The sequence below is a fragment of the Buteo buteo genome, chromosome 28, assembly GCF_964188355.1.
Source record: "Buteo buteo chromosome 28, bButBut1.hap1.1, whole genome shotgun sequence".
In the NCBI taxonomy this organism is placed as follows: Eukaryota; Metazoa; Chordata; class Aves; order Accipitriformes; family Accipitridae; genus Buteo; species Buteo buteo.
Genome location: NC_134198.1, coordinates 2,972,372 through 3,038,697, shown reverse-complemented (window position 1 = coordinate 3,038,697; position 66,326 = coordinate 2,972,372). Strand labels below are relative to the sequence as shown.

General features: G+C 39.6%; 1 protein-coding gene across 4 annotated transcripts; it reads right to left on the bottom strand.

Moving 5' to 3' along the window:
* Positions 1 to 8,766: 8,766 nt before the first annotated feature.
* On the bottom strand, positions 8,767 to 57,457 carry SCAF11 (SR-related CTD associated factor 11). 4 transcript variants are annotated; one of them, XM_075059172.1, is made up of 15 exons: positions 57,191 to 57,457; positions 40,795 to 40,873; positions 39,799 to 39,953; positions 30,485 to 30,562; positions 28,618 to 28,763; positions 27,534 to 27,601; positions 26,835 to 26,890; positions 24,300 to 24,406; positions 23,431 to 23,520; positions 22,008 to 22,114; positions 15,143 to 17,662; positions 13,213 to 13,556; positions 10,442 to 10,660; positions 9,884 to 10,003; positions 8,767 to 9,524 (listed from the first exon to the last, which is right to left on the bottom strand). In XM_075059172.1, exons 2-15 carry the CDS (start codon positions 40,853 to 40,855, stop codon positions 9,396 to 9,398), a joined length of 4,200 nt encoding a protein of 1,399 aa, XP_074915273.1. In that variant the 5' UTR covers positions 40,856 to 40,873; positions 57,191 to 57,457; the 3' UTR covers positions 8,767 to 9,395. The 4 variants fall into 4 exon arrangements, with proteins under 4 accessions (XP_074915273.1, XP_074915272.1, XP_074915274.1 ...); XM_075059171.1 differs by having other exon boundaries at positions 57,236 to 57,457; XM_075059173.1 differs by having other exon boundaries at positions 28,666 to 28,763; positions 57,236 to 57,456.
* Between the last annotated feature and the right edge of the window lie 8,869 nt (positions 57,458 to 66,326).

Below are 66,326 nucleotides of genomic sequence, written 5' to 3'. Positions count from 1 at the left end.
TTGCTATTATCTAAGGGATTTGAGGACTGAGTAAGAATTTTACGTGATGATTGAGAAGAAATATTTACTAGATCACAGAACATGAACCTACGCATACAGAAGGGAATTGATTCTAATACTATGAAATACAGCATGGGATAATGGAATTAAAATAGGAAAGGGAGAAGTGAAGTAGAGAGTACTCTTTGGAAGGAAGCTGCAGAAATCCCATTGCTTGGGATTGCCCTCTTAGAAGCCAAGTTACCTGTGTGGGTGGTCTGACGTTGCAAGGATTCCAGATGCAGGGCAGTAGGTGTACCTTTCCCTCTCACACGATTGCCATTACAGGCCTTTTACAGCGTTCAGGAGAACTTCCACACTGCGACCGACCGCTTCAGATGTGCCCCAGTTTCAAGGCAGCCCGGTTGTAATCTTTAGCCGTGCACCTTCTGAGTAACAAATGGAGGGCAAAGTATCGATGACGCAGTTACAGTCTGTGATGTGCAGTGGTGATGTGTGTTACTGATTTGTGTGCGTATTCATTGTTTTACTGTGAAATACTGGCTCCGGGAGAACATCCCACTTCAGAATAGAGTTGCCAAAAAGCAAAAAGATGCAGGATTCACACAGATACCTTGGCAATGTAACCGTACGTGTTGCAGTGTGATTGCCAGCTCTGTCTCCTCTGTATTTTCGCTCTTCTTAGTATAATAGTGCTATGTGGGAGTTTGATGCAGACTTGGCTGTCACTTAACTCTTCACAGCTCCAAGTTGTTTGTGACAAATCCAATTTTTGAAAGTTCATTGAGTGGGAGAGCAAGTGGCAATGTGTGTTTCATATTACATCTGATACACAGCATGCTACCATTACAGGTATTTTTGGAGCAGGTAAATGCGTGATTTCTAATAGGTGTGTTTTTCTTCATTGTAAGTTACTTCAGTGACACCACTGCTCATTACAACCGATGGAAGATGTCCTGTGGTCTCCAGTGAGCATCATCTCAGGAGCACAGTCAAAGAATCTCTGTTTTGGCTTGGCTCCACAGCATCTTCTTGAAGAAGAGTACAAACTTCTTGGGCAAAAAATAACAAAACAAAACTATGTTATACTAATTCCAGCTTAGGTTCATTTTTAAAATGAGGATATCTCTTGTATCTACAGTTAAAGTTTTTCTTTGAAGTGTTTCTCAGTATAGTAAGGATGCTAAAAGCATCTCTTGCCAAAGTAAATGTTACTCCTCAATCATCGGTCTGTTCTAGAGGTGGTTAAGTTATCAGCACAGTAGCAGAGCACTTTGTTGGCGTGTGGTCTTAACCTCCACTGAGAACTATTGCAACAGACTTGCTGGGAAGAAGAAAAAGCGTTACGATTGTTCACCTTTATATCAGCTCTTTTCCCCATTAATTTATGCTAGGCTTTGCTTGATGATGCAGTTCCCCGTGTTTCTTCTGTGGCGTGTGACGGCAGGGCTGAAGTGCACAGCCATCAGTGTTAATTACTGCCTGCCTACCTACAGCTTGGGGCCCAGCACATCCCAGATTCAAATAATTTTATTACTACTAAAAATATTTTGGTTTCAGTTTTTTCTTTTTAGTTTCACTCTCCAGCTTCGAAGGGCGTAGCCTGGAGGGAGAAGCACCGGAGCATGTAGCGAGGTTTGAATTCAATCCACATCACTGCCAAAGGTCTCCTTCGTGGCTTGCAGCAAGTCACAGCACGTGGAACCGTCTCATCTGCTGTAACACGGAGATCGCAGTACTGCCCTGCCTTGTGGGAAGATAAATCAGCAGTTCCTTGTGATATGATGACGTGCAACAGCTAGGGATGCCCGTAATCATCTAGTCGTGCTCTTCCTCCCTCCTCTGCCTTTTCTACCAGGTAGTTATTAGGCTGTCAGTCGTTCCTCGCATGGGCGGCTGCAGAGAGCTTTGTGGCTGATGTCCTTTCGCTTGCTGGGTACGGTGGTGTGTGCGCAGAGTGCGGAGCCTGGCGCGGGCAGCGAGATGAAGGTCGTGGAGCCGAAAGGTTGCTCTGTGTCCTGCATGGCAGAGGGTGGGTGAACTGTGCGTAGCTGGATCCGTTGGGTGAGGGGGATTTCACGTGGAGTGGTTTGAATTCGGGACTCGTTTTCAAGTGGTGGAGAATTCAAGGCTGATTATAACGAGTACAGTTATCACCAGTTTGTTTGTGGCGAGATGGCAATATGTTCTTAAATGACTGCAACTTCAAAACTGTCTTCGGTTGGTTTTAATAGCCTGCTGGTTTTCACGTGGTTGTATCACAACTTGCTGTTTCTCACAGTATCGTTGCCATTTGTGTCTTGGCTCCTCCCTGTCTGTGGTAAGATAACTAGAGTGATCTGGCCCGATACCTTTAAAAAAGCTGATTGCTTTTTACCTTAGGTGAAAAGAAATGCAATATTAGAGTAACAAAAATCTCATAAAGGTGAATTGTGGTGAGGTCTATCTTCTGCTGTTACGTTGGGTGGCTTTTGGACAGCTGTTTTAAGGTAGCCTTTGAATACCTTTTAGGTGGACTTGCTGCAAACTGCATTTTGAGAGGATCTGCTGGTTTTGTTGTTTGGGGATTTTAAATCGGCATGTTCACAGGTAACTTGTCCTGGCTGAGAGGAAGTTTTTCTTTTACCCAAATATCTGCTTGTTCTTTATCTTTGGGCAGGGCTCTCTGTGTTTGTATTGTTTAGGATGGAGATACGTGGTGAATCATGAAGCACGAAACACGTCCTCCAGGACAGGGGGTTGTACCCTCACCCCGGTTCTGCTGGTGGTCTGGGTGGGCTCCTCGCTGGCCCAGGGCCCTGGGGAGGTTGGCTGGAGCGCAGTCGCTTCGCCAGTCTCTGGTGAAGGGGTAGTAAGGGACGAAGAAGGGCTGGTACTGCTTGCTCTTTTCCTTTGGAATAAGAGCCTAGAACCAGGGACCCGCACCATTACAGAAGTTAATCTGATTACGTCATTCCACTAGGCGTCATCGGGGGAATGAAGAAACGGGGTGGGTGCTGTTCTGGGTGCGTCTCCCTGTGCTCCCTTCACAACCCGAGAGCTCTGTCGCTGCCCTGGGCACCGCAGCGTGCCGGCAGGGCTGTCCTACCTGCGGTCCGCAGCGTTCGGAAGGGTCGCAACTTCAAATCTCTCTTCTGCCATAAACCTCGGTGAAGTCTTGGCCAACTGACCTGCGGCTGACTCCGTAGTAAAACCCACAATGCATCAAAAATTTAATCCACTTGCCACAACCCGTGTAACAGGAGGTGCCTGTGCTGTGTGGCTGTGTTTTGTATTGACCCCAGTACCAAGTATCGCTGTGTGTTTATTAGAACTCTGTAAATTTAAATAGTCATTGAATTCCCCCCTAGGAACTGCCCTGGGATGCTTGATGCAAGGCCGTGGAAGTCCATCTCCTTGTGCCCTTTGGCTTGATGATGTGGCTGCAGAGCCGCGCTGTGTCACGGAGAGGGAGGTGGGGGTTGAATCCCCCGGTGAGGAGGGTCTCCCACCCCCCAAGTTGCTTATTTAATCCCTTGTGTTTTGGGGATGCTGAGGTTATGGAGCGAAGCCGTGTGCTTTGCACAGGGAGCAGCAGCTCTGTAGTGTATTTTGCATTGAAGACAACCAAATCGGAGGCGCATCTTGTGCCTCCCAGATATGTCATCGTATTTTCAGGGGGAATATCTTAGAGTTTATCAGTCTGATATGGTCGTTTAACTACCAGATACGGTGCAGTGGTAAATAATGACTGAGCAAGCTGAGCGTGCGACGGCCTTTTCTCCTAGGTGCTCCCTAAGGACAGGTTTCCTTTTGGGTGCACGTGTGTCCCTGCAGAGGCAGCACCGGGGGTCCCTGGTCCTCCCACTGCCCACCAGAGGAGACCCTCCGCTGTCCCAGCTTTGGGCAGGGCGACTTAGTGGCCGTGCTTCAGCCATTACCACTCCTGATAAACGTCTGCACCGTAAATACCTGCACGTCGGATGCCCCTCTATAACTTGAGATCAAAAAAAGCAGCAAAGTTCCTGTCCTGTGTTAAGTGGAGACTCTACCCACCATGTGCAAGCTACTTTCCTGGTCCTTCGGAGCCCCGAATTTCTGCAACAGACTCTGGAATTTATAGGTAAACGCTGACTTCCAAGAGTTGTTATTTTCTTTAATCCCACCTGCTATTGCACCGAAGCATCTAGGAATCCCTGGCTCTTTTTGATTGATGCTTGTCATAAAAAATTCAGTGGTTGTAGGTCTAATTTCTGCAACACTTTAGGACTAATTATATGACAACCTGCTGCCAAAATTCCTTGGGTTTGGCTCCTGCAGTAATTTTTCTCTGTGTTGGATTCCACTCTGGGTTTGATTGTTCACTGTGGATAATGAGCAGCTACTGCATTGCTGTAAGCCCCTGTATTTATTGCACAGTCTTTGAAAATGAAGAGCAGACTGAAAGTTTACTGTTGGTGTGTGGGTCTCTGGGAGTTGTGAGTGAGTTATGCTGGAAAATAGAGTCAAGTTCCATAGCCCAGCCTCTGCCTTCTCACAGATTCATCTCCTTCTATGCAAGTAGTTAACTGTGCTTTTATTTTTTTTAATCTCTAGGTTAGTGATTTAAAAAAAACCAACAAACTTCCTCCATTCATTATTTTGAAAGCTGCTGCATCTAATAAGTACTCTTTAATAGCCAATTTCAGTAATCATCTACTTAATTGTCCTTACTCTTGTCTCTACTTTTTTATAAACTATTGACTAATGTGAATATTGCACTATTTAATATTCATCAAAATCTTTGCCAGAGTAGTTTCATCACTGTGATTCAAAAGGTGCAAGTTCACCTTTGGAATCAACATACTTGTTTTACACACTGATGGGTCACGATGCCCGAGATGTGGCTTCTGGGGAAAAAACCCCAAACCCTTCTGTTGGCAGTAGACTCTAGCACAGTGATCTCTATAGCAAAACTGAGTAAAGATTTCAAGGCCTTTCCAGACAGACTTTAGCTGCATAAACCAGACTGCAATGGCACTTGCTCCGCAAAAATTAGAAGTCCTGACTAATGAGCTACTTCTGCCCCTGCTGTTTGTCCCCATGTGCCTCTCCTCTTTGCATGTTCTGGGCCTAAAATGTTTCTGTCCTGGTGGTGCTGACACCGCTCAGCCCCAAAAACGCGGTATCCTGCCTCCCACTGGTTTGCTCGGTGCAGTCATTGCCCTTTGAGGAGACCAGGCAGATGATTCTCCTGACACATAAGTCAGTCATTTAATTTTTTAAATGCATGAAACTCCTCACCTGCTTAAGCTTGACTGCATGCATTTGCAGGACCCAGATCGAGATCTTTGCATGCACCCAAATCAACTTCTGTGATGGCGGTGTGCAGCATGCAGCAATCTGCAGGTAAAGGCTGGGGGGAGTGGTGGACATAGTCAACCAGATGTACTGAAAAGCTCTTTGCAACTGTAGATAAAGTGGTGATTTTTTTTTTTTCTTTTTTTTGCTGTTAAGATGCTTGAAAAGGTCTGTGCCCCCAAGCAGGCATGTGGTAATAAGGCTGGCTTACAACTTAGGCAAGAAATTTTTAATTAACTGCAGTCAGTTGGTTTAAATTACTTTCAAGACTCTCTTTTCTTGGAAATAATGTCTTTCAGCATGTCCTCCCTCAGCCTCCAATGCAGCGATCTTAACCGTATCTCCATCTACTTGAGGTAATGTACTCATCATGACAGAACACTCCCCGGCTTAGTCTCCCTAGCCCAGCTTCGCTAGGTGATTACAGCTGCAGGACACGGCTCCGAGCGCTGCTCTTCTTCCTTCTGAAAACTTGGCCTCAAGGAACCGACACCTCTGAGCCTCCCTCTTCCCCGTCACCATCCTCACCAAGCCCCTTGAGTCTTGCCCGTAATTTCTAGCCTTGCTCCTCACAGTGGTGTGCTCTTCCTGAAGACCCCAGGCCCATCTATTAGGGCACCTTCATTAAGCCCAGAACCAAGATACTACATGAGCAGCGTCTAGCCAAGACTATCCTTTCACACCATGGCTGTTAATGACCAACCCCAATCTAACAATGTGCCTTTGAATTTCACAGAGCAGGCTCTCACACAGCTGTGTCAACGTGTGTCTGCATTACCTATGGAGGTTCCTCATCAAAGTACAGTGGGGTTAATCCTAGGAAGTAAAGTGATGCTTGGAATATAGCTCCCAAGGAAAGGTAGGCTATCATGCTAAATTCAGTGAAGCCCACTGTTTGGATCAGCACTTCTGGCGTGTAGGACACAGCCTGGCTGGTTTGAGTCCTGCCCATGTCTGGTCCATGCAGCAGCCGAGCCCCGCAGCGTTGGGCAAGAGCCAGGACCCAGAGTCCCCACCGCGGCACTCGCTGTAAATGGACATTCTGCCACATGCATTTGGGTTTTTTTTTCGGGTTGGAGCGTCTGCAGAGAGGCAAGGCAGGGTGAAGACAGACTAACTGAAAACAAAATGAAAATGTAAAGGAGGGGAAGCCCAGACCACATAGAACAAGATTAAATATGCATATGTGCAGAAGTAATAGCAATTACATTGCTTTCTGAATTAAACCACTTGAGCCAGAATCATTTAAGACCAAACACAGACTACTGCCAGCTTAGTGAAAAGAATTTATTAGAAATTGTTAAGCACTACACAAAACTAGTTTTTAGAGTATTTTTTCAGTAGACAGCACTCCAGCCTTATGCTACAAACACCATATTGTGGACTTTGGACAGCCACTGTGCTCCTTAAGATACATCTTTAGGATGAGACATTCAAGCAGCATGCACAGTGAGACAGTGGAAGGAGTGCAAGGAAAACCCTTTTGATTTGCATAAGTTCACAGAAGGTATACAGTTTTGTACTTGTTTTCCTCAAGGCAATTTGGATAGAATGAATTACTGGTACCCTAGAGGCAGCGAGGGGGCTCAGCGTCCCCAGCACTTTGCCTTCAGTGCTAGTGCATGTTGAGACTTTCAGTACAAGGAGTTTCAATAAATAGAAACACAGCGTTTATACTATTTTAACAAAAACATGACTACAAGGTTAAAGTACATGCCTTCTTGGGCAGTTGCACCAACAGAGACCTCACTGCTTTTTGGGAAAAATAGGAGGAGAGTTTATGTATTAAGGCAATGCATTTTTTTTTAATTCAACATAGAAATTGTAATGAACTGTGTATTTTCTGTTAAGTTCTGAAGTATTTCATCGTAAAAAATAAAGTTACTGATCACATGCTACTCTATCTGATATTCTTCATTACGTTTTGAAATACAGTGGAGCATCACTATAGTCACTGCCCCAACAACACGGCAGCAAGTGACAGCTTATCTTCCAGCCAGGAGCTGCAAAACAAGAAATTAATGACCCCTCCCCTCACCCAGTTTAAATCCTCCAGTGTTCCTTCCCACCCAATTTCCACCTCTCCTCTAAAAGGGAAAAAAAACCCCCACAGAACATTTATCTGGCTCCTGAAAGGAGCTTTATAGCAAGGCTCGACTGTATAGCGTAAAAAGATACAAAAAGTCGTTAAAATCCAAAAATTCAGAGAAGGAAAATGTAATAAAAATAAGTACGCATGGCGTGATAACCCAGGATAGACATAGCAATTTGCTACAACATTTTTCAAAAAGTGCTAACCAATTTTAGCTTAAAATAGTTCAAGAGATCATACAAATTGCTACCACAGTGTAAAACTGAGTATTTTGAAAAATCTAAAACCTGGCTTGACTGTAGAAAATGTATTATATCTGTTTCTAATTTACATAGTATTTTTATTTAGGCACACAAAAATAAATATAGACAGTCAAATGCTTCATTAAGTCCGTAGAAAGCTATAGTTAAAACCAAGTGAGCAATTGTTGCGACAAACATCACATTTTTTACATGTATATATCTCTCTATAATTACGTGTGTGTACAGGGTTGTATATCCCTTATTTCATCCTCAGGCTTCTGCAAAAGTTAGTTATGGGTAAGACTGCGTTTTCTGCCAAGAACAGTCACTGTGGGAACTACTGGCTACTAAGAGATCATTTCTCAGAAAACTTGATTGATACTTTCTGTCAAAACGGTTTATAGTCATGTTTTTGGGCCAGGAGACCTTGGGCTGGAGCAGAAGCCAGGCTGAGCCAACACCAAAGGTTGTTACTGTGTGGGAGTGCTGGAATTTCAATAGCACTGTCTAAGGGAACAGAGATTTCTGTCTCAAAGTAAGGCTCCTTCTCCACTCAAACCCAGAAGGATCCCAAGCTGTTCTTGCCGTAAGGAGCACACAGCAATGACAGTGTTCCAGCAACCCTCCCTGCTGCTGCTACACCTCAGTAAGACTGGTTTTAAGCATTCCCCTAGCACATTCAATGACCCCACATCTGCTTTTAAAATGCTTGTGGTACCTCTGCTGACCTCCCTAGACAGAAGTGCTCAGGGAAGTAGAAAAGCCGTTGCAGGTGACTTCAGATTGTGCACACTCAACGATACCAGCCTGGTGACGCATGCTACAGTCCCTAGTTAACGAAGAAAAGTACTAGGCGGTTAAGATTGGCACAGCAGGCAGTCTCTGAGCAACTGGGAGCCTAGTAACAAATTCCAGCTTCCTTAATTTTACTTGAAGAAACTGGTTTATGTTTCTGAACATCCAGCTCTTGCCTACTAATTCCCTACTAGCTAAGGGCAGGGTTAGACATGAACTGAGGTTGTCAGTGTGTGGTGAGTGAGGGCTTTCAGCACATAAAAATTATTCAAGTTCATCCCACTATCTTGAAACAAATTGAAAAACGTCACAAACAAAACCAAGCAGCATAATTTTTATTTGGTGTTACAACAGACGTGCAGTGCCCATGGTTTTGGGCACTGCATTTTACTGTTTATGATTTTTCTTTTTAAAATCTAAACAGTTCTTCTGTTCAGACAACTCCATGTGCTTTTTTTTTTTATATATACACATCGTGACCCCTGCATTCAGCCTGTCCAGTTAACGCTAGAAATATTTGTCAAGGCAATACATTATTTTATCTTTGCTATAATTATGGAGAAATCAAAAGAAAAAATTTTACTTTAATCTGACCAATTACATGTACTGTACATACCTGTTCCAAAACCAATGTACCCAGACAGAAGTTTCTAGTTTAATGCACTCTTATTCAATTCAAAATGCTGTACATCTAAGTATCCACACAATCGTACATTCCTAATGATTCTTCTTTACACCTTTATTTTTTTAGACATCTGTTTTTAAAAAGGAATAAAGAAGTTGCCCTGTAGATCTATATTTCTTTAGAACAAAACATTATATACTACATTGAAAAATAATTTTATCAAAACCAGATTCAAATCACTGTCATGTACAATTTTCAGTTAACGGTTCATATTGAAATTGCACTTTGCAGATAGAATAAAATTAAAAACTGAAAACATGTTCTATTTCCTTTCACAGGAGACTGCTTCTTCAAGATTTTTCTTCCGTGAATGTTTATATTTGTCTACATACGCTTTCACTAGATTTGCCACTTTTGCAGAATTAACTTCTCCGCTCTTGCTATGACAAACCTACAACAGTTTTAAAGAAAAAAATGTTTGAAACATTTCTGTTGATGTGCTGCTATTTCACTTTATTTATCCTCCCAACATCCCAGGTTTCTCCATCTCAGGCAGAACAACTTTGGAAACTCCTAATGCTTCCCAATTGCTTCCCAAATACTTCTGAATTCCCATTCAGCTCTTTCACACAATAAATGAGTTACGTTCTGAGGAGCTGAAAAAGCTCTCAAGGAGAAAGACCAAAGTATTTTTGCTTTTCATGTTCCCCCTCCCAGCAGCTACAGGTTCTTCCCACAAGATTTAGGAAATCCATCCCAAACCGTACCTCAATTGAAATGTATGCATTGCAGATGAATAGATCAACTTACTTTATCTACAGCTTTCCGCACAATTTCTTTATATTCTTCCTTAGTGATGTCTTTATTTTGGTAGAAAGGCTTAATAGCTAGTTTGACCTCTTGTGCCGCTTTTTCTTGAATTAACAATTTCTAATGAAAAAACAAACTTGAGTATTATTTTTCAGTGCCTGATAAAAAGACACATATGCAATCACAAATTAAAACTTCACAAAGTTACTACAGAAGACTAGAAAACCATGCTGCCCTCATTCACATTTCAGATCCATGTGAGCAGCCTGTGTTTTACCAAGAACAGAATGTTGTCCCACAGCAATTTAATATTCATAATAGTGCTGCTTTAAAGAAGACTACATTAAAGAGAGTCAACTTGCTAGTTTATGCCCTACAGCCACCATGAAAGTATCATGTACATGATGTTATTAAGTATATTACACAGAAGGGGTATTGTTATAATTTACTATTTTTTAGTATCTCGAAATTTTATTTTATATATTTTATAGATATAGATATATATGGTTTTTTATATATTGTATACACACACACACACACTCTGAACTTTGAACTTGCCTGGTCCTTCTTTGAGCTATCTGCACTGGCTTCCACCGTTACGCTTGCTTTGTTTTCTCCCAATTTTACAGCTGCGTTAGAGCTTTTGATGTGACTTGATGACGTTGCATTACCCGAACTTGGTCCCTGAACTGTTCCCATGTTTCCCAGGACTGCTGTTGGAGCAGGCAAGACTGGAGCACTCATGTTATTACTTACATGAGCAGCATTTGGAATACCCTGTTTTAAAAAGTTATCAGCAGTTAATACATTATCCTTCAGCATGACAGCATGCCCTTCTAGAAGTCTCAGCAGCTATAGAAAGAGCATCAATACTACATGCTTTGGTTCATTAGCTAATTTCCACACTGTTCCATTATTATGGAAGAAATCCACAATATATCAAATCTACTTAAAGGGAAAAAAACCCCACAAAGCTTGAAAAGTAAGGTATCCTCCACGTCACCACTGTGGTTGCTAGATTCCGGCTCTGATCCCAGTGATAAAGCAAAGTACCCTGCAAACAGGCACGGAGCGCATTAGCACAAGGGGAAGGAAGCTTATGGCTGCAGAACCTCTCTACTTGTCACAGGAGAGTACAGGAAGCTCTGTTTTGTACATCAGATTAACATTTTTTTTTTACAAATTAGCACCTAAACATACATATAAAAAGTCATCTTAAACCACACTTGCATTCCTGCATCGTAATGATGCTGCTTTGGAAACATTTCTTTTCATGTTCGTTATCATCTTGAACTTGTGAATGCATTTCAAATGTAAAACACACCTACAGGTCTACTTGAGGCTAGAGGTGAAATGCTGGTTGAAGCACTGTGATCTGTTTCTCAGGAAAAGCCATTTTCTGTACACTTCCAAACATCACCAAAAGACCACGGGCACTGTTGATACTTTGGAACTGAGAAATTAAGTAGCTCTCAGACCTCAGATAGAAGTCATTTTATAGCAAAAGCCCAGAACACATCCTCCCAACATATTTCTGGCAGGCTACCCTAAATGCTACTTTTTTGCAGGTAATCACCATTATCTTTTTCACATTTGCATTTATCCAGATGGAAAATAATGAAACAGGAATCTGAGCTCCTTGGAAAGGACACAGATACTGAGCTGTTATAACCAGCGTGCTAACACTTGCCAGCGTACTCTCTTAATTTTCCTGTCAACAGGAAGGGCAGGTGGAGTCCTGCAGTATTCAGTGACTTCTGTCGTGCTACCACCAAGGACTTGTTCAACGAATGCTCAAAGCAAGAGCAGCAGCTCCCAGGAGCATTCAGGTTCATGGACACCATTCCACAGAAGCAGGTAAGAGCAACAAATTAACAGGGGCTTTACTAACAAATAACTGTATTTTGGAGCAATACACAATATCTTTATAGAAACATATTTACTGCTGCACTAGATACTGTATTTCACAGAGGTTTGTAGCCTATGTTCTGACTTCTTACATTTTTAGAAGTTAAACCTACTCAATTTCCAATTGTGAAAATATTTTAATGACAGACAGCATGCATTAGTCAAATGAACAAGCAATCTACCAGCCTTTTAGTTCCAATAGTACCTAACTGTTTTACCTTACAGAGTATTAAAGTATTTCATATGGCCTGTAACCACACTCGGTATTTCCCACAGTACTTCACTCCTTTTGTTCTAAGTTAATGACTATGAATAGGTAACAGCAGCTGAAAGTGAAAAAAATGTAGGCCATTTTTTGGTTTGCTTCAAATCTTTAAAGGTGATGCATGAAAACAGAGGGTTAGAAATCATTGTTCTAGAACACCACTTTTTCAACCTGGAAGGCAGGGGAAAGCATTTTAGGTTAGAGCAGGCAGCCTGCAACAGAAAAAAAAAGCACAAACCTCAGTCAAACCCCAAAGAGCCTTTTACACATCACAGATGCAGCGTTACATCTCCTTGCAGTGCCATGCATTCTCCTGGAAGTTGTTCATATTGCTTTCCCTGATATAACAGCTCTTAATATAAACAGCTGGCTACAGGAGGAGCTCACACACACAAAGGTTGCTTTAAGATCTCTTGAAAGGCACAAAAAGATGGTCTGACCTGCCCCAAGCACGCCAGAGTCTTTTTGAAACTGGAGAAATGAAGTGAGAGTTAGGTCTCAAATGGGGCATGCAAAACCAGGAGAATCAGGCAAGAAGGGGGAAGTAAAATGTACCAAAGAAAGCTTGGAAATTATTAACAAAAAGGCTCAAAAGATTGAACAGAATAGAGAACACGTGTGTGGGGGGAAGCTGCTGAGATAGTGACAGCTGGAGAATGGAAGTGTGTAACAAATGGGTGCCATGCAGTAGTTGATAATTTCCTCTGTTGATACACCCCATGGGATGAGAACTGCAATAAAGAGGTTTAGGTCACTTCCTACATGCTGCTGAAAGAGGATTCAACCATTTCCTAAAGCTTAAAAATCAGGTTTTTAAGGGGAAAACTTAGTTTTGGAAATGGGACACTTCTGAGAAGAAAAAGGTAATGGGCAACATTGATGAAATTTTTCAGTGTTCCATTACCAGCTGGAACACCTTGTTACCACAAAACCCCAGTAATGGTGTCGTGTATTATTATTTGCAAGCTATAGCCCCAAACCAACCCATATCCTCATGGATACTTCCACTTGAAATTTGGTGTGGGGTGGAAGACGACAGGCAAGAGAGAAAGAAACTGCAAGTATAAATTTATCAAGACTATGGTATTCAATACAAGAAATGCTTAACTGATATTACTTTGATACTGCTCTTGCTATGGCTTCTGATAAAGCATACCTGCAATTGTTTTCCATCTTGCTGTGAAGCAATGTAGTTGACTTGTTGAGATGGTGGGGGTGGAGGTGGAGGCGGAGGTAATCCCTGAGACAAATTTGTGGGAGCAGCTACCTGTATGAGAGGCACTCCGGTAGGGAGATGCATGGGCATTGGAGGGTGGATGTTGAAAGGATTTCGTTGCATATTCATCATGGGAGGAGGGACACCCACTGGATACGGAAAGATATTCATAGGTTGGTGCTGTGCATTCACTTGTGGCATTACATTCATTTGTTGCTGCATCATATTTATTGGTAACTGAGAACTATCACTCTGCTGGTTGCCTTGGTCTTTGAGATTTGGATCTATCAAAAGAAAGAAACAGACAGTATATGAAGTAGAAAACCCGTACTTCATAAAGCAAAAGTGGGGCCAGGTGTCTAAACTCTTCATGAAGTATGGAGTATCAAAAAGCTTTCTATAATCTGCATATTTTAAAGACATTGCATTACATCATTACACAGCACTCATCACCAGACACGTCATGGAGCCAAATGCTAGTTTCTGAGTTTAAAAAGTTCAGGTTACTATGGAAGCCTGCATTTTGAATTTCTATTTTCTCTACTTGTTCCCAAAGCACAGCTAATAAATTATTTCATCACAGTGAAACAGTAATTCTCCACCAAAGAGTGGGAATACAACATAACTTATCCAGCTTCTGCAGTTGCAGAAGGTTAGTCATACATTATCACATATGCAATTCTCCGCTCTCCTTTGCCTGATTCACACACACTCACTGTACATTCCTGGTAACTACAGAAATACTCTGCTGTTATTTTTTTTTTTTCCCCCCACTGAATACTAAATCAACCTCAACCAATTTCAAAGATGTTCATATTCAGAAAGAGTTGTTCAAAAAGCCTGTAATGGTAGAACAGGTATAGCCTAGAAGTAAAAATAACCTCTCAGAATGGCACTTCTTAAAAAAAAATTACTTTAGTATCTCATTCTATCTTCAACAGAAGCCAGAAAGTTAGAATCTAGATACAAGCATCAAGCCTTCCAAAAGTCAAGAAATTAGTTCTGAGAAAGGGTTGATGGGTTATAATTCAGATGTCCTTCCCTTAAAATCCCTTCCTTGAGGAACCCTGTCACCTAATTCACAGGGACTGGGACTTAAACCCTCATGCTCCACCCCAAATCACCTTTTTTAAAGATTACGGGATAACAGAATTGCTGAGGTTGGAAGGGACCTATCGAAATCGCCTAGTCCAACCCACAATTCACATCTGTCTTACTTCAGAGCATTAATAATCTGTGGATGACTTCTTAGCTATTCAGAATCCATCTCATCCACAGTTAACTCACTTTCTACCAAAAAGTTTATTTCTGTCAGGGCAGTTACCTTTTCGATATGAAATACTCAAAAATATTAGACTTCTGTTGAGGCTTTAGAGGAATTTTAATGCCAAGTACAGTAAAAGCACTGGTTTTGCATTTATAAACCTCCCTAGATTTTTTAAGCATATAAAGAGGAAAATGCTTATTAAGAAGCAAGATAAATGTCAACATAATGATTTGTCATCTCTAGAATCCTCTGTGTGGGTCTGCACAGGCAAATGCAAATCTCCTTGAAAAAAATGACCCTTTTTAAAAGGTGCGCAGATGCTAAAAGTAACCATGAAGAGGATTTGCTTTCTCTTCAACCAAATACTTAAGTAACACTCTTCAGATACATAGTCCTTAAATTTCATCTAACTTCAAGCAAAACCAAAAAGCCATCAAAATACAAGCAATCCCCAAACTCCACACCTACAAACCTCCATATTCCAAAAGACTATGGATCTACCCCAAATTATTTTGAAGAACTAAGCAACTTGAGATAGGTCAATGTGACTAGGATTTTACTCTGCCACTGCAGCTGTAGCTAAGTTTTCAAAACTATGAATACCTTGTTCAGGTGTCTCCTCTTCTTGTCTCATTCCCCATCCAGACTGTGGGCTTGATGAATTGCGTCCTCTTCTTGAATAATAATTCTGCACATCAGCAGGTAAAGTCTTTCTTACAGCCCAGCTAGATGCAGATGTCCACCCAGATCTGTCAGCAGGTGTATCGAAAGAATAATCTTGTTCATTCTTACGCTTGTATGGCTGATGTTCTGGGAACCTTGAAGTTTCATTCCCAGAACCATCTGAGCTCCCTGAGAGAGGTTTTCTGTTTTGCCAGTGATTTTCACTCTGGTCTCCATACATGAAACCACCTCTTCCACGCCCACCTCGGCCACGCTGACCTCTCCCTCGATTTGGAATCCAACCCGAACCAAAGTTTTTATTCCAAGACTGTCCTGAATTGTCATGCCTGCCATCTTCCCAATGTGGTTTATCTCTCTCTCTGTTCTTGACTTCTGGAACTGAGTTTATCCTTTCCATTACCCAGTCTGGACAATCATTCCTCCGCTTGTCTGAAGAACACTGATCATCATTGTTTTTTTCTGTATTGTCCTTCTCTTTTTTAAGACTTTCATTCTGTTTTTCTTGATCACTTCTTCTATACCGATCATTTCCTCTGGGACTCCTCCAGTTGTCATTTGCCCACCTCTCTTTCCATCGAGGTGAGTGACTGTCCCTCTCATTTCTAGAGAACGAAGAACCTTTATTTCTTGTCCTAGATCGTGATCTTGACCTAGATCGTGACCGTGACCTAGACCACCTCCTAGTTCTTCTCTCTCTGTCACGATCTCTTCTTTGACTATCTCTATCACTGCTTCGAGATCGAGATTTTTGCCTTGGAGACGAATCCTTAGTTCTTGACCGAGAAGATGATCTCCTGCTTTCCCTGACAGTTTCCCTTTTGGGAGATCGAGATGGTGTTTTCTTCTCGTCTTTCAGTGTGTCTCTCTTCGGAGACCGAGACAAGGATCTCCTTCCCTCCCTGACAGTTTCCTTCTTGGGTGATCGTGAGCTCCTGTCTCTGGTCATCTCCCTTTTAGGGGACGGTGACTGAGATTTCCTGCCCTCTCTCCTAGAAGGAGACCAAGTGGTTGATGGAGAGTGAAATCTAGACCTTCTAGTTCGAGTCTTTTTATCTTTCTTGAGTTCTGACTGGCACTCTCTTTCTTGAGGAATAGTTTCATCTTTTTCATCAGAAAGTCCTGAAACTGATGTACAGTTTCCCACGTCACACTGTAAAGAGTTCACTTCTCCTTGCTCTGTACATTCAACTGGTGGCAACTGCTCAATCTGAGGTTCATTCTGGTCACTGCAAAATGAGTCACAATCCATTGGTATCATTTCATTGTTGTCTTCACCAAAATGTTTATGTTCAGCATTTACCTGGGGTGACTCTGAAGTTCTACCCTCTTCACTTTCTGGCATGGCGTTCTCTTTTAAGGATTGTTCTGATGTACTGTCCATAGAAATACTGTGTATTAATGTATCTGGTTCTTCATCTTGAACATTTTTAAAGTTTTGAATATTTGTACTTGCACAGTCTACTACTGTTTTTTCTTCAGCCTTGGAATCGTTTATTTCTATGGCTTCCGGATGCTCAGGCAATTCGCTTCTGGGGCTCTCTAATGGCTGATCTTTTCCTAGAGGTTCTGGATAGTCCAACAATTCATTTTCTGGACTAGCCTCAGGTTGATCTATTTTTGTCAAAGTTTCTACATTCTCCATCAATTCATTTTGAGGACTACACAATGTCTGATCTACTTTTTCGGAAGTTGCATGGTCACATACTTCATCTTTGGGACTAGCTACTGTTTCCATTTGTTCAGGAGTATTTTCACAGATCTCCTGATTCTTAAGATCTACATTTTTTTCAGTAACTCCTTTTACTTCAAATTCCTGACTTTCACCCCCTGAAGTTAGTACTAGAGGTTCTTGGACAGAAAAACTTATATCCATGTTGCCTGAAGTATCTTCACATTTGTCACATTCTCCTGTAGGTTCCTCAATTTCTGCATGTTCACTACAGCTTTCCAATCCATTAGCAGATTCTGCTCCTGCATTATTTTTCTGTGGAAGACTTGTGTTATTGCTTTCATTATCTGACTGCTGGTCTTTATCTAATGTTAGAACTGCTTCAGACTCAGCAATGTCATCATCTTCCACTGAATCACCGGACAATTTTTCAGAACGTGCAGAACTTCTCAGTTTCTTTTTAGCCACAGGTGTTCGTTGTTTAACTATTCTTTTAGACTTTCGTTTTGGAGGAGCCTTCTCTGGTTCTGAAGGAGGTTTATTCAGGGATGGGTTATTGCCATCAGGGGCACCGCACGCAGAACTGCTTGAGCGAGGTGAGCTCCGAGATTGACCCAGAGCCTCGTTTTTGCTGTTTCGTGCAGACCTTCTTCTAGGAGTAGTATTAATTGATTTCCTTCTAGTTCCTCTAGTGCCAGATGAACCAGAAGCTTGTTTTTTCTCTTCTCCTTCTTGGGTACACGCAACAGCATATCCTTTGCCTAAAGATTCTAATAAGAGCAGAATACATTAAAGCTTGATAATAACCATTTATCCATCACAGTTAAGAACATAAAATGACCTCCTCCAGTTTAACAGACACCCTCAAATAATACAATTTAAGATTTAGTATGAAATACTGCCACAGTTTTTTTTTTTTTTTCAGTGCAGACCTTAAAGAACAGAATCAAGCTAACAAAGTGACATGTTAGACATCCAAACACACATTTTAGAAGCACTGCTGGCCCACCGACTACATGGACAGTAATGGCATTCACAATGAAACCGCTATTGATATTGCTGTTCAAGGATAGTCAGCATTTAAGCTATTAGAAAAGTAATGAATTAACCACACAACATTGTTAGCATATAGCACTTTCTGTCGTTCTATAATGCAGGCCTGTTGGCAGTAAAGCCTCAATACTGCAGAGGCAAAGCTCAATACTACAGAAAGTGGCATTTTTAAATGGCCATCAGTGGATGATCCCATGGGAAGCAGCTGATCAGAAGCAGCAATGACAGCATACCTCTCTACAAAATTGAATTTCAGACAGTGTAAACTCATTCACCAGTTATAAGACAGACCCTGCATGCTCCATGGCAAACTGTACTTAAACTCTGCTGCAAGGCACCCAGGGTACCTGCAGCAGCTAACGAACTGAATAAGGAATGCAAGTTTTGGGGCAGCCTAGGGTGCATCAAAAAGCTAAAGCTGTAAGAAGAATGACAGTAAATCGCATACAGCAGCACAGGAGTTCTTGTGTTGATACTGCATTAATTTATTTCATGCTATCCACAATTTGACAAAAGTCTTTGTAGGGAAGCCAAGGGTTATATTCACTGCAAAGGGAACAGACTGTACTCTTGATACCTATAAAAGCTTGAGGGACAGCTCAGGAATTAAAGATTAATGATAATTAAGTAAACATACTTGAATATAATACTCACTTCAAAGCTAAATTAATTTCTTGAGATGTCCATTGATTTGTTTCATACTTTGTGTAGGTTTCAGAAAGCATCAACAATTTGGTGTTTAAATGGATTCTTTTTACAGCTTCAATTTGACACACAAATAGTGGAAACTTGCTAGGAAAGATTAATTGCTATGGATTTTACAATGAATTTATCACCCCACACTTAAACACCTGATTCTAACTCTCTGTATAGTATTATTTCCCATGCTTTTACTGCACTAAAATACCTGTTTAATGTATTCTTAAACAGATTATATAAAAATAAGATAGGAATAAGACAAGTAAGTAACAGCACAAAAGCCTCTTTCTACCACTTAGTACTTTGTTAGCAGAATGAAAAACATACCACTGTCTGTTAAATGTGAACATATAATCCGATAACCTTAGAGAATTAACTCCACAAGCACCTTGCTAGCCTTTAGAAGGCTAGAACAGAGCACAGGACTATAATCACCTCCTCTGACCTCCCATGGAAACACACAGTAATTTGCATTAAAAAAATGCAGTTTTGATTTTTGGATGTCCATTGATCAAATTACCACTTGAGATAATGAAAACCAACAGTAACAATTGTATAGAAGGTACCATATATTTAAAAGATAACAACACACGTGGTAAAGAACTTGCAATGGAGTTTTAGGTGATTGGCACTATTGAGGTATCTACTGTAACAGTCTCCCCAATAGTTTTGTTAGAAAGTGACTTCACATTGGTTAACCAGCAGTTACTTGGCCACATGACGCTGTCTCACACTAACTACATCTTCAAACCTATTACAATAGCCAGGAAAACAAGTCAGATGTTACATGTCATTACAAATTTTTAATATCTCTGATTATTTTCTTCGAGGGGGAAGAAATCACCTTGCCATAATAAAAAAATCAGAATGCAAGTGGAATGTGGGAATCCTGACTGAATTAAATAAAAGGCAAGTTATTTTTGTAGCACTTTCAAAGTCTACTTGTGAAACACAAACCCCTTTTTAGCATTTCTTACTATTTGTATAATTTTAACAGATAAGCTTCACATGCTTTGGACTTGGACCAAATAGAAGGCATTTCAGCTCACTGAATCTTTATTTAAAAATATTTTAATCATGCAAGAGAACTGCATAATGCCAGCCTAAATCATAATGGTATTTGTAGATTCACTAATGCATTTTCGGTTCAAATTAGTAAAAAGACTATTTGACAGTAAGAGAATCTAAAAAACTGCAGCAGCTACAGGGAGGATTCAGGCAGTACAGTCACATGATCATCAGTGACATTTGTATGCCTCCTTGCACAACTCTGGAAGCAACTGTCAACTACTACTCTGATGCAAAACTGTATACTTTAGGTGTGACCAAGAGATGAGGGGAGTGTAAAAAAAAATAAAATGCTTATGCTACCATCTTTCAGGCGCAATTTAATAAGAATCACAAGATCCAGTTTGCCTTTTTTTTTTTTATGCATCTTTTTTCAGTATTTTCTTCATTCTTCTCCTGTTCTCCACCTTTGCAGAAAATCCCAGGGTCCCCTGTTTTCTTTGTCCTTACCTTTTCTTCTGCATGTTTGTCTTTTCCTCAGTTGCTATATAAAAACTGAATGGGGAAGGAACACTCACTCAACAGAATGTGACCAAAATCCTCAAGGGACATCTTCATATCCAACATCTCCTAGTTTCACTAGGAAATTTAAAGAGTCTGTGTCTTACTTCCTGCATGCTCCTTATCAGTAGGAAGTCTTTAAGTCAAACTTGAAGGTGACTTAAAACTTTAGCGTCAACATACTACAATGTTTTAAGAGTCAGTATTGATGACTGTCTTCAACTTTGTCCACAGTGTAAGTAATATATTACATTTAACATCTGAACTTTAGTTCAGGTGTAGCAAGAACATACGGAAACATACAAAAGTAACTTAAAAATTTATTTGCTGTGTCTTGTTAGCTTGATAATTTCACATTTCAAAAATCACACCTTTAAAAGAGGAAGTGGAATGCTTACGTAAAACATATCAAAGTTCTAATCAAGACAACAAGTGAGAAAATTCTGTTCTAAATACAAATTTTAAAAGAAAAATATCTGAAAAAAAGAATTTCCTTTTCTTTCATATCAAGACCAAACTCAAAATCTGCTGCTTCTCCCAAAAAAATAGCATAAAGGATTTGGTCCCATGTTCTGCCTTAGGAGTTGACTATGTTATCAGTATTTGCAGATCAGTTGCTGATATTAACAGCAATTATTTGCATATTCTAAATAGTCTAATGTTGAAAAACAATCTGGAGCTTATTTAAATATTCTTCATCTTTCTGATGAGAGAAAAAACTGGATTTGGGGTTGGGTTTTTGTTGTTTGTTTTTGTTTTTTTTTTTTTTTTTTTTTTTTTAAATGCTTCTAGTGCATATTGACAAAGAAGCCTGACTGTGGAAGTAGAAAGGTGAAGGGAAGTCAAGAGATATGAGCTAGCATGTATACTTATTACTACTAGAAGCAGAAAATTGTTAAGGATGAGTTAAAACTGCACTGCCAAATGTCAAGAGGCCTGAGGAAGCAATCCATCCATTTTTCACTGGGAAATGCGGAGGTGAAATAAGTAACTTTAACAAGAATTAATATGAATGAATAAAGCATCTTTTTCATGAACCTGCTACTACTTAACTCTTTCCAGAAATTCACTTCCTCACAATTTTTGTAAGCCAGGAGACCCAAATCTCTCCTACCTCTTTGCCTACTAGTCAAGTGAAAGTAGTATAATTCCCAGTTCAAAGAAGGTATTAACTCTAGCCTTAAAAAACAGCACTCCTTTGTTGTCACTTCTTTGAACTTGTGCAGCCTGTTGGAAGAGAACTACATTCTTGCTGAGTATGGAGAGGGAGGCTGTTAAAAGTAACTGGAGGAAGGTAATTCCTTCCATGTCTTTTCTTCTGCTAAATTCCTGCCAGATCCTGGCGCTCAAGCACTTTTGCAAGCTTTTGCCCCGTGGACCTTGTGGGCATACTGAAAGTGATCCATACACTGCAGTGTTTCCTGACTACTCCTCTGTCAGGAAGCAGTTTGTTCCTCACACTGCACAATATACCACTGAAACATGTCAAGCCATTCATAATGTATCAAAATGAGATTTATCTGTGAACAACAGGAAAAGAAGTCATAACATGAAAGAAAGTGTTGAATTTAGAAAAATGAAGAACAGTCATGCCAGTTTCAGGGTGACTGGTTCATATTCTATATTCTAATTCCAGAAATAAACCAGCTGGTTTTGAAACAGTATCAAACTGCATCCAAACAGATTTTTTTTTTCTGTTAACTGTAACTATATACTCCGCTTTGATTTCCGACAATCATATTTTAACAATACTCCACATGAGCTATAAATAAAACTTACAAAAAAAAAGTTTACCAAAGTTTTCCAAAGGCCTGATATTTGTTGGAAGAATTGTCCCTGCCACTGTAGTAGAAGTAAGAAGAAAGGTCTCAGCTTCAGCTCCATAAGACATTAAAGGAATTCTGGAAAAGTAAAAGCATTAACATCAGTTGTTTTAGCTGTTTGTAGCAAGTTTTGAAAACAATGCACAAAACTAAAACATTAGGCAACCACGACACTTCCAACCTCATCACAGTTGGAGAGAAAGGCAAAGCTGACAGAGAACAAAGCCTTCCTTCTCATATTTAATTTCAGGCTTATATTACTGCCTAATCTAGTAAAACAGTTTGAACAAGGTATGTTATGGTAAAGCAACATACATTTGGCTTTCTTCAAAGCCAAACATAGAACTGTAACAGTCTACTCCAAATTAGTAGACTATACTACTGGAAGTAAAATTATGAACACTGATTTAGTACTTCAGCAGAAGAACAGCCTCTTCTGCAGAAAAATGAGAAATAGTCTACACAGCAATTTACTAAAGGCTTCTTTTTTTTTTTAAAAACAAACAAAAAATATATTTATACTTATTCAGACTCCCTCAGCAAACCTTGGGCAAAAACAGAGTCTAGTTATAGATGTACACTTTTTAAGTTATCACTGAGTTGGAATGAAACTTGTAGGAAAAGTACATGTAAAAAATTTAAATTTATTATTTAAATCCTAGGTCCAACTTTTAATTATAATTAAAAATCTCTCTACGTGCTCTTTTGTCTTTGTCTTTGTTTTATGACAAAGAGAGTAAAGACATATGTAGTGAAATTAAGATCACAGACAGAACCAATTTCTTACTGTTATTTTAAAATCAGTTATTTCTATGCTTCTGTTTTATATTCATGAAAACATCCTTATGGTATGTTTTCACATGTATCCACTCTCTGACAAAAAAAAATAATTTTATGTTCTCTGTTTCATTTAACAGAACACCTCTTAACTCTTTCTAGATGCATTTGTTTAATAAACAGTTACAGAAAGAAATATTAGAACCAATCCATGAAAGGGAGGTATGGGGTGGGGTGGGAAATCAGAATTAGACTGATGTTAAAGCAAATGTAGTCTGATTTCTTGTGATAGAAATAATTTAAAAAGCACATTGAACACTAGCTTCCCAATAGAATATATTTAGACTTGCACTTCTGTGAAAAAGTGACATATTAAGATGCACAAGTCCATGGAGTTACTATGCTTGTCATGAGTACCAAAAAAGTTTTAAGATATACAGAAAAGAATCTATCGACATACAAATAGCATGCAGAAAATGTACAAAATTTTAACAAGTTACATGCAAACACAATTCAGTTTGATGATCAAATGATATTCTATCTAAAGAGCCATTTGAATTAAATTCCAAACTTGAAGTATTAAGATCCTTTGGACTATGAATCCAAAACACACACACCTTTCAACTCTAGCAATCACAGATGAACAGGATAATTCCAGTTCTTGTCTCTTCTGTCTGATCGCTGCATTGACTTCTGTGAATTCTGTACTGGAATACCAATTTCATACAAAAAGTTACAAAAAGTAACTTTGTACTATTTTGTATTTCATGCAATAATTGCTTCTATCAATTACTTTTTTTAATGTAACTGTATTAGAACTTTCAATAGTCATGATAAAACTATGCATGGTGGTTGTTTTAGAAAGAAAAAGCAGTCATAGCAAACTTAACAAAAGTCCTAAATAAATGAGGCAGGCAGAATGGAAAACAGGACATGAGATATGTCTTCTGGGGAGCTGAAAGATGGAGAAACTTTGCATCCTTGACAAATTAATGCTTTTGAATGCATGGCAAAAAGTTTTTTTCTTTCGCAGAGCTGAAAACATCCAGACAATTTTTTGATTAGGCCTTATTATCCAAAAAATGCTTCATATTATTTCTAATTCTATTATTATTATATTATTTACTGTTAACTGTTTTGCTAACTGCTGTTGTAATAACAGGACTAACCCTTTCCTATCCAAGGCTTCAATTCAGCAAGTTTAAATAAGAGCTAAAAATAAATCTTATTAATTTAATTAAATAAATGAGATTAAAAGCACACACTTAAATAGTTTAATACCGAACACATGACAAAATTGGGGTTTGCCCTTAATAACACTCATTTTAAAATGTTTGTGTTTATCCTTTAACAGCTTTTCATCAAGACAAACCCAGGCAATCCTCAAAATATTTCAAGGCAGTATATACAGATAGAAGCAGAAGGAACTATAGCATCTACAATGCAGTAACCCATCAGTTTATATTAAGCACTAGTATATACTAACCAGTCATTTCTACAGCTAAAAAAGGATTCTTCATTGCTACCACCGGCCGGAAGCGTGCTGAAGAAATTAGTTCTGAAGCACTCATTCCAGCAGGTCTGTCTTCTGGGCTACAAAAAAATTTGATGAATTAAAGACATCCAAAATAAAATAATTAGCATTTAATACATGAAGATGTACTGAAATTAAATCACGTCAGCAAGACTTTAGGTCACAAAAAGCAGGCACCACAGTAGCTCCATAGTTATATGCCAAGATTTACAGTTACAGCAAACAAATTTTCTCTATTCAGTCTCTAAATTTTCAACACCTGCTCTTTGCAGATAAACTTTGTATTTTATACAGGCTTTCCACGGCAAAAGCATTAATGCTCCATACAGAAATTATGAATAAATGAGCCTGATCTTTACCATTTCACAATTCCCATTTCTGCTACCTAATGAACCATGGTTAAGTACAGCACTAGCACACCTTCAGACAGACCCCTTCACAGCAGTTCACTGCATGTCTGGTTTCAAAGTAACAGGAAAACCTAATGGAAGTAGCTGGGATTCTCCTTTGCCCTCAGGTAGGATTACAAAATTGAAGATGGACTCGTGCATCTGTTTACTCGGCCCTCACACAAAGGCACAATACTCAGAATCCACTTCATATTTCAACAAATACCACCTTCTATTTCAGCTGTTAACAATGCCCAGCCACCCACTCTATGCTAGTGTATTGCCTTTTGCATTGCGTGCAGCGAAGAGCTCAACTCTGTTGCCGTTGCTGCGTACTGGGCTGGCTGCAGGGCAAAGAAATCCAAACAACAATCCTGCAAACACTCCTCCCAGACTGACCTGCACTGACCCATTTTGCCATTTATGTCTTTTCACCTAAAGGGTTAACGCCACATCAAATCTGACAATGACATTCCTTTTCATTCCCCATGACTGGTATTTTAAAATGGGAACTCACAGGGTCTTCCCATCGTTTTCTTTCAGAATATATTTACTCTGATGAAAAGCAAACTTCATAATGGGATGTATATATATATATATGCTTGTCTCAAGCATGCAGCCATTATCCATATGCTCCATCAAACTTTGGCACAGAGAGCTGGTTTTAATTGGAACATGCCCTATTTTATCAGTGGGCAAATTTTAAGTTTCCCCTAAAAAGCTGTTGTTTTTAAGTTTTATTTAAAAAATGCTATCATTTTGAACACTAACATTTCTCCCTCCATCTAAAAAAGCTATCTGGATGTTCCACAAATATTCTTATTAAGTGGTTGTTCATAAATCAGTGCTTTCTTTTAAATTCTTTTACATTTTGAACATTTATTGGATAATTGACCCCTGTAACTCCTCCTGAAAGTTTTTAATGACTCTACTTTTGTTTATGCACCTTTTCTGCAACAGGTACCATTTAAGACGTTAATGCTATTAAATAGTGCACAATAAATCAGTGAAACTAGATATGAAGGCATTCACCAACTTTGAAGTCAAGTTAGGGGTTGATCTACCATTAAGCCTTGTCCTTCCAGTTCAAAACCTCTTCAATTCAATGAAAGGTATGTTTAACTTTATGTGGTAACAGAACCAAAATTCCTAAATGCCTGACTTGGAAGGGGAAGGCTGGAGCTGAAGATATCCCTGAGCACTATGGTGTATAAGCACCAAATAAAAGTGACAACTCAGGCCACCAGCTATTGAAAAGACATATGATGTAGTATGTAGTATGTGCACATATACTACATGAAGTAAGGCAGCAGGCAGAACAGGGACTTGAAAACAGTTTTTCCTCCAAATTTTTAAACTTCAGGTAAGACAGAATGATGGAGAATGATGACATTTACACTTCAGAATCAAATGTATGGCCTAAAACTATTTCATGCAAATACATTTAGAGGTACAACTATGAATAAGAAAGCACTCATCACCAACTTGTGTCCCAGAAACACGAAATATTTTTGAAAGGAGGGAAGGCAGAAATCAAACAGAGCCTTTATAGCTCCTTATAAATTCTGCATATTATAAGCCTGTTTTATAGGCTAAAATAAGAACTGAACAAGAAACCTGGAAACACAAACATTCTTGGGAGTAATCTCCCATTAAAAAAACCCAACTTGACGCAAACTATGATGTCCGTGGCTTATTCATATAACAAATTACTTGGTTGATTACAACTACGTATTTTCATGAAAATCATGAAAACCGTCATATAATGGTACTTGGCTAACAGCTTGTAGCTGATACCATCTTCTTTTGGTAAATACAGATGAGAACAGGTTAGTTACAGTATCTTATAATGTAATACCCTAATCTAACTGAAAATATTTACCATCACAAAACTAAGTTTAATCTGACAGAGAAGCTTATATAACCGAGCACTATATTCTAATTGCTTCCTTCAAGACAAAAAGAGCCAAAATAACAAAGTTTGGATCATGCTAGAATTAAAAAAATAGAAGTTAACCTTAAAAATAAGCAGAAAGGTAGTTTTAAAAATGCTTTCATGAAAAAAAATGTTTACAAATGTTTCATTATCAGAACCAACCTTGTTTATCTTCACAGACAAAGCTTTCTTGTTTTGTTTGTCATACAAAATATTACCTGTGTGGAATAAGAAACAAAACTTTGATCTTAAACTTTAGCATATTAGTTTTTAATTGTTTGTCAAAATCACTAATGCAATGAGATACATTTTCATTAACTACTCAAGTTTTACAATGTTTTTACATACAAACTGGGTAAAATTAAAATGCATGCACCTTCACAATAGCTTTTTATATATCAAGAAGTTTTCACCTCTTCAGATATTTGCTTGGTTTCATAAGTTACAAACACACTTACCAAAAAACATCTATTAAAAAAGCCTCTCAAAATGGCAGCCCCAAAATACATCTAAGTGCTTCTTGTGTCTGAACTCTCACCAAAAAACTTCCTGCGAATAAAAGCTAGTCATTAGCTTTGCCCCAACTGTCTGATGCAGAAAATGACTTTAGGCTGAAACCAAATCCATTTCACTTGTGACTGAAATTGAAGAGGCAGTCTTTCCAGTAGAATAAGAACAGTAGTTTCACATACTGCAGTTTTGTACTCTTAAGTTCCATGCTTTTATTCCTTGGTATTTGGTTTTCATGTGCAAATGTAGGTAATTAAAAAGAAATTAAATTGTCTCATCAAGAAAAGAAATTCTAGAGGTCCTTAATAAAAACCAGCAATTCTAGCAAATGGAGGACAAATACCAACTTACTGTATTTTTTCTTCACAACTTTGCTTAATTTTGCTCTTAATGGCCCTCTGTCTGGACATACAGCTCTTCTGCAACATTAACAGAAGATATTACAAAAGTTATTTCTGGGCATATTTAAGCTAACAGTATATACACCCAAACAAAATCAGCTCCTATTTTAAGGAATTTTTATTTTGTGCACGTAAAGCAAGTTCTGACTGCTATCAAAACCTGAACTTGCATCAGGTATATCATCTTCCATACATTAAAAACCACAGTGCTTCAAAAAGCTTACAGATGGAAAAAAAGAAAATCCATTTACACAACAGAAGTTAATATCGGGTATTAAATCTGAATGCTTAATTTTGCTTGATTTCATGTCAACATGTGAAAGATGTTATAACCTGCTTGCATAAATACTTTGAAGAATATCAAAGTCAATGGTGATTCAGAACAGAGAGGTGCAAAGATCTTTCTAATAAGACCCAAAAGAGGTAATTTACTTCCAGCTATCTATTCTGTAGTGAAGTCTGCCTCAAATTCAATCTCAAGAACTCTGTATATATCATATATTCCATTAAACACTGACTCTAGATTACCATTATTTAGTGAAATTCATCTGTGTAATCCCAAACTTCCCCTTATACAATGCAGCAACTGTGACAAGATAAAGCTTCTCAAAACAAGAATGGTATTTCCAGTTCCTTCTCAAACTCACTAGCATAAAATCAGTTCTTGACTACAACTACATTTTCTAGTAAGAGGAACACCACCAATGTTTATGATAACATGCAAGAAAGGGTATGTCTGTTTAGATAACCAAAGAAAAAGATTTATATTGTTAAAATATGATCTAGCCATAAAATCTTAATTCAAATTAGTAAGAAATTTGTCAGAATTTCTAGGAAAATGCAACTTTCACAGAGCTCAATGCAAGAAATACCTTGCTCCATACTTCTTGCTTGCTATTTTAAGTATTCAAGTAGGAACTACATCAGTGATAAAAGTAAAGCTAAACTACCACTGATGGAAAATAGTTTGTTTAAAAATAAACTTAATCTTTAAAAAAATTCCAGGGTGTACATTTTAAAACAGTTGAATTTACATTTTGAATATTCCAATTAGAATGCTTGAAATGAAGTGGACGACCAACCTCACAAAACTTCTCATCTTTGCATGGCTATATTTTCCCTTACTGCAGGCACAGTTTTCCTCTTCTTCCTTCCTCCTTAGTTGTTTTTTAACCTGAACCTGTATTGAAAAATAAAGTCAATCCAATCTAGAATCTCAATACACATGGGCTTTAAATACATTCAAAGCCTCTTAAGGTCTACAGAGAAAATAAGCTCAAACAGAAGGACTCGAAACCATTTTAAATCATTACTTCTTTAATCTCACAGTTTGCAGATACGTTTTGGTTTTTTTTCATTTGTTTTCCATGAAGTGGAAGAAAACCCACCCTGGTATGTATATTGGCTATGCCAGAGATGCATACTAATTCCACAAGTCCAAAACCCCTGAACATTCAGACTGCCATGGCAAGTATCTCAAAGCTATGCACTATCTTCCATTGAGAATTTGGAAGCTAAGTTTTTTAAACTAAGTTGGTTGATCTGAATACACAAGGTTCAGCTTGGGAAAATGCTGAACTACCACTCAATTTCAAATGCTTCCTTGTAATTAAAAACCACCCTATTTTCCTGTAAAATAACTTACGGATTTCATATGACACCGTTTTTTCCCCCACATCTTCAAAATTCTAAGCAAGCGATACAATTTTTATTACATACTATGAAGTTACTTCAATAGCTACATCACAATTGTTTGCACTACATATTTTGTACTACTTCATTCTAGAATCTTGGCTTTATATGCAACTCCTTAATCTATTGGCATTCTAATTATGAATATCACAAAGGGAAAGCTGCCAGTGTCCCGATAGTGCCCCTGCTAATGCTGACCACAGTATCAGCATTTCTCGATACACTTTCCATCTACCCCTACTGCTCCAGTGGCTCTTTTTCAGAGCAGGACTCTTGTTCCCTGCCCACCTGTTTACACTGCAGTTCTACAAACAAAGAACCTTTAAAAAGTGTATTTTGATACAGCCTTCACACTCTTCCAAATGAAAACTTCAGTTTATCTTGTTTCAAGCTGCTTCCTTGATTCTTTAGAAATAAAGAAGATAAAATATGCTAGCATGGTTTTCTATGAAAAGAAAGTATCAGCGGCTGTCAGTCTGGTTCCTTTGCAGTTGACTACCTGAGCTTCTACAAGCACAAGAAACAGGCAGTGGGAACATGTTTTCTCAACATCACAAAATGCAAAACCAGCACCTTAGGAATTTCTTATAACCATAGTATCACCACAGAATTTCAAAACTGTACACAGAATTATCAGCAGCTTTCTATATAGATTTTGAAGATCATCTATCAGAATCTAGTTTTATTTTTCAAATTGATAAACTACTCCCCAGAGCAGTATTATTCAGAAGAGCTGAAAACTGAAAAAATTCAGAAATTTAGGTTGAATAAGGCTTCGCATTAACTGATTCCTCTTGCCTTCCTGCATTTTTGTCTGTGATTTAGAGGCTCTGAAAATACAAGATTCACCTCAGCTAAAAAAAAAAAAAAAAAGGCAAAATTGCACGCTAATTGATACAGCGCTTGTTTACAAAACCTGGTTAAAAACCACTGAGACCAATTGCTATACTTCTATTCTTGGATATATCAGGAGCGCTCAAAGATACTATGAAGTAGCAATAGCAGCTTTATGATTATTATTACTGTAAAGACTCGCACTGAAAAAATAATTAAGAAAAATTCCTAGCTTTGAATATATAATAGAAACATTAAAGCAACAATTATTCTGTTAGGAAAGCTTATTTAACACAGGTGTATGAATAAAAGGCTGCAGCATAACTTGGGTGTTCCTACAACTGAAGTTAATTAAGAAAATAGTCTGGAACTTACCTTTATCTGCTTTTCTAATGCATCAAGCCTGCATACTGCTTGAAATGGTCTGCGATCAATAGGACACGAAGCCTGTGTCTGAAAAATTGGTTGTCTTATTACAGAATTTGTAATAAATTAGGAGATGTCTTAGTTTTCTATACTTTTAGTCACTATTGTAATAGTTTACAGAAATACACAAAATTACAACTTGTTCGCATTAAGAACGTATTTGCACACATTGTCCATACACTCAGTATTTTGTTTCATATAAGTAGATCTCTCCTTAGGGGAAAATCTAAAGGAAACAAGATTGTATCTCAGAAGTTGTGTTCAAAAAAAGGAAAAGCATTTTACATCGTTAGCTACATTTTAATTTTTTTTAATCCCTGTTAGGCAACTCTGATTTTATAACAATACAAAAATGCCCTTTTTATTTCTTATTGTTCTAATGTTTTGTTTCTTAATGTTCTTTCCAAAAGAAAGTGTGTTGGGTCATGCACCCCCCCCAAAGATAAAACCTGGAAGACCAACAGCAAAGATGGTAACACTTTCCCTCATCTTACGTATCTAATTTGACTATACTACATCACTTTTTTTTTTTTCAGTCAGCAGAGAGAACATATTCCCACTTTTAAGATAAAGTTTTACAAATCACTTTGCAAGAGAATAGAACCAAAGAAAGTTATTTTACCCTACAGTTTGATGGAAACACAGATTTATTGGGTTTTCCCCAATCACCTCTTACTGAGGCCAGAGTACATCAGATAACGCGCGTGCGCGCACACACACAGAGAGAATAAAATATTATTAACCACAGAACAGGGGAGCTTCAACTGAAGCTCCACCCAACTGGATCATGTAGTGAATCAACGTCCAGAGAAATACATATTAGATATTAGTTTTTGCTGCTAGTGAACTGTTTATTCATTTTAATTCCATATATACGTTCGTGGGGGGTTTGGTGGGTTTTCTTTGTTTGGTTTGGTTTTTTGTCATCCCCCTCTTCATTCCATTGGCCTTCACATGCTCAGTTCAGAACTCTTCTAGAACAAAGAAAAAACCAACAAACCTCACACCCAGCTTCCAGCCCTAATGCATCCACTGAACAAGAATCAGTGTGTGAATAGCATGCCCTTAAGAGGCATGCGATTTCTGCCCTTAAGAAAACTATCACGGTATTACACTTTTTATTTATGCAAGCAAGACGCAGTATTAGAATTGCATAAGCAGCTATGAGAAACTTGCATATGAACTCTGCCCTGAAATTCAGTGAACTTCATTCTTGTCTTTTCATTGGGACTTTTCATTTTCCAGTTAATTCTGTTCTTTTCTCAATTTCAAAGAGTGCTCAACTGCTTTTTTACCTACACAGCCCCCAAACCTCAAGCATTCAGGCAGCTTCTGATTTCAATTGAAGTAGACAGAACAAAGTTAGACTGATTAAAAAAAACCACCAAACAAAACCAAAAAAACCCCAGGGGTAGTTTCATGAGCAAGTTGTTCAACAAGAATGTAAGTTAAAGCCATTACCTCTCCTTTTGATGCTCTGCTATTTTATTCTAACTAAAAACTTCCCCTGTTGGGGGATACCATTGTTCCCTGCAGTGTCATGGCCTTGGTTGAGAAAAGTATATTGGGTAATTAAGCCAGTTCCCTAAGGACTCAGATCATGAAGACAGTTTTTGTCCTGTAGTCAACATAAAGCTAACCCACAGTAACATAGCAGTGCATTGTTCAATTGGGATATTTGATAGCATGTGATGCACTGTAACTGTTGAATCAGCTGCAAACTTCAAGGTAAATACTTGGATTCTTAGATATACCAGACTGTCAAAGATAGGTAGGAGGAAGTTAATTTTCTTAGTCATTTTCAGTCTCATTTCAGGATTTACCTTAGCTAAAAAGCAAGTTTTTCCAAGAACACAATCTGTTTCTACATTAAATTTACACATGAATATTAAGTTATGTTCCCAAGTTTAAGTCACAGCACATTATGTTTATTCATTGCAATGAAGCATCATAGAATACTAAGTGTTACTAGCAGCAATCCAAATGACAAGTGTTTTCGCTCCACTAGAAAAATATTCAGTTATATGTTCAGTTCTTCTGGACAAATGTTTATCAATTACATACAGTTACACATGCTAGTAGAAAAAGAAGAAAACATTCTGGAAGAATCAAAAGCTACTGTTAGGTTCAGATATGTTCAGAAACAGCAGATGTTCTTTCCATTCCTACTCAGTTGCTTTTCATAGCCCTAGCATTATTTGATAGTTCACAACAAATATCAAGAGAAATTCTAGGAAAAACAGGACAGTCCCACGTGCAGCCCCATGTCCCCCAGCACAGTACAACTGCTGGGTAGCCCTGAGGTAAGCTAGAGGTTACTTCATCTATATAACACTTTTGTCTAAGTGTGCATCAGCTCTCATCTGTCTGCTAACATATAAGAACAAGCCTTTTAAGTGGAAGTGGAAGAAAAAAAATTCCCCTGTCCCTTCTCCCAACAGGAAGACTGAATTTGGGCTGCTATACAAAGGAGTGAGGGTAAAAAAAGTTGACTACATTTTTACAAGAAGCAATCATGAGGAATGGTGGCCTTTTACTCATCTCTCTCATCTTTTTTGAGAATATGGTTCAGTAACCAAAGCATGTGTTGAGTCTTCTTTCATTCAAGGCAAGTTAGCAATTCCTCTCTTCTGAGGCTTCTGTTCAGATAGTATCATAAGTAATAGTGAATGTACACTGTCCTTTTGCAGGGAAAGTATTTAAAAAAAAAAGAAGAAAAAAGCCACTGAGATAGAATGAGTCCAAGCAGCAGCTATCACTTTTGTTGTGCACAAGGGAGGAGAGGTGTGGGATGTGCCACAACCTTAGAAGAACCCAGCTTCATACATATTTTCCTTTAACATAGCTGTTTAAAAAATCAGAACACGTAGTATTTAGCGTAATCATCAAAATCATTAGAACCTCACAGCTGGTATTTGTGAGTTGCTTTGCTTTTCTTCCCAACAGTGCTTTTCTTGGAAAAACACGGAATAGTAGCTCAGCACAGTTCAATACGTTTTCAACTGTTTTACTCTCCACACGAAACTACTCATAGTTTTCATGTCAAAACTGGTAACTCTGCAGTGATTCATTCTTTCACTTATCCTGTGATATTTGGAGAACTCTTGATAAAATATGTAAGCATTCAGGAAGTCTGCAACCTCTGAAAAGCTATCCATGCATGTGTGTGTTTGCTCTTAAGTTTTCCAAAACCTCACTTCATAGTGTTTTGTTTTTTTTTTTTTTTAATGACCCTCTAGAAAAATCTTGCTTTAGCTCCACAGGCATAACTTAATGCTCAGTATTCCTGTAACTGCTACAGCACCACAAAACTGTGATCTCTAAACTCAAGGAGTAAGAGTCCCTTATTTTAACTGCATCACTCCAAACAGCATTTGAACAAAGTGAAGTAGACAAAAGGCTGAAGCAGTTATTATATTCCAGCTGGGAATTTTCAGGAAGCTACACAACTAGGTGCAAGCTAAAACGTACTCAGCTGATAAAATAACTTTGGCAGATATCCCCACCTCATCAAGTTCCATGTTATGAGATTTCATAGTAAGTAATACCAAGATGTGAGTATGAAATTAAAGTTGGTGCAGTAAATCTCTTCCCCTTAATATATATATTTTTTTTTCCAAGTGGCCCATAATAAAGTCTGTTCTTCAACTACTGTATTGAAAAGCTGATCCCGAAAGAAACACAATCCTGCACTCTTTACTGCTTCTTTATTAGAGAACCTGTTAAGCAACACAAATAATACCAGATTCTTATAACAAAATTCAGGCTTAAAGGTGAGGTTAGATTTTAAGAATAACATCTGTATATTTCAATAGTACACTGAAAGGCCCACAACAATTCCACCTCCAACTTCAGTGAAAAGGGAGGCTATAACCACACATGTAGTAAGAAACACCTCTCCAAATGTTGATGAAAGATGATGACGACGACGTCAGGAAATGCACTATTTTCTAGAAGCATGTAAAAGCTCAGGATGACTTTTTTCTTTTTCATCTACTTAAAAAAAGTAAGTACATTTAAAGTTTTTACAGTTATACTTTAGGAAAGCACTATTTCTGACAAGGGATGTTAGGTTCTGGGTGTTTTTTGAAATCTCATTCATGGATAGTAAAGATACAGAGAGCAAAAGAACAGAGATTCTAGTTTCTACAGCAGATCAACCGGCTACCTAGTTATAATTCTAAACAGCTGTCTTCTCTCTATCTACATCATGCAGCTGGCTAGTCCTTAACTTCCAACCCCAAATTGCCATAAAGTGTTGACAAGTTCTATTGGAATGGTGGTAGTCTTTAGGAAAGGACAAAATGATTCACTATTTGTAAGGATCTGTGAATTCTGTGATGAGAAAGATACTGTGTCATTGTACTTCCTTTGACAATATATTATTGGAAGGATTGAAGTCAAAAACACACAGACTTTTGCACTGCACTTTAACAACATTAACTTTCATAAGTTGCTGCATGAAGGTACTTGATAAATCACAGAATCACAAAATGGTTAAGGTTGGAAGGGACCTCTGGAGGTCATCTTGTCCAACCGCCCTGCTTCAGCAGGGAAATATGCCAAGAACAACTGTATACCACGAAGACAAACATGTAATTTGAAAAAAGGTATCTAATGTCTAGATTTTTCTAAAAGAATTTGATTAATACAGCTTTTCCATGCAACAGTTCTCAGATGCATTATCTATGTATGCATTACCTTGCACACACTTGAACAAGAAGGGTTTTTATTGTTGTTATGGTTTTTAGGTTTAGTGCTTCTTTGAACACACTGCATATATGGTTCATGAATGTAATCTCAATCCTGCCACAGTGCTCTGTACTGCAGATCACTGTGGATCTTGTTGCCCCATGAGCTGATTCCTTCCTATATCCTTTAGGACAAAAGAAATCCAGATCAGAAAGAATACACATCAAGAATTCCAGTTACCACACAGGTAACTCTCTTTACCCTCAGAAGAATATACGTGTGCAATATACTCTGCATAATCAATGATCCAAACCTTATACCAGCACAAAGGAAATGACTATTCTAAGAACAGAATATCTGCTAGAAACATAATGCAAGACAGCTCTTTGTGCCAACTGCTTGGTTTTATTAAGTCAACCACTGATACTGCACAGGGCCTGCACGCATATGCCCCAATACTTTGGGGAATTTACAGCTGAACATACTCTACTTTCACATCCTCCAGATGAGGAAAAGTGAACAGGGGAAACCAAAAAATGAGATCAACCAAGGTGCAGGGACTGAGAGATAAAAGCTTAGTAGGGGAGGGTCACTGAAATCAATCTCTTACACAGTCCTTGTGATAATGCAGACAATACACTGCCTCTTTTCTTTAGCACTCTTCTCTCATGATGGTTCATAAGAGGAATTAATAGAAGAGCAAGGATAGAAACCTCCAGTATATTTATTAGCACTCTGAAGAACACAAGGGAAGTTAAAAACCCTACATTAATCAAGAGTAAATACTTACCTCCTCTAAGTTAAGATTGTTTTCTTTGAACAGAATACAAAAAAGTAGAGAGTTTTCCTCTAATGCATGCAAGCAAGATACTATTGCTGCTAAAGCAGTTTCTTAGCTGAGGTGGTTTTGGCTACTTCGCATATCTGCTTGTGATAGATACCTAGTTAACCTCCCTTCACATCAGCTATACTTAAATGTTTTCACAACTTATTATTATAAACTAGAACACATGTGCTTGCCAACTGAAATAAAAAAATATAAGCATACCAGAAAAACAATGTTAAAAAAATTATAGTTTTGACCCAACTAGTTTTAATCTACTAGTGGTATTACAGACAAGAGAAACACCTAATGTAATTACTACCTTTGGTATAACACAACAGTACCGATGGTGTTTGAAGACTCTAGATAAGGATTTTTTTGTTGTTGGTCGGTCCCCTGTGCCTTTTTTTTTTTCCCCTAGACACAGGGCAATAGCCAAAGCTCCCTCTTTGTTATTTTGGGCAGAATAATGTTATCATGTACATGTTCTTTATACTGAAAGCAACCCTTCACTTACACTGTCCTTCAGCACTCCCATGGAAGGAAGGGTGTATCCAATAACCCCAGCTCCAGATTTAGTGCCTTTTAGTTTTTATGATCTTCCAACACAGCCTCACTGAAATACAAAGTCTCAAGCTTGAAAGTCTCCATTCCTAAATTACACAGTGTCAGTTTACAGAAGCAGTTGATAGCTAGCACAGGCTGAGTGACATTTACGTTAATCTTCGCATGCCTACTGAAAACAGTCCCCAACAGTCTGCCTGCCCAGTACTGCCCAGCAATTCTTGGGAGAGCACTGGTTAGCACGGCCACAGGCACACAAGATGACAGTCTAATAGTATAGGAAAGTTTAATAGTGTAGGCCACTGAATTTAGTGCACAGTGATGCTCTCAGGTGCCGCAATTAACTACAGTAAACACATCCCTTAAAATGTTCTTCTCTCTTTGGCTATTTAAAAAAAAGTTAATTGAAAGACTAGTCTGTTAGTGATTCTGGTCTCCCCCTCATTTTTCTTTTAGGAGTTGGACACCTTTCCTCAAAGGGAAAGAAAATACAGCACTGACTGAACTGTAACGTTACTTAATTCTGAAACTAAATGCTCAGATTTAGCCATTAGGATCTAATATATTAGATGTTCTGTGGCAAATTTCCTATTCCGTTTTAGTCCTTCATGGAATGAACCAGAAGATACTCACTTAAAAGCAATTTTTATATATTGCTTTTAAGTGCATCTCTGTCTACCTATATTGCCTCTCTCCTTAAAAAGTGAGATCTTCAAAGTGTTATGGCTGCTGCTTGCAGACAGAAAACCTGCTGGTACAGGACACTTAACTGCAGCTGCAATGTTGAAAATCTCCCATAGATAGAAGAGGGAGCAGAATGGTAAACAAACTCTTACCATCTGCCTAAACTACCCTGGTTTTAATTAGAATCTACACAGTTATATATAAAAGCCATAAACTCTCAGAAGAACAATGAATACGTACAATTTGAAAACAAGAGTTTAAAGTAGTAGTTGCTCCTGTTACATTTTAAAGTCCAGATGCAACACAGAAAGATAGAGGAAATATCCAGCTTGAACACAGACTGCTGGCAAAGCCTTTAAGTGTATGGAGCATAACTGTAGATACACAAAAGAGCACTTCAAGTAATGTGAACATTAGGCTTTTTTTTTTTTTTTTTAAGATTTAGCACAATGATCTTATTCTCAATTTTGTTATTCTTCAGCATTTAAACAGGAAAACAGCGGTTTTAAAACCAGTTTATTTATACCAAATAAAAATACTTCATCTTTAAACAGAATCTGGTAGCATATTTTTTAAAGAGCAGACAACTTCTATACCTTCATTATTTAGAGTGACTTAAATTTGACTACTTGTCAATTATTTAGTTTTCATTAGTTATGATCAACCAAGAACTAGCAGAGAAAGCTAAACCTTATGCAACACTTCTCAAAGAACAAAAACATTTACTTACTAAATATTAATAGTGGACACAAAAACCACATGGCATCAGCATGCTTCAAATGGCCACGTGCTTATAATATGTTTCTATCATTCCAAACTATAAAACCTCATCTGCTTCTCACAGCTGAAGCCTCTGAACAGCTGTCAGCCAATTTTCAACACCTTTCCCCCCACCCCTTTAACTTTTAATTAAAACTACTAGATTAGGCAATGGAGTTTCATGAACTCAACAGGTCCAACTGTCATGTAACCTCAGACAAGGAAGACTGGCTGGTTTTACCCATCAGATGTCACTAATGGAAAGAAGCAGAAGCCTTACACAGCTTTAAAAACAACCCCCCACCATCACAGCTACTTCACCTGTAAACTTTTAAAAGCAGAAGTTGCTTTTATTCTATTTGGATAGTACTTCACACACACACAAAAAAATTATTGACATGACAAGAAAAATGTCATATCATTCATTTGCCTCTCTAAAACCAGAAATTTTTCCTTCCTCATTGGGCTTAAAAGCATCTTTGTTAAACAATGTGAACAAACTCAAATCCAGCAGCAAGCCCTCCATCTACTGTACTGCCTCCCCGTGCATGTCACTATTTATTGCCTTTCAGCTGTCATTGTAACAACCAGCTAAGGAAGTCAGGATAAAATTGTGGATGAGAATTTCCTGTTCCCTTATAAATAAAAGCACTGCAATTAATCATTTGCAGAACAGAAAATCTGGCAACAGGAGAATTAGTTTATTATCTGGTTTGTGAATCTAAAGCAAGTTTCATCTAATAACCTTTTTTAATATTTTTTTATGTTACTGTCTGTCTTTAGTAATAAATAACATAAAAATTGAGTTAAAAATATAGTAAGTAAAAAAACATAAATAAGTATATTGTAGATACACATACATATGATACCAACCTTCTAAAGGATATACAGAAATCAAAATTATCATTTACTTGAAAAGAAAGTTATTGCAAGGAAACCAGGTAGTGGTCTCTACTACAATGAGCAACCAATTCAAGTGCACAGAATCAGGACAAAAAGCAGCATCTCATTTGAATACCCTCCCAATACAGTATAAAGCAATTCTAATTTGGTGTTTTATATGGACAATTGAAAAAAGTTACAGGAAAGGTAAAGATACCAAAGACTTAATGCAATGATTACAGGACATATGTGAGGAAAAAGGGACTAAACAGAACAAGATCATCAAGAATTTGTTCAACAAGTCATTTTTCTTTAAGGTTCCAGAACTATTTACAAAGGTATTGACATAGATCAAATAACATCCGTAATTAAAATGAAAATTTTAAATTCAGAATAGCACTAAGCCTTTTAGCTGAATTCTCTTTAGAGTTAGAAAAGAAAGGTTTTATCAGACTCATTTTGTAGACTAACATGAAAGCATATTGTTCTCATCCCTGAGAGCTGACAGTATGACTAACAGCATAAGGGATAACAAAGTAAGATTAAGCTAATGACACTGCAGTATTACAACATGTACATAATACTGTCTGATCTTCCAAACAGCCAACACCATTTTTTTACTGATCCTTAATCTCTAGTAACCATTAGTAAAGTCAGGTTGTCTAGTGAAAGAAAACACAAAGTACTTTATTGCACTAAGGAGAAAGTTTCCTATGATCTATTTATAAACTGGTCATTGAAACATGTCTGTGCAAAGTCAGAATGCATAACTTATTTTCTTAAAAAAAAATAATCTGTAGGTATTAGATACAGCAGATTCCACCAAAAAATAAACAAACACTTTGGTTCTCAGTCTTACCTCAGCCCATTTAAGAATGCAAGTCAGGCAGAAGGTATGACTGCAGTTCTCAGGAAAACCAATCTCTTGTTCTAGAAGGCAGTTCAGACAGATGGGGCATGTGTCACCGTCGTATAATAAAGTAGAACAGGAACAGCTTTCTTCATTTTCTTCACCTGGTATTATTAACATTGACACTTAGAATTTTTTGACAGTTTTTGAAACAAAGTCCTTCCAGATTTGAATAAAGTGGCAATAAGATACCATTTTCTGTAGTTAAAAGCAAGTTAATAATTTTCAGGTCTAATGCAGTCAAGACACTGGCCAGAGCAGTAGTTAAAAGATGTATTTCAGGTAAAAAATACTACGCAACGTATTTCATAGACTACTGTACCAATATTTGCCATTAAAACAAAGGAAAGTTAGCTCTAGTGCTACTTAAATAAAGAAAGCATCACACAGTGTTTCCTATTGGTCATGTAGTCATTTAGACATTGTTCTCCCGAGTTCTTTCTCCTCGGATGTTTGCACACCCTCTCCATGAAATAAATTACACCAGCATATTCTATATTCATTATCCTACATACACATGGTCTACCTTTATTTTAGTTTTCCACACTTAGAATTATTTTAATCTGAACATCCTCAAATATTTACCTAATCATGTACATTAAATAAAAAATGCTCCCGATTTTGTTAAAGTTAGAAATTGTTTTCAGAATATAAAAGGCAAGAACTTATCTTCAAGGAATTTTACTCTAAATTAATTATTTGTTCTGAATAACAATTGCTATCTCAATTTTTGTTCTGCTACTAGAAGTCAACAAGTGAAAACCAGAAGAGACAGGAAAGGATTTGGGGACCCTGAAGAAAAATATTATGCTGAGACAGTGGATATGTTTACACAACTTCTTTCAAAACTAGCAGCATATTATTGAGAGAGCAAATGTTAAATCTGACCTTCACAGCTTGAACCCGAGTAATATACTTGAGTATTTTCACACACACAGACTTTACCTTCCATGCCTTCATGCTTCTGACCCTCAGTATCTTGAATACATTGCTTTCTGTTCTTCATCTTCTTACAAAATGTAGTCTGGAAAACACAGACACAGTTTGCACAGTTCTTTTAGATTGCAACTTGAAAATAAAAATGACCACTATGGATTTAATGAGCGCTCTCCATTTCATTATACTGCTGTAGAGTAGAAACACATGACATTAAGAGTTATAGATCATTTACAGTCTGTTTGCAATTTATGAGCATCATTAACGCTGTCTAGCAACTGATACTTCCAACTTGAAAATCGTTTTTGTCCAACAAATGCAAAGTTTTTGCAGTGTTTTAAGACCACCAATGGTGCTTTTATTTTTAAAAGTTAAATGCATTGCTAAGTTTCTATGCAAACCACCCCACATAACACTGCAGTAACTAACATCTGCAAATTGCCCTTCACAAATGGTTGAAGCAACAAAATTAAACACACAAACACCAGAAGATTTAGCTGCTTTCCAAATCCAGCATCACTGTAGTAGCGGCAAGTGAGAAGAATGAAAGTGGCATACATTTGCTTGCTTCTTGCTTTTGTCACACAATTAGAACTACCAGCACTCGGAAAAAAAATGCACAGAAAGTTGTATCATCAAACAAGGGGACAGGTCACAAGCACAGGTGCAGTGGGGTATCACGAATGGGGAGGATGTACCTTTTCACTGTTCTGCAAAGGAGCAGTACGAAATAAGAGTAACAGAGAATATCTTTGTGATCCGCATCACATAGGTTGAAAAGAATTTGATCTCGCATAAGAAACAGTAAGCATATGTTCTTTGGAGGCCTACCTACTACACACAGAACGAAACACACTTGAAAACAACAACAAAAAAGTATCTACACCAAGGACTGAACCTCCTGCATTTCAAACTCCTGTAGTCACAGCAGAGATGGTATAAGCACTTAAAGCTCCAACCCAACAGCCCTAGAGGGACCAGCAGTTTTCTTCAGAACTATATAAAGCTTTAAAAATTATTATTATTTAAAAGGAAAAATTAAAACTTCACAAGAAGATATTAAAGAATTCAGAAATTACCAAGATCTGCTACTTAAGCATTTAAATCTGAAGCAAACCAACTGTTTCGAACCCCTTACTCTTTAATGCCTTTGCTAGAAAAAAGCAGCAGGACAGAGCCAACAATGCCACAACCACACTCCTTGACTGAACTTTCTTCTATTTTACTTACAAACTACACTGGTTTCCCTTTACCACCTGGATATCCAGGAGGTGGAGAGATAGAATTTGCCTCCCCAAACTTCTCTTCTGATCAAGTCTTTATTGCTTGATCTTGGCAGCAGGGAGTGTTTTAACGATCATGTCTTTTTACTGAGAAAAGAAACGCTGCCGCAGATACCCATCACATAACACACTTCTCGCTTTTTTAGGTAATCCAAGAAAGCAGGACTCTGATCTGTGAGTCTTGAACACAGTTCATTAAAGAAATGGTCAAAACTGTGAAACTAATTAGAAATCTGTAATTAGAATTCTAAATGGCTTCAATGTTCTCATTAGAAACTACTTTTTAATCCCCCCAAAGGAACATGTGAATCAAGTCAACTGAGGGTGGGGGAAAGGGAAGGGAAAAGGAAACAAAAAATCTAGCTATAAGGGAATTTTCCCCCTACAATGCTATCCTATTTTGATTAAAAAAAATAAAAAAAGACTTAAAAAGATATCATTAGGATAAATGCCATCAACTGTAGAGCAGTTACTAGCACTAATCTTAATTCAGACTGTTGCAGTGAATGCTGTAAGTTGTATACAAGTTCTGTTACTCAAACCACCACTGACCAGACCACCACCTATTATCTTTTGCAGACTACGCAAGATGAAACCCAATAAAAGCCAAAGTGCTACTTTAAAATTTAATGCCTTAAATAAAGCAAAATCTGCATCAAATTAGGGCAAGCAAGACCATCAAAGACACATTTGAACTTAAAATATGAGATCAAGGTCTGTTGTTTTCACTCTGATTTGCAAGAGGACTTAAGTGGCTTTGGTCCCCAAAAGCTTAAATCATGCAGTGGTGTGTGGTATACATGTTTTTATATATAAAACATAAGAACATTCCTTCCGCTCTATGTCTTAACAAAACCTCAGCAATGCTTCACAGAAGCAGAAAAATCCACAAACTGTGCTCAAATCTCTCTCAACCCTAAAAGTCCCAGGACACATCACAGCTGAGACCACTTAAAGACAAGATTAAGAATTCTGCACTCTGCATCCATCCACAGAAAAGGTTTTAAATAGACATAATCTAGACACCAAATTGTAACATAAGCAGTAGCTGTAGAGTTCATGTTTATTATAAGAGGTCTTGAGTTCGCTAAGGCAGACTGCAGAAAGAGAACCCATAGAAGCTCTTTAGATTCCAATGTTGCCGCCCCCCGCTCCCCCAAAAAGTAACCTTTTCTCCATTGTACTCTCTCTAGACACAAAGACATCCCAGAAATTCTTGCACAGTTACAAAAATTAGAAAAACAGAGTTCCTAAAATGTTGACAGAACGTCAGTAAATCCAAGATGTGCAGCAACTGAAAACATTTATGCAGTGTTACATCGTTCTTCTCACAAGCCTATTATTTAAACAGGTATCGAGTGCCACTAATGCATTTCACAGATCACTTTGCACAGCACACCTTTTTGCCAGTTTGACATTGTGCGTTTCTCAATGCAGCACAGGACTTCAATACTACTGAAATAGAAATATTTATAAATAAGAGACATCAAATTTTACATATTATTTAACAAAGTAACTTTGGAAAGACTGTTTTCTCCACTATTTTAAAAGGGCCATCACAGGCACTGGAATAGCGGAACAGTTTAACACTAAAGATTGATGTTAAATTTATAAAATTAAAAACAGAGTTAGGAAGAAAGAATGTAGTTGTTTAGGAGGACTAGACAGCACAGAAAACAGAACTCTTATTTGTCCCAAAACATGACATAGTCCTTTAGATTCTTCTAAACTTTAAGAAGATTTGAAAGTATTTCCCAGACTTTTTCATTCCAGCTGCATGCCATACAAGAAATCTGTAGTCTTGGCTGGGAGGAGACAGTGAAAGAAGTGAGATCAATTTTTTTTGGTCATTCTCCCAGTTACTAAGTTGTATGAGCTCACATGAAGATCATATTATGTCCATATCCGTGGCGAATCATGTCCGATCAGACTAATATGTATCTGAAGAATGCTAATATCCGAAGAGTACTTCTACCAAATTCCAATGACTCATGACCAACACGTCATACGTTTAGTTACGATCATTCACTTGTTGATGTGAAACATTAGAAATACCTCAAGACCTACACATGCAAGGCATCTGACAAGACAGCAACAAGCACTATACTATGTTAGTGCTGACACCCCCCCATCACTCTATAGATAAAATATTTTCCAAGAATGCCTGAAGGCAGCAAAGCATTTCAGCCAAGATGGTCGTTTCCTGATGCTTCTAAGTTTTCAATGGAATTACTTTGCAAGAGAAATACCTTATTTAATTTCAGATCTGGGATAAAGGGAAGAATTAAAGTGAAAACGGTGAACAAGGACACTACCACAAGTACACCCTCTGTTATATTTAAAGGAGTTAAACATTTAAGTTTCTAAGTTGTTGTTTGAAGGAAATTCCTGTTCTTGTCTTCATGGAAGGCAGAAGCCAAAGACATTTGCCAACAAAAGTGCTTAAATGAAGTTAATTGTAGAACCTGGGAATATATTCATCACTGTCTGTCTAAGGAATGTAGCTTCATGATGTACTTAACTCCACAAAGCAGAAGACAGCAGACTGATAAAAGTGCCATTTACACAATCTTCTGTATCGCAAAAATTTAAGTATGATTTACCTTTTTTATTTGCACAAATTATTCATACAGTTCACAACCTAAAAATACAGATGTACTTCAATGCTAATTCACTGTACATGCAGAAAGAAAAAACTTAAGTCTGTTCAAAGTCACGTAACTGAATTTCCTATTGAACTAAAATCTACATTAAAATCTGAAAATTAAATAGACAGAGGAAAATCATCTGATGAAAATCTGTAGCAGTCTAATTATGCAACACATGAAATAAGCACATCTCCTTTTTGACTAATGACAAGACAAAGTCTTTACAAGCTTTCTTTATGTCCTGTAAATAAAACGCAACAGCTAAATACACTCTTCCTCCAATGCATTAATGGTCCAGGGACCTATCTACACAGAAGTACACTTGTTCAATTGGAAAGGGGGGTGGAAATCAAGAACACATGCAACAAGATCTCCAGTAAGCAAGTGCAAAATGATGTACAAGACTGGCTAATTCTTGTTCCCTTAACAGACTTAACTTAGGAAACATTTGTAATTAACATTTCAACTTCTTAGACATATGTTGCATCAATACTTATAGGAGAGCCTTATTTTGACTATTGTGTTTCTATTAAAAATATTTTCTCTTCTTTTAAAAAAGATTTGTGGCACTCTATTAGTTGTGTTTTGATTTCTTTACTAACTCAAGAAACAATCAGCTTCAAAACTGAAACAAGTCAGCCATGCATTCAGTTTACAGAAACTATTTCCTTAATACAACTACAGTAACATCCTTTACTCCCATCAAATTTTTTGGCAGCAATAAGTAGGACTCTGCCCCATGCATTTTCATGGTTTTTAAGAAACCTTGGAAGGAGGTTTAAGACTCTCCCTCAGCAAGAATGTTCTTATCGAAAACAGATCTTGATAATTAGCTGAATTTACAAAACCAGATTTTTTTTAGTAATTAATGGCGGAACACTGAGTGTCCTCTGGAGTTCCCCATATGGGCTTACCATAACCTCTGGACCATTACGGGGCAAATGCTGCTGATGAAAATTTTGGAAACTTTTGCCGAAAGTCCTGTGCTATCTTGGGAGATGGGTTGAGGTAACATTTAATATTTCCAATGGCAGCTGAACATTTGAAAAGCTTTTTACCTACTTTTATCGCCAAGTCTAATGCAACACATACTCCAAGAAAAGAAAAGAAAAGAAAAGACACTATTGGGTAGTCGCAAAAATACATCAAGAACCTTCACAGTTCTTTTTACCTGGAAAAACTTTTAATTTGTCTGAAAAACCTGGAAGGTAGACTTGCTTCAAGTGACAATTCAGTAGTGTTGTTTGCCCTCCAATAAATGAGGGCTAAACTGAGGATCTGGAAGCACTTATCCTGGATTTGCTCCTTTGTGTAGTAAAATCTCATGGCCCAGAACATTAGTGAGAAGAGAACCAACAGGCACACTCAAAAGAGGGCTTTTAAAGTGAATCTTTATTCTTTGTATGCTCAAATTGCACCTTGTCTGCATTCTCAAATGGAATGCCACAGAACCAACAAAGATGAAGAGAAAGAAAGAGACCAGTGCTATGCTTTGGGGAACAGAAAGAGAAACCTTTTTCTATAGGTGGTTTAAGCCTATTCATGTAGATCCAGTGTCTTGGAAAGAATCAGTGCTATTCAGGCAAGGAGACACTGCTGATTTAAAGACTCTTTCCAGACGCTCTAAGGATGCAATTACCCAAGAGAGCTAATCTAATCTAACAGCTTGCTGCCACCAAAAGAAGCAGCTCTGTTTCTCACCACTAGTGATGGTGAGCAGACTCAGCTAAGAGCCACACATGTGCCAAAGAAATTGCAAGCGACAGAATGGGGGAGGGAAGACATAAAATGGGATCACCCCTTTTGGCAATGGCAAGGTGCTAGAATAGCCAAGACTTTGTTGTCAAACTTCCCCCCTTCAAGGACATAGCAGTACCTAGATTACCTGCCAAGTCCATAAAAACACAGGGTAAAGTCACAGGAGAAAACTGTCAAAGCCAAATGGCTAGAATTATACCATCCTAAACAGTACACTCCCTTCTGCCGACCTGCCCCTACCCTACACAAAAGAAAAAAAAACAAACCAAAACAAACCACCACAGTGGATATCCTCCTCAGGACTTCTTTTCCCACACTCTAGCAGCAACACACTGACAAGCACACGTACATTGCAGATGCTGTGGCTACAGCTATGTCCCTGCTAGATTCAACGCTTCCATTTTTGTGGCCCCCTCAACAATGACAAACTGAATAGCAGCTGTGGACACTCAACACTCACATCCAGTCAGCACTCACAGAAGTATACAGGACAACATCACAACTGCCTCCTAAGAAAGGAAGGCACACACAACTCAATGGAAATGTGCAAATACAGCTTGAGGAACTGCTGCAGTGGATCAGATGCAGCGATTATCATCTAGTAACCTGTCTGACCATCTGAAGAGCCAAGAGTTTCAAGGAAGATTTAGAACCTTACAGTGGACAAACACACAAGGTAATCTCCTTCCTGTATAAAGCTTAGAATCATAAACTGGCTCAAAAACTCCCATCCAGACCTCTTCATGTTAAGTCAAGGGAGTAGGCAGTGCTCCTCACTGAAGTTTAACAAAAGAGCACCTGCAAGACATCAGGGCAGTAAGAAATGTAATTTTATAAGACCTCACATACTTGGGAATACTCTATAAACTGTGGGGGACACACCATGTCTTTTACAGAATGTTACATGTTGAAGTCTGCTACAAATCAGACTGAACTCCAGCATCTAGCATTTAAAACACTTCAGTTTACTGGGCAGTATAAGAAGGTAGCCAAACAATGTCAGCAGTACCATTTCATGTATCCGTGCCTTGACAAGTCATGCTGATCCACAAGATTCTCTAGTGTTCTACTATTACTAACAGTAACTGAAGAATACTTCATTCATCACAGGTTATTCAGAAGTGTAAGCGTGAATGACGATGTTCTAGCTCTACTTAGAAAAGTCACTATCCAAAAAAGCTTCAGTACAACACAGAATTAAACCAGACAGGCTACCAACTTGAAAAAAAGGGTAACCTATCACAAAACTTGTACTTTGCTGTTAATACCTATAACAACAGCATGGCACCAATTTAATGCTCTTAAGTAAGAGTTATTATCAGAGCCAAAAGAACCCAAAACCCAACAGATTTACGCATATGAGAGACTGAAGATAGTCACAAAGTTAGTATCACCAACAGGCATCTATTAAGGAACTTCCCATATCTCTCTGTACTGGGAAATTCACACGTGGGACAAGCATCCCTTCACCTCAGAATCCCAGTCATGCAGCTGGCCCCCTGATTTACCAGCCTTCATGATCCTTTCTTTCCCAAAGTAACCAGTTCTCATTGGTTTTTACCTAGTAACAAAGAAAAATAAGGATGTAGGTTACAGAAGAACCATTAGTGCTGGAAAACAAGCGCTTAACAAAACAACAAACTTGAGAATCTTGTGCTAAAATTCAACTGATAATAAAGCTATCAGTCTTCAACAAAATTCCAAACCCCAGCCCAAGAACCATCTGAAAGAGTGAGCCATTTTATCAGTCTTAAGTAGTAGATAACTCAAGACAACACAAGGCACCAAGGTTTGTAAAACAGTTATATCACCCGTCCTCCTCCGAAGATGACACGCATGCAAAGGGCGATTTGCTTGTCAGAATCAGGAGCATCCACACAACTACTGGCACAATCCACATAAAGACTGATACTTCCACAAACCAGAAATAGTACAATGTTTGACCTAAACAGTTAAAGCATCAAAAGGATATTAATTCTCTTTGTTAAAAACACACTGAAGAAAGTCTCCCTGTGTACATCGGTTCTCACCATGCTATCACGTAAGGCTGAGCCCCATTTTCTGAGGAAGCTCATGAAGAGGTGAACCAAAGCTGATTACCAGCTTGCGCAGCAGTTAGCAGCTTTTAGACATGACAAATCTGAGTTTGGTACTGAACTACAGTTACCTTACTGGCACTGATGGGTAATTATCTACAGAAGGCAAATTTCATTTCTTTCTGCACTGTCAACCATAAAATGCTTTGTTCCACTAGGATAGGTGGCAGAAGTTTAGGATGTCTCCTGAACTCATTTTAAGGGCTCATACCGAGTAAGCAGCAATGAGAAATTGTACTTCAGCAGATTCCTCCACAAGTCAATCTAAATCAATTATCCCTCCAGCATTTTCAGTATCTGCCAGCAGCTGTGAGGTTAACTCATCAGACCACATGATATTACATGACAAAGTATAGCGAAGTGACAGCTCTGTACTATTAGCACATTCAGGGTACCCACTGACAATCAAGATGGCCCAGTGCTTTGGCAAATTCAATCTGCAGACTGAGAACCAGATGAAGCTAAACTTGGTAGTTAACCGGCAGGGAAAGCACACTTTGAGGAGTTAGTTGTCATACTGGGCAGTCTCATTTGATTCAGAGTATATATTCACAGCTGATCAATCTAACCTGTAATTTAAAGCTATGCTTGCATCCCTACTGGCTCTTCAGTGACATTTCTCAAGCTTGTGAGAAAACCCCTTTCCACTCTGCCAGAGGACAAACTAGTTACTCAGGCCTCTGTCAGCTCTTGACAATACAAAAGCAGTGACGACAGAGCCACGTAGTTTCCTTACGCGCTGAACTGCAGCAGTTTTGCAGGGTAGCTCCTCAGTAAGGCTGCCACTCATAACACTGCTTTCCAAAGATGTTCTGAATTACACAAGACAATCCCAGACCTGATCTTTACAGAAGTGCATGGCTGGGTCCATGACAGCCGTAAGAAATAACACTCATTGGAGCCACGGTTAACTCCTCCAGGAAAAAACCACTTCATTTATACAGAAGACAGGATGAATAGAACCTTCTAAAGACTGATACAAGATGATGAAAGGTATATTCACATAAATTAAAAGGCTACCAATTTTGCTTTCCAAACCAGTATTTTCAATAGAAGGCAATATGCACTGTGCTGCTGTTTCACACGTGCATGTGTATGATAAGGCTCCCAACACAAGAAGCACCATACCACAACCACCGCCGCAGGGAGAACATGCATGTATGCCAGGTGCTAAGTCATGCTGTTCCATATACTGCTGATAAAACACTGAAGAACCATTGTGATTAACATAATACAAAGAAATATGAAAGAGAAAACAGCGTACATAACATTCTCCCACAAAATGTACAATTCAGCACTTAGGTGTTTCTTCTAAGTAGTTTGTGACTAAACTGGGTGAAATTGAGACTTACAAATAACAGGAACTAATTAGGGATTAGGTACTATTGTCATGGTGCACATGGTTCAAGCAACTAAATCAAATCAGCATAAACTCATGACCTTGCCTTCCGCTGCTGAGGGTCCTCAGTCACATGCATACTTTTGCAGCTGGAAGGGATAACATTACATACCAAAGTCAGCAAAAATGGCTCAGCCATTTCCAAGAACACTTAAAAAAAAAAAAGTACTTTTTTCTAGCCACTTGGAAGCACTAGTATTTTCATGCTTTCCACCAAAGAGCAGACATTTGGCAGTGGGTCACTGAGATCAAGACCATGCTTTCCTCACAAGCAACCCTTCCAAATCTAGCCATGCCACAGATCTGGGAAAAAAAGTTTGCATTCACTCAAGAAATCTTTGCTAGTCATTGCATTTAATTTTTTTCCCATAAACTGCATCTGTGCTTAGCATAGACTAATAATTGGAAGTTCCTATCCCATTGCTACACTGCACATGCAACATTCCCACAAGATGAATGAGCATACTTCAGCCAGTGCTATGGCAACACAGCAGGACTTGTTGCAATCACTTCTCTGACACTAAAGAAACTAGGAAGACCATCTTTATTTTTCTTAATACCATCCTAAACATGCCCAAATAGCTGGACTTAAACACCAGGGATGCGAGAGCTGAACCGAAAGAGCTTGCAAAGACAGAAGTAGAAAAGCTAAGACCTTTTAACAGTGGAAGGAAAAAATGATGGGCAAAACTGATGGAGTAAGACTGAACTCAGATTAAGCATTACTGCTCAGGGGCAGCAGCAATGGCAAGAAACACATTTAAGATGCAAAACATTAATGGGGCAACAAAACCAGAGTGGTAGGTGATTAGAAAAGTATGTTGAGCCAAAGAAAAAAGGGCAGAACCCAGCAAAGAAAGAAGTAGCATGCAATTGTCCAATTACAGACTACCATTTCTTCTCTCACCTACATCACGGTAGTGTTATTTCTCAGCTTCTGAATGTTGAACCCCTGCAAACTAAAGGGCATCCCTCTAACAAAACTTATGTAATGTATAGGCTCCCCTATAATTTTATGGATTTACTTAAATGGAAAAAATGCGCTATAGAAGATTGCATAGAACTATACACACACACTTGATAAAAATACACTGAATTTGAGTCCTCTATTAAAAGCATGCTGTTCCTTCATTTTATGCATCATATCAAGAGTTTAGCGATATGACATGTTCTTTTGGTATTAAAAAAATGTGTTTCCATAAAAAGTAATTTCAGCTTACATGTAAAATATACAGACACTGGTACAAAAACAAACAAAAGAAAGAAAATAACATAGCCATGCCTCTGAGGCATACTCTTTTAAAAAAACCACTAGATGAAAGCTATGGTGTCAAAAACATGGTCCTCAAACTTCTTTTGACTTTGAGTAACTCTTTCATAAGCTCAGGTCAAATACCCACACTAACCTCTTACAAATCTCAGACAAAAAGAAATGCTGTATTTTTGGAAAATGGTGGAAACAAAGAGTTTGCAAAGCATTTATGATAACTGAAATAATTTTAAGTGTAACTGTATTTAGCACAAAATCTCCTACAATATTTGTAGAATAACAATGCACTAGACATCAGTTTAGAAGTAGTAGATAGATGGGGAGTAAGCAGCTTCAATTACTGTTGATCTTGCTTTCACAGCCCTTAATCAGCGATAACTTTCCAGATAGCTAAAATAAAGCTAGAAAACCATGGCCAGGAATGGAAGACATGAGAGAAGGTTTCCTTAACACCAATAGCAACACACAGAAGGTAACAGAAACTATTAACCACAGAAGAGGGAAGAGCCAGATCTGAGCTTGCAAATACAATATGAACTCCATCACCTTTCCTTTCCACTTACGAAGAGAATCTATAATAGAAAAACATGCTAACCACCATTTTGGGTTACTTTCACCATACAGATGGCATCAAGAAATCACCTATAACAAAACAGTACTTTGCTGTGAATTCTTACGTAACGAACCTAGTTTTTGTTACAACTGATTATTCTACCTCATTGCTAAGCTTCAAAAGAACTTAAGCTTCCCACATCAACAATACCAGGCGCTCCTTACAATGATGAACCCCACTCTCATTCAAAGTTTCTTGCCAGAGTAACCACCACAAAATAACCGCTGGTACCAACTGACAGATCCAAGAGTTGTGTAAGGTGCCTTTCTTGCTTAGGCTAATAAAACTAGATCTGAAAAATCACAACTGCATAGGTTTAGAGAGAATATACTTCACCTTCATTGTTACAGGTATCTTTATTTGGTAACATCTCTAAAACCAAAACTCCAATGAACTCAAGGTAGTCCTAACTGACTGCTTTTCTCCAGCTGTTTCAGAGGACTTCCAATTGCTTTTTGTTACACCTATCCATCTACAGGGGTCGCTACTTTTTACATCACAAGTAACAAACTAAGAATGCTTAAAAAAAAAAAAAAAGCAAAACTGCGTACCAAAAGCGCTTATTCAGTGGCTGTGTAGAAGGCAGGGAAGAACTTCATTGTCCCTCTTAGGCCCAGAATTGCTGAAGTCATTTGCTCTGGATAGTGAGCAGTCCAGTCAAATTCTACCTTAAAACTCAAGTTTTGAATATCAGACAGCTCAGTTTCAGGTAAGGGTCTTCATCTCTTTTGTGGCACACCAAGAAAGGTAGAAGTTTTCACTGCTGCAGTTTTGGCCTGTGTTGCTGTCTAAAGGTACGGACATACATGAAGACTTCTATCAGATACTGATCCCGTGGAATTTCACATTCCATATTCCTGCTGGCAGTCTAATAAAAGCCAGGTAGTGAGTAGAGAGACAACAAGTGTTAACTCGCTTGACGTTTTCAAGCAATTTCATACTAGCTTGGAAAAGTTCCAAACATCATTAAATGCATCACTCAGGTTTACTCACAGATAGTACCTTTGAAGGCAGATCACAGTTAAGCAGTACCTACAGACCTAATAACAGAGGAACAAAGATTGCATTTTAATGGGAGTTCACCAATCCCTAAATAAAAACTGCATTAAGACAGACATTATTATTAGTGCCTATTAGAAAAAGTAATCAGATACTGCAATTTTCCACAGTATTAGGCTTTAGAAAACAGCTTCTGGAAGACATATTTCTTCTTCTTCCCAATTCTCTCTACATATTCATTCTTTTTTCATATTCTTTTTTTTTTTAAAAAAAATATTTACATACACACATGTGAAATAATCTTGGAAAGTTAAGAAGAAATACCACTGACCACAGAACCATAAAATTAAAATGTTACTTTTTCATGTTCGCTGTGATGAAGTATTTTTGAGTTAAAATTCAAATTTTATGTTCTCATGGAGAAGAAAAAGAGTAATACTACTGTTTCATCAAGACAATTTGTGAGACAGCATTACTTAATAATAAAAAATGAATGAATGAAAATACTCATTTTAGCACAACACACACAAATATAAGGCATAGATACACATATGCCTACAGGTGTGTCTGTGTGTATGTATATATATGTATTTGTTACCTGCATAAATGCATTTTATATGCAGTTTATTTTAATCTTGCCTACTTATACATAATTAAACGCAGTATTTTGATCATCTTTCTCCAAGTCAGTTAACTATTTCCCCAGCCTAGAAGTGACAACTTCCACATTTGGTTAAATTTCATTTGTTTCTCCAACTAAAAGTCTTAGGAAAGCTACCTGATGTGCCATAAAAATAAGATGTAGGAAAGCTGAATGTTTCTAAAAGTTAGAAGCAACTTCCTCAGCACTTTTTTTTTTCTTTTTTAAACTCCTGACAGAGAAAAACTACTTGTTGAATCTGGCTTGGCCACTGAAGTACAGATTATACACACTCAACCTCTGCGAGCCCTTCAAATGCGGTCACTGTGCCTTTGATGCTCCACCAGACCCAGATGCAGAGGTAGGTGATGGACAACTGTTCGGGACAGCAGAGCTGCAGCTTTAAGGAACAGAAAGGCTCTCACCTTCCACCTTCCAGCAGCTACAGTCCTCCATTTGTTATTTCATGACTGCAGCTAACTTCCTACACAAAGAATCATCTTATTCAAGTGGTTCAAGGTACCAAAACTAAGCAACTTTCAAACCCGAAACAGAGATGTTCACGGCTTTCTGCTTGTAAACTGTGCCCATATCCTCAACTATTGGGTAAAAAGAGAACAAACACTTGGGGAAGAGGAGATACAACGTCACTGCACTCCTATCCTCTCAGATCAAGGTCACCGCCCTTTCAGACCAAGGTGGACTAGCACATACAGGTGAAACAACACGTGCCCACACTGCTGAAAAGCCATGAACCAGCCCTTGATTTGAAGTGCCCTAAAGAATATGCACATTAGACACCTCTGGTATTTATGACTACAGAAGAAGGGTTAGGGTATAAATCTGTTTAACACCATACCTCTAACTTCCAAACAAAGGCAAAAAAATTGGGTGATGTTGAGATTTCAGAAATCTACTCTAATCTTAAATGGTTTAGCAGATTAACTGTAACCATTTCAGAATTCATTCAGACAAATTGATAACAACGGTCAACAGCACTGAATAATCAGTTTAGCTATCAGCAGGAACTGGACGGCATGTTTTTGTTACTATTTACCAGAAGGATGTTTTTTCTCCCTCACCTTAGATTGCTGGCAAAGAAAATCCCAACACTGAACAGTGAGTGGACTGACAGACGGCCAGGCTTCAAGAATTTTGGTGTAGGGATGGCAAGTCAGTCCATCAAACTTTTTCCAGCAGTGTTTTTGCCCATTATTATTGTGCACGTTTAAATATAGCATTAATTGAAATAGAATCACCCTTTAATTACTGCATAAAAGTAGTAAACTTTAAATAACTTCTTTGCACAGGTTTTTTTAGTACTCAGGACAGTGGAAAACTGAGAAGATTCTGCAAAGAATCCCTGTAACAGGGAAGAAAACCCCTGACAACACGTTTGTAACTAGAGCAGAACCATCATGTATCATGAGCAGAACCACCTACAGGTTTTATAAAACCAGGGGCTAGAGGTCATGCATCAACTGTGTCAAACTACAGTCGGTCAAAAGCACAAAGAAACTCTTTATCACCTGGATGTTTCAAAACTGATAGCTGAATAACTGGCGAATAAGATAAACTTACATCTCCTTGTTAAGTCAAACTCAAAGCACTATAAATTCACATTCAAAAAAACTCACCAAATTCCTGGGGAAGCATTCCCAATCTTAACCGTAATCTGAATACAAGACAAACTAGTGAACCCAGGTTTATCGCTATTAGAGAAGGTCTGAAATAGTTCTCTTTCAAACACATTTGGAAGAGAGAGATTTACACACACACACACACACACCCTCCCCGCTCCCCCCCCAGCCCCAAGGCCACAAAGCTGTTGTCTGTTCTGCTTATTCACAAGCAGACTTTAAGGCAAGTGGAACATGAAAGAAAATGGATGTATTTCTTATTTGGGCCATTTATCACTTTGGAAACTGACACATCAGCAAATGTAAACTACTGAAAGGAAAGCTCAAAAGATTTAATGTTTTCTAAATAGTCTCCTCCCCCCCCCCCCCCCCCACTATTTCTCTTCTTATCTGATGAAAGCAGAACAACAAACACCATATTCCTAGAAATGCTAAAGGAAACATTTGGAGTAGTACTTGGGATCATTTCCAAGTCTTTTCCATGTCTCAGAAGAGGATGCTATCCATTTTTTTTTTATTCTTGCGAATCTCTAAATACAGCTTTCCAGTTAAAAAGAGATATGGATTACCATGCATAATCAACCAAGTAAGAGCGAATTTTTGTCGCCCTGTCATTTCATTTAAGAAGCCTACTACTTATTTCTGCTAAGATCAAAAGAAAACATGATAAAATTACTAAAGACTTCCCCCATTCTTCTTCTCCCATGTGTAAAAGAGTCTGAATGCCCACATAGTAAAACTCTAAGTTAGACTACACTTCTCTTAAAACTACGATTCCCCACAAGAAAATCAAAAGCCCCCTGATACATTAGTGATATACGAACATAACATGAGACACTAAGTTAGCCAGATCTCCCTTTAAGGTTACCGAAGCCGTAAAAAAAGCTGTAAAATTACAATCTTAAAATAGCTGTTCAATAATCACGGGCATTCCAATCCACTATATAATTGCTACTAAGATGTGAGCAGCCTTAACCATCTTGTGACGTTTTAGATAAACAATTCTTCGCCAACAGTACCTAGTTACTCATAGTAAACAAACAATAACTACCTGGCCTTTCCCTCTGTTATCTGATCCTCCCTGAAAATTTAAAATTAATTACTAGTCTCAAATAAAAACACTGTGAGAGAAAGGGGACCAATTTCAGTCCTGCTAAAAGCGTTTTGAAGTGATAAACGTGGAGATAGCCTGTCACAGACAAGTTACATTTGGGGCTCCGGCTAATAATATTCTTTAATACTCATCAAAGGGGGAAAAAAAAAAAAAGAAAATAATTAGGACACCATGTACTCTAAAACACAAGAAGAACTGGAGAGTCTCTCGCTGGCTTGATAACCGTGTCGCTTCCAGGCTCCAGCGTTACTCCCCACAACTTCCCCGACGTTCCCGAGTCAGTCGCGATTCCACGACAGCACAAAAGCAGAGCCGGGCTTTGAAGTTGAGCCTCTCCGTGCGACTTCCTCCGCGACTCCAAAGTCTTCTTCCAGGAGTAACTCCTGCTCCCCGGAGCCGCTCTCCCGGCAAACGCTGCCGCTCCCGGGAAGCGGAGGGACCCTCCTCCTCCTCCCCCCACCCCCCCCACCCGGGACCGGGATCTTTGTTCAGGCCAGCCCCACGGCGGGGAGGTCCCCGCGCCAACCCCGCTCACGGATCACCGGGCAGGGCTTGCTCCTGCTCCTCCCGTTCTGCCTTCACAAAAGCTTTCGGCGCCGAAGGGGGCCGGCGGTCTCCTGCCCACGGCGGATCGCCCCGGCCGCCCCCCTTTGTTTCCCCTCTCGCCCCGGGAGGCGAGACGAGGCGGGCCCCCCCCCCCCCGCACCCCGCCGCGGCCTGTCACGGCGGCCGAGCGCCGGCACCGGGCCGGCGAGAGGAGGGGAGCGGGGGGAAACCCCAGGCCGGAGCCGGCGGCAAACGGAGCGGAGCACCGGAGGCCGGCGGGCCCCGAGCGGAGGCGAAGGCCCCGGCCAGAGCGGGACGACGGCGGCGGCGGCAGCGCCCGCCTCCCCTCCCTCCCCTCCGTCCCTCGTCCGGGAACGGCGCCGAGCCCTTCTCCCTCACCTCACGGCAACCGCCCGCCCCAACCGCCGGTGCGCGTCTCTTCACCTGGCGCCACGGCGTCCCCCTCACGCCGTCACCACACGTAAGCGGAGGCTCCGGTTCCCCCGCACCCTCCCGCTGCCGTCTCCGCTGCTACCGAAGGAGCGTCCGTCCGGGCGGGAGAGCGGACCGGACCGGGCCGGGGCTCGGCGGGTGCCCCCGCTTAGCGGCCGCCGGGCCACATGTCCGGGAGTGCGCGGTCGGCCGGCGGCGGCCGCTGGGGGGCGCTGTTCTGCCGCCTTCCGCCGCGGGGCGGGGAGGAAGGCGGTGGCGTGGCGGGCGGGCGGCGCAGCTCGCCAGCGAGTCGCTTCCAAACCGTCCCGCGCCGCGCATTGTGGGATAGGTCCTCCAGCGCCGGCTTGAAAAGGGAAGGGAGGGGCGGGGGGGGGGGAAGTGGCCAGAGGGCGACGGGAGGGAGGGGAGGGCACGTGACCCGAGGAGCCAATGGGACGAGGGCGGGCGGGCGCGTGGGGCCGGGGCGGGCGGGGCCGGGCCGCGCGCCGCGGGCGGGGGGCGCCCCCTGGTGGCGGCGCGGCGGCAGGGCGCGGCCCGGGGGCCGTGACGTCGTCTGACCGCGACCGCCCCCCCCCCCCAAATTTTTTCTTTTTTTTTTTTTTTAAATAATTATTTTAATCAAATTAGACGAAAGGAGCTTTGGGCGGAGGCCCGTGACGGCGGGAGCGCGACCCGCTGGAGACAGGCAGTGGGGGCTGTACGCGGCCGGCCTAGGCCGCGCCTGGGCCCCTTGCCCGCCGCGATGGCGGCCGCGGCCGTGAGCGGGGCGAGAGGCCGGAGCGGGCCGAGGGCCCCGGCAGCCGCCCTTGAGCGCTGGCGGAGGGGTGCAGGGCTTTCGGCTGCGTCCCCGGCACCGTCGCCGCGGGTGCGCTGTGAGGCAGGGGCTCTGCCCGCAGAGGCGGAGCGCCGAACCCTCAGGGTGAACCACCCCCCCCAGGGCAACGCGCCCCGCCGTGGCAGCCAACGGCAGGGAAAGGGGGAACCAGCTACCCCAAATACTACGCGGGCTTGGTTGTCTCCTCGCGTCCAGAACGAAGTTGTCGCGGCCTGAGGTGGAGTAAGAAGGGTGTCCGCCTCAGTCTGCCGAGAATGATGATACCTTATTAGTTGCCACGATGACTGACAGGCTATTAATTTAGGATTAACTCAGAACTTGAGTTAAGTAAGAGCAGCCTGTGGGGACAGCGTGTGAGAAGTCACAGGAAGAAAGGAAAAGACTGGATTCGTTAGCAGCAGGCTGCAGGGAAATGTAGTAAGAAGCAAGACTATAGCCATAGGTTGGAAAGCACAGGCTTAGGAACGGAGATGAAATGTTTAAGGTAAGTCTGACTTTAAAGTTATTAAAGTTAACAGACTCCCCAAATCTTCAGTGGGATCATCTGAAGAAAGGAATAAGCAGGTTCGAATGTTGGGATTAAAGAAAGCCCTGTTACAAAGTAAGAGAGGTGACTTTCGGTGCTGTGGTTTGAATAGACGGAAGTCTTGAATGACCACTAGCGCAAGAAACTGAAGCAATTAAGAAGGGAGAACGATAGCAGAAAAACAGCTGTGTGTTTGACTAGCCGACCATGGAGGTAAGGTTTTGTTGCAAGGAGGGCATACTATACAGAGCTGCTGTATGTTATTATTTGTTACTGTTGAGTCTTTTAATTAAAATGACTACTCAAGACTCACAGATGCCTTAGTATTCACTATTTCTGTCACAAGTCATGAACACATTGCTGTCATCTACTCAGGCTGCACAGGTCACGTTGCGCAGAAGAGCCAGGCAAGCCGAAGAGAAGTGTCTGTGGGAGAGAGGAATGCAGGGAGCAACACTCATCACTTCTGAGGTGCTGTCTGTACTTTTGTTTGATCCTCTGTATGCCTTATGTCCATTCCAGCACTGGCCTTTATAGCTACTCAGACAACTTCAAGATATGCAGTAGCAGAACGGCTTTGGCCCTTTCTTGTCCACCTTTTGAGATGGGCATGTACCATACACTGTTTATGACGGAGAGAAAAGTCTGGGATTTCACTGCTGCAGCTCTAGCAAACATGTCTTGAGTTTTCCTATGTGTACATGAAGTTCCAGCCCACAGAGGTTTCCAGTCCAACCAGGGCTGAAGGACAGTGCTGTCCAGTTGGATGGCTGCTCCCAGAACCAGCCCGTCAAGGGTGAGCGGTCAGTCAGTTATGTCAAAGGAGGAAGACAGCATGAGATGTAGCTCCTTCTGTCTGCTCTGTGCCTGGTGAAAGGAGGAGTGAGGAGTTCAGGTTTTGTACAGGGATATAGAAGTAGGGGGTCATGAACTCCTGATTTCCTCTGCAAACCCTATGCCGTAGGCACATTCATAAATTTATTGGGCTCCACTCATTCATGTACCCTTTAGTGTTTTTCTCAAAAATCAAGAAGGGAGGGTGGTTTGGCCTGAAGTGATATATGAAATATCATCGGGAATTGAGGTGAAGATGGTAGGAAAAGAGGCATTAGACTGGGACAAAATTTATACAAATGGTTACGGAAATAATTTGTTACAATTTCTGGATTAGTGGGTGAGTTGGGAGCACCAGCCAGTTTCATTGAAAGGAGAATCTTGCTTTCAAAATCTTATGATTTGGGAGCCAAGCTTGTGATTTTTGACATTTGATTTTTTTTTCCCCCATGCTTCAGGATGGTAAAAACATAAAATCTTTAGTCTGTTTTTACATGTTCTAAAGTCTTTAGCTTCTTCAAGTGTTCTTCAAGTGACTGATAGCAGAGGTTGTCCTTAGTCAAGGTGGACACCACAACCCATAAATCCTCTGCAGGTGAAAGATAGGACTAGTGAAGGCAGTTACTATTGCCTGTTGTCTTTTGTAGCTAGGCCTAAGTAGGACTGTTTCTTCATTCTCCAGCTAGCTTCAGAATGTTCTACTCAAAGATCGTGAGTAAACCCCAAGCTGTAAGAGGCACTTGATTTTTAGTAGTACTTTGGAGGCCCTTTGTGTGTGCCCTGTCTTTTGTTTGAGGGATGCACTCTGCCCACATTTTCAGAGTTTCCCGTCAGCCACGAGAGCCGTAACCTTCCCTGAAGCTGAGCCTCTTGCTGACTTGTGTGTCTCTCAGGAGGGCAGCGTTGTGTGAAAGCAGAAGCAGAGCCGTATTCGTGGCACAGCTGTGAGGACAGGTAGAAGCCAGATGTGCCAGAGGAAAGCTGGAAGACACGCAGGGAGAACGGTGTGAATGAGGGCATGGTCATCTGGAATGGGGAGCAACAGGGAGTGTGAGACTAGAAATAAGAGTGGTGTTAGGGGGAGGGAGAGAGAGAAATGATGGCAGAACAGACTTGAGAGATTTATATGATAATATGATTTATATGAGATAATGATTTTATATGATTTATATGAGATAATATGGTAGAGCGTAGGAGGGGAGGTGGTGGGTGAAGAAATCGGGGATGAGTCAGGACATGGTAAAGAGTGGGACTCCTGGAGGACAAAACGGTAGTTATCCGTGAATGCAGAAATTAGGATTGGCATAGATCACAGAGCGGGAGATGAAGATACTTGTGTATTTGTGCTGTAAATTTGAATTCTTAACTTGGAAGTATGCTGTGCCATCCTAGGCCATTTACCATCTACACAACATTGCGACAAAGGCACAGGTAAGTGACTATTATTATTACTTTCTCAATGTAATAAGCCTGAATGAGCCCAAAGTGGTATTTCTGGAGTCTTGAAGCTGCCAGTACTACGTTCTGTCTCTGGAAGAGATAAGGTGAAAAAATTTTAGCATAGTGGGTTTTTCTTCCTGTTGTGACACTGTTGGGAGTGATTGGTTAAAGCCACTAAAATATCCTATGCCCAGGGAACAAAAGAACCATTGATAATATAATGTTTTTGCTGTCTGGTTTCAGATGCTCATTTGAGCAATGAATGATTCATCTATTTGACTCTTGGATTCTGAGCTTTTGAAGAATGTAGATATATTAAAATGGCATAAAAAAAATTCTGAAGTGGACTCTGAGAGTTTATTCAGAGCTTGTTCACCCTCTCTGCTCCCATGGAGGGTCAGTCATGCATATGTTGCTCCTTCATTCAGTCTGTTCTTCAGCATCTCTGGTGGTGAACTCTCTCTTCTGAAGCCTCCTCAAGCAGGCTGTTTCTCTGGTTTAAAATTTATGCTTTTGGAAAGCTGTTCTGATCCGTAACTGTGACCATTCCTACTGCATCAGAAGCCTGTATGTTTGGTCCTGTCCACCATGAGCAGGTGGGCATGACCCTGGATCAGATTGTCCCCTTTCTCTTTGCAACAGATTTTTGTCTGCTTTTAACTTTTTGAATTCCTTCTCAATCTCCTTTTTAGGTTAAACAGCATTGAAAGGCCTACCAAAATCAAATGTACAGTAAGTGCTCTGTCTGTCCTATCCAAGGGGCCTGTTACTCTGCTATAGAGGGAAATGAGATTGGTTTGGCACCAGTTGTTCTTGAACATTTAGTGTTGGTCCTTACCTTCTTCTTATCTCTGAAGTACTTACAAATTGGTTGCTTGATTATTTTTTTCCAGAAGTTTTCTGGGGATCTCTCTATCCCTCTTTCCAGCAATGAATTTTGGTTATTGCACTCATTTCAAATTCAACTTTGGCTTGTGTTTATATATTATGCAAAAAATTAAATTAACCGGAAATAAATGGGGTAGATTAGCTGATTGTTCTAATAATGTAGAGTTCTGAAGTCTCTGTCTTTGGTACTTGCATTCTCATTGCTTTTTAGGGGATTTTTAATTTTGAAGTTCTGCCATATGTATATCTATCCAAGTAAGTAGGTTGTGTGTTTTGTATATCAAGATGCCTCAGATGCTTGGCTGCACTGAGAACATTATTTCAGTGTTAGAGCTTTTTGTTCTTTCCTTGGTTTAAAAAATTGTTTGATTGAGATATTATGGTTTTTTATTTACATGCAGTATGCCTTTGCAAGCTTCATTGTTTGGAAATATAACATGATGTACTATAAATAAAAGTAAGTGGGATGAGTTAACACACAATAATGAGGAATTCAAGACTTCTGCTTTTTAACCAAAGGGAATGCAAAAGGTTGGTCTAACACTTAAAAAAGTCTTTTTTGAGAGTATGGTCAGTCAAAGTATAGACAACTGTTGTGGATGTTGGGTTTTTTCCCTTCTTTTTTCCTTCTTTTTTTTTTTCTTCTTTTTTCCTTCTTTTTTTCTTCTCTTCTCTTTTCTTCTTTCTCCCCCTTTCTCCCCCTTTCTCCCCCTTTCTCCCCCTTTCTCCCCCTTCTCCCTCCCTTCTTCTCCCCTTCTCCCTCCCTTCTTCTCCCCTTCTCCCTCCCTTCTTCTCCCCTTCTTCTCCCCTTCTTCTCCCCTTCTTCTCCCCTTCTTCTCCCCTTCTTCTCCCCTTCTTCTCCCCTTCTTCTCCCCTTCTTCTCCCCTTCTTCTCCCCTTCTTCTCCCCTTCTTCTCCCCTTCTTCTCCCCTTCTTCTCCCCTTCTTCTCCCCTTCTTCTCCCCTTCTTCTCCCCTTCTTCTCCCCTTCTTCTCCCCTTCTTCTCCCCTTCTTCTCCCCTTCTTCTCCCCTTCTTCTCCCCTTCTTCTCCCCTTCTTCTCCCCTTCTTCTCCCCTTCTTCTCCCCTTCTTCTCCCCTTCTTCTCCCCTTCTTCTCCCCCCCTTCTCCCCCCCTTCTCCCCCCCTTCTCCCCCCCTTCTCCCCCCCCTTCTCCCCCCCCTTCTCCCCCCCTTCTCCCCCCCTTCTCCCCCCCTTCTCCCCCCCTTCTCCCCCCCTTCTCCCCCCCTTCTCCCCCCCTTCTCCCCCCCTTCTCCCCCCCTTCTCCCCCCCCTTCTCCCCCCCCTTCTCCCCCCCCTTCTCCCCCCCCTTCGCCCCCCCCTTCTCCCCCCCCTTCTCCCCCCCCTTCGCCCCCCCTCTTCGCCCCCCCTCTTCGCCCCCCCTCTTCGCCCCCCCTCTTCTCCCCCCCCTTCTTTTTTTTTGTGTATTTGTTTTAATAAATGCTAGTGGCCATGTTGCAAACAAAGTTATCAAACCTCCGCTTTGGATTTTTGTTTGTGTGTTTATTTTGTTGGGGTTTTTTTGGTCTTCCAACTCATTAGAAGAGATTAATCAGCTACTATTGGTTCTACTATTGGTGTTTGAACCAGCTATGTTTACCATTTAGTAAACTAAATACAAAAAACCCCGTTGGCTTAATCTTTGGCAAAGCTGAGCTTCAAAAGAATCTGATGGGTGGGATCAGATCAGATAAAATTTGGCAGCACACATTTCATATTCACAGTATTTCCATATCCAGGAACCATGCGTCAGATCCTGAGAGTTTCCTGTTCAATTAAAGTGTGTTCTGGCTCTGAAGTTGAAGAGCTTGGACAAAACCCTAGGAAATCAGACTTTCTCAGTTCTTTGTGGATAGCAGCAACCCTTTTATATAGGATCAGAGGAATTTTGTAATGGTCTTGGCCAGAATTTTCCTCTCGCCATGCCAGGTCGTGGTCACACTTTGACTGGGCTCCGTGGAGATAGACAGGAATCCTCTGGAATATGTCCCACTGTAGAAATGAAAGATGTTATTAACAGCAAGATTGAATATCATGAAGAAGAAAAGGCTTCCTGTGTTTAGGGCTATGAGGAAACAGGATGTGAGATAATAAGCCATAATTTATAATATATAACCATATTGTTTCCTCGGCAAGAAATGGGATGGGTGTTATCCTGTCATGGAGACACCATTCTTTGATTATTCGAAGAGTTCCCATGAGCATTTTGCAAATATTCTAGCAGTGAGCTGTGACCAACCACATTTATTCACAGTCTTAAGACAAAAAATGGTTGGAGCTTTTAACGCCAGCATATAGCATGTGCATACCTTTCAATTTCTAACAAAAACCCAACAGTGCACTCCTTAGCAAAAATAGCCCGCATTCTTTTCTTGTTTCAAATTACGTGTTCTAATTTGTGAGATGGTGACCTGTCTAACCAACTTAGCACATTGGACTTAAGCTGAACCGCATTATGCAATGGTCCTCCCCGCCACCCCGAACAGGCTTACTGGTTTCACTCAGACTTGCTGTAACAGGTTGTGATAAATATTGAAAGTGTTGGGTGTAACTACCACCGTTCATCTTAGAAGAACTATAGGAGATAGCTAAGTAAAAGCCAAGTTAAGCTCAAAGGCACATGCAGGCTTGAACTCTTTGGATGGAGAGGTTTTGCTGTGGGACTGCGTGTATGACAGAGCGAGAGGAGGATGAGAGGGAGCGGAGTTAACCGGTAACACCAAGAAAAAACTGAGAGTACAGCTGAAATATTTAGGGAAGCCAAGTCTTTTGCATTTGTCCAAATAACCAGAATAAGCAAAAATACAATGAAAGATTCCTTACTCCTCTATCAACCTCTTCTCACACTGAGCTGTAGGATCTCCCACTGCTAGCCACCCGCTTCCATCAAGTGGTATAATGGTGCATAACGTATGTGAGTCAACCACACACACGTGCTTCATGAATGCCTGGGACAAACCTGGCATGAAACACACATGCAAGCTGTAGATCGTGAAGGTACAGTGTGTATTAGGAGCTGGTGGCACTACGAGCTATAGCTGGGGATTTTGTGGTTCAGGCTGTAACTGTGGTTATGATTGCTTTCAGATATTGCCCAAGGATGTGCTACATGATTGCAGCTGCACAGATCATTCCTTCCAAAACCTTGCAGTCTCAAAAGACCAGGGAATGGCAAAAAAAATGGTATCCATTTCTGCTTTTTCATACTCTCCTTTCTAAAAGTACTAGTTTATGTTTTATATTTCTCATTTCTTGATTTTTTGCATTAATCTCTGCATATTATTTAGTTAAATAGTGGCTGATTAGTGTTTTCAAGATAGATCAGTGCCCTTACCTTTATCATTTAACATTATCTAAATAGGCAGCTTGGCAAGACTCAACTTTTGACACCTTCTTCTCAGCAAACACTGAAAATGTTTCTGGTTCTCAGTCTTAGCCTTTGCCTGCTGTAGATTCAGCCATCTATCTGGGAAACTCTTTACTGTAATCCTCATCATGTAGAAAGCATATAAATGAAAATAATGTATACTTTTCCCATGTGGGAGTAGAAGGAAGAACATATAAAATTATATGCTGAATTTTTAAATGACTGGTTCTTAATGTACTTGATGTAAGGTCTCATCTTTTCTTTCCTTTTGACATAGGAATAAATCCATTAATGTTCTTGTTTAATGAGGGAATGGGTAAACTGCACCTTTCTGGTTATTTTACAATACTTCAGCTAAAGCAATTGTTAACTGCAAATTCATCAGTTTGACTTCTGTAGCTCATGTCTTTATTACAAACAGGTAATAAATTAGGCACACCTAGGTGCTACTGAGGAACTGAAGGAACCCTATGAAATGAAACCTTTCTGAGCCCTGTCACATAGGAGCATTGATTGGTGTTTTGTTATGTGCATGTTGACTCCTAATTTATACCATATAGCTAGACGCCATAGATGGAGGTACTGCTCCTATTGTATACCAGCACTCTCTTGCATCAATAAACTTACAAAACAGTGTTCCTTCCCTATCTTTTTTTCTTCTTTTTGTTTACCCTAAGGGATGAAAACATCTCATCTATCAATAGCTTATGCAGTCTGAACTATACTGGAGAATACTATAACACTGCAGTCTAATAGCTTTGTTTCACATGGATCAATATTTTTGTACTCTTATGAATATCTAAAAGATTTTGGTTTTTAAACAAATACAAAAGGTCCATTAGTTGATTTTTTTCATGACAAATAAGGGCGGATTGATTTGTCTGATCTTCTTTATTTAACCTCGAGACGTTATGAACGCTCTTTGGCCTTTCCTGGTTCTACTATAGAAAAGCCCAATATATTTTGTTTAAAATAATGAATCTTTAGCACAGACTTACTTTCTCCAAGGTATTGATTAACTACTACAGTTCAAAGGTGCTCAGAAAAAAATAATAAAATCTGTCTTGAAATCTTCTTCCTTAGTTGCCCAACATTTTGAGTTTTGCAGTGTCATTTGCCCTTCCTTGAGGTTTTGAACACACCAGACTTCTAAAAATTTCCTGCAGTTGCTGTTTCCC

Coding starts and splice junctions, on each gene's coding strand:
- SCAF11 (XM_075059172.1), bottom strand. CDS start 40,855: ATGAAGAACAGAAAGCAATGTATTCAAGATACTGAGGGTCAGAAGCAT. Junction 39,954..40,794: donor GAAGCATGAAGGCATGGAAG/GTAAAGTCTGTG, acceptor TAATAATACCAG/GTGAAGAAAATGAAGAAAGC. Junction 24,407..26,834: donor TGTCTGTGAAGATAAACAAG/GTTGGTTCTGAT, acceptor ATTTTTTTGTAG/CCCAGAAGACAGACCTGCTG.